Source organism: Scyliorhinus torazame, chromosome 15 (genome assembly GCF_047496885.1).
Source record: "Scyliorhinus torazame isolate Kashiwa2021f chromosome 15, sScyTor2.1, whole genome shotgun sequence".
Classification (NCBI taxonomy): Eukaryota; Metazoa; Chordata; class Chondrichthyes; order Carcharhiniformes; family Scyliorhinidae; genus Scyliorhinus; species Scyliorhinus torazame.
This window is the reverse complement of record NC_092721.1, coordinates 74,781,020-74,853,108: the sequence shown is the minus strand read 5'-3', so window position 1 is coordinate 74,853,108 and position 72,089 is coordinate 74,781,020. Positions and strand designations below refer to the sequence as shown.

The window sequence follows — 72,089 nt, the reverse complement described above, 5'->3', positions numbered from 1 at the left end:
TTCAATGAAGTTACTGTGAAAAGCCCCGAGTCGCTACATTCCGGCGACTGTTCGGGGAGGCCGGTACGGGAATTGAACCCGCGGTTTTGCCTTGTTCTGCATTACATGCCAGCTGTTTAGCCCACTGTAGTAAACCAGCACATGTGGGATGAGGGTGAATGAAGGAGGATTTGAAAAGGTGCATGAGTCAGGTGCACACCGTCTTTCTCAATTGTTTCAGTGATTCCAGCTACCACAGCTTCTCCGACACTGAATGCCAAGCATCATCTCCTCAAACAGGTTGAGAAAATGCAGTCAGGCCCGTCCTTGGCCAAATCTTTACTGCTCCCTGTGATTATGTTCAGTCTTATCCTGCAAGGGCGAGGGAAGAGTTTCAGTGAATGTGCTTCAATGTGTGTGCGCGTCGTGCCTGGCACAGCTTAATTTTATATGGAAGCCCTGTAATGTGAGTTTGATGTTTGCAGCAATGGTAGATGCGTGTGGCTGTGGTGGAGCACATTAATGTTAGGCACGAGCCCTGATTACTAAAAATTGCTTGACAGATGAGTGATGGGGGCATTGTGCATTGTTGTTGTGCATTGAGCACTGTGGTGCAGTTGGCAGGAAATGGTATTTGGAGCTTCATTCACCTTGACCACTCATGTGAGGCTATGGTGCATATTCGAGTACTGTATCCAGTCCTCGGGCCCGATTCCTGGCATGGCGCTCCGTGGCTAAATGCTTCCACTGCTTATGCAGTGAGTGTGCGGTGGACCTCCTGAGGAAAGATGAGCTCTCGCCTCATTTTCATTTTTGATAATAATCTTTATTAATGTCACAAGGAGGCTTACATTAACACTGCAATGAAGTTACTGTGAAAATCCCCTAGTCGCCACACTCCGGTGCCTGTTCGGGTGCTCAGAGTGTCCAAATCACCTATCAGCACGTCGTTCAGGATTTGTGGGGGAAACCGGAGCACCCGGAGGAAACCCGCGCAGACGTGGGGAGAAAGTGCAGTCTCCGCACAGACAGTGACCCAAGCCGGGAATCAAGTCTGGGACCCTGGCGCTGTGAAGCCACAGTGTTACCGTGCCACCCGAGGCCTCGGGTGCTGCATCTGAATAACTAGGAACCATCCCTGTTGTCTGTTTTACGATGTTTCATTAATTTAAAGGGAAAAGGTGTTGTTGTTGCCTCATTGCTCTGGTTTCCTTCTGCTCAGAAAGTCTTTCTCAGCCACTTCCAGCAGCTGCTACAGTTTTAAAAATATATGCAATCTGTCTTTCAGAAGTCCAGGTTAGCTTAAATTGGTGCTCGCCTTGCACGATCCGGGGCACCATTCTGAGAGTGCAGCCACTCAAGAGTGCCAACAGCTCTGAGCTGCATGCCACAAGCATGGAGATGAGCAGACAGCACAAATATTCTGTGCTGTCAGCGTCACTGTCTGCATAACTTGGAGACTTCATCGACACTGGAAGAGGCCTTATCAAACTTTTCACTCTTGTGGTCGCTTGTACTTATTAGAGGTAAATATGTGAGAATGTGCCCTCAGATTCAACAATATGTGAAATAGTGCTAGGAGTTGTTGTGTTGGGTGTTCTGATGCCAACACGGCTGTTGATGGTACAACTCAGTTTTATTGTCTAAACATCTGTAACAACTAACTACTGGCTTGGGTACGTGCTTCACCAGCTAACCTGTGGACCCAGCCCTATCACTATCTTAGTGAGGCACTCAGCACATGGTCTATGTCTGAGTGGCACGCTGTGAGCTCTGTGCTCTGAGCTATCTCCTGGTAGAATGAGCGGGAACTGTGGTGTTCCCTGTTTTATAGTGCTTGTGCTCTCACTGGTGATTGGCTGCGATGTTATGTGTGTGCTGGTTGGTCCAACTGCCTGTCCATCAGTGTGTGTGTGATTGCACCATGATATGCTGATGTGGATATCATGACATCCCCCCTTTCACAAAGGATATGTGCCGACAGACTAATAAATAGAAATGTGTACTGAGTGTATCTGAGTATGTGTGTGCAATATTTACAACATGTACATGAGGCTAAACTATATACAGAGGAAGGTGTCAGGTGCAACAGAACAACAAGGTTGTACCAATAACAGAACAAATGCAATCAACAAACGACGAGAGAAAACTTCTGGAACAATGAACGACAAGAATAGAAACTCGTGAACAGTACTGTAAAACAATTCAGTGAGTCCAAAGGGCTAACAGGCTCATAAGTCAAGTCTCTCAGGTGGGCGACGAATTCAGGTTGACCGTTAGGGTGGCACACCACTCATCGCCCGGATCAATACTGTGCACTGGCAGCGGCTGGTGGTTCCGACTTGGGGGACATCCGGTTCTTGTGGATTGTCGCAACGCGGAAGGGCTCCCTGTCTTCGGTATCACTGGTCTGCATACTATCTGGATATGACTCAATGTAGGGGGGCTGAATCGCCCGCACGTCCCTGCGAGGCTGGCGGAATTGATGGGAGTTGGCAGGTTGAGCTGCTCGACAGCAGGCAACATAGTGGCCCATCCTGCCACAGCGGAGGCATTGTCGCGCTTTGGCCGGACATTGCCGCTTCAAGTCGGCAGAGCCACAGTTGCCGCACGTTGTGATGTCATGGCGTTCGTTGCGTTTGTTGCGCCACCGCGCATGCGCAGTGCGGTCCTGTGTAGAGCGCGCCTGCGCATCACGTCCCTCTGCGTTAACGTCCCCTCTTTTGGTGCGTACAAGCGCGGGAGGCCTCGGAAAGCGTGCAAAATGGCCGCCCTCGTCCGGGCCGCGGGCCGGGAGGAACTCGATTGACTGGACCAGCTCCGCCTTGTAGGACCCGAGCCGTGCCGTTTCGGCCGCCTGGATTTGGGAGTGCCGGCTGGTTGCGTTCTCATGGAGGACGCAGGTCTCGATGACAGTCGCTAGGGTGAGGCGCTTTATTTTAAGGAGCTGCTGGCGTAGGGAATCCGAGATGACCCCCAAAACTATCTGATCCCGTATCATGGAGTCTGTGGTGGCCTCATAGCCGCAGGACTGCGCGAGGATACGGAGGTGTGTCAAGTAAGGTTGGAAAGGCTCATCCTTACCCTGCAGGCACTGTTGGAATAGGTACCTCTCGAAGCTCTCATTGACTTCCACGCTGAAGTGTTCCTCGAACTTCAGAAGCACCGTCTTATATTTTGTTTTGTCCTCGCCTTCCGCGAACGCCAGGGAGTTATAGATGTGGATGGCATGTTGCCCCGCCGTGGAGAGGAGGAGGGCGATCTTCCTGGTGTCCGATGCAGTCTCCCTGTCTGCGGCTTCTAGGAAGAGCTGGAAGCGCTGTTTAAACAGCTTCCAGTTTACGCCGAGATTACCAGCGACTCGGAGCGGCTGCGGCGGCCTGATGTTTTCCATGGAGCAGGCTGGCGGATTTCTGAAAGGGTGCATGTAGATCTCACAGTCGCTGGTTAGCGTCCACTACTGGTATCATGTCGTGTTGGGTGTTCTGATGCACAAATGATCCAACATGGCTGTAGATGGTACAACTCAGTTTTATTGTCTAAGCATCTGTAACAACTAACTACTGGCTTGGGTGCGTGCTTCACCAGCTAACCTGTGGACCCAGCCCTATCACTATCTTAGTGAGGCACTCAGCACATGGTCTATGTCTGAGTGGCACACTGTGAGCTCTGTGCTCTGAGCTATCTCCTGGTAGAATGAGCGGGAATTGTGGTGTTCCCTGTTTCATAGTGCGTGTGCTCTCACTGGTGATTGGCTGCGATGTTATGTGTGTGCTGGTTGGTCCAACTGCCTGTCCAACAGTGTGTGTGTGATTGCACCATGATATACTGATGTGGATATCATGACAGTTGTAACATTGAATTCAAATGTATCTTGGAGCACATGGACACTGTATCAAATCAAATTAATTGAAAAAGAAAATGTATTCCACGGGTAATTGTTTTAAAAGGCTGTAAACAGACACTGTGTGGATGCAATACGAGTTAGTCAAGTTTGTTTGAAAGTCTAGTTTTAATCTTAAATTTTGCAGCTAATTGATGATTACATATGCCTTGGGCACTAAAACAGGTATCTGTGGGTTTGGCTCTCAAGTGCTGATTAGAAGTCATTTTTGTGGAGTAATATGCATAGCCTCAATCACCCAGTACAGCTGAAGCTGTCGAGTGTACTGGCTGACACACAATGGAATATTTCATTAAGGCTCAGGAACTGAGAGAGAGTACACACAATTTTCAGGATGCAGCACTTCAGGTCCTGTTATGAAGGTTCAGAGGAGGAGGAAAGCCCTTTCACCTCAGGGGGAGGTGAAGTGGGAAATGGTTCAAAAGGGCACTTGGCACAGAAGATGGCTGCCTGACACACAAGATGGAGACACAGAGAATAAAGCAGACATAACTGATGCCTGGAGTCTAGCGGTGTGCCAGTAGGACAGATAGGAACAGATCCAGGTCAAAGGAAGCCAGACAGGAAGATTGAGAAATACATAAATGCGGGACACCACTTGAATAAAGCTGACTTCAGCCAAGGTGTACACAATGATATGCTAATACGAATGTCTTGGGCCATTTCCTAAAACAAATTGACAATCGATACTACCTTCCTGCCGCTGCCTGTAACCTGTTAAACCTCTTTGACTGTGGCCATGTGTAAATGGCAAAATGCTTACAAATAGCGATGTACAATCTATAAAATGTTTAAAGATAACAAGGTGATAATTGTTTTGTATCTGGGCTCATTGTGAACCCAAAGTATAAAATGAATGACTGCCATTCAAACCGGGAGAAAGGCTGGCTACTGTACCGTGGGGTACATACGCTTTCTCCCGAAGCTTTGTGTAACAATAAAACTGCATTTATCTGATCACAGCAAGTCTGACTCTAGAAGTGGTTGATTTTTCCCACAACATATTGGCGTAGTCTGGCAGGATCTTACTTCTGGTGAGTTCCGATTGAAGGCCTCGATCGGAAAGCTGGGGTAAAGATCGTTTCGAATCTGCAGGAGTCAGACAGGTCAAAAGGTGCAGTTTAAAATAAGGTACCTATAGTGACAAGCATAGTGATATAAGTCTTGACTGTATAGTGACATGATAATAGATCAGATTTGGTACGAACTGCTGATAGTATTAAGGATTTGTGGCTTGTGCTGATCAACAAACGGACAAGGTAGTGCTGCCCCAAATGCCCAGCCTTTGACTGGCTGTCAGGAGGAGGAATCTCCCACGCGAAGGTCAGGATTTGAAATGGGTATTGAGGCACCAAAGGCACTAAGGATTGTGAAGCACAAGTGGCAGAAATCTGCTGACCCCGAACTCTGTAGTGGCGAACAAATGCAGAGGTCTTGTATGAAAGTAGAGCATAAGTTGGGCACTGGGCTGTCCAATGTCTTATTAGCGGTGCGGAAAAGGAGCTGATCAACTCTGACCTAGAGCCGAACTCCAGTGGAGAAGCACGTTGCCGAGGTGGTAATAGTGGACACTGTGAGTATAAGTCAAACCCTGAGAGACGATAGCGATAGCGCGGCGCTGGAATAGTAATAGTGGCTGGGGGGGGTAGTGAGGTCCCTTCAGTAGAGAGCACACTTTGCTAGGAGGCAGCTGCGGCCGTGCAGATGGTGCTAGGGTAGTAATAGTGGCTGGGGGGGGTAGTGAAGTCCCTCCAGTAGAGAGCACACTTTGCTCATAGTAAGCGGGGGTATTGAAGTCTGCGAGATGGCAGACAATGATATAAAAAGGGGATCTGCAGGTTCTCTTATCGAGACATATATGACAGACAGACAAGTGTTGATAAAAAAGATGAAGAAGGGCGGCTGGGACACTTCCCAGACCTTAGAACAACAGAGGGGTTGGATAGACAAAGAAAAGAGAAACAAGACTAAAAAGATAGGGATAATGTTAGTACATCAGTTAGCAGGACTAATTGACCAAGTAGGCACCTCTACTGAAAAGTGGAAGGAAGACAAAGAGAAGATCAGGGAATTAGAATCTAGAGTAAGGGAACTGGAGAAACATAACCACGTGTTGAGAGAACAACAAGGGAGCGGGGAAACTGATCCCCTACCCTCTTACGAGCCCACACAGCAGGGGCCAACTGCCCCGCCGGCAGGGTGGGGTGCGTTAGAATACAATTTAGCGCCAGTAACCCGAGGGGGAACAGAGGCGCAGCCAAAATCGAATTATTAACCCTTTACCCCAGGTGAGAGACAGCAGATAATGGCTTCCCTGGGCAAATTACAACCTAGAAGCGCAAACACCAAATTCTGGGACGAATTAGACACAATCTGGGTAGGACACCAGTTACACCTAAGAGACGTACACCAGCTGGTCAGGGCAGCCTGTCCAGCAGATAAGTGGAGGCAGGTAGCTGGCGGACCCGCCACTCCTGCAACCCAGGATTATAACGGGGGACGGTGGACACATGCCGTCGCTTTAATAGCAGAGATACATGCACACCAGGACCCCTTCGCCCAATTTAAAATGGAAATCCAGAGAGCGTTAGGGAACGCTCCCACTAACTGGAGCAAAATCACTACCACAAGACAGCAGAAAGGGGAAGGAGCTTCTGAATACGGGGAACGATTGTTCCACGTGTACCAAGAGTGCTCAGGGCAAGGGAACCCATGCCGTGGGGATCGGGCGTTCATCCAAGCTTTTAAAGATGGACGCTCTAGTGCCCACCAGGCTATCCTAAAAATGGGAGTGATTATGTCCCAGGATTACGACGAGTTGGTAGAGTGGGCTAGCGGTGCACAGGTCGAGGAGACGTCCCAGGTCAGAGCAAGACCAGAAAGAGTAGCAACCCCCAGTAACGGGAACTGGGCCAAGCCGAAACTGACCTGGCACAATTGTGGCCGGCAAGGGCACTATGCGAGGGATTGCGGGGCCCCACAGAAAGGAGACAGACCAGGAGACAGTGGGAAGCATTGCAGCCACTGTAATAAGTATGGACACTCAGAGGCAGTGTGTTGGGAGAAGCATGGGAGACCCCCGACCCGATCCAGGACCACCACAGAACCGGAGGAATCACGGAACCTCCGAGGTCAGCAGGGCTGACTGTCTGCTGCCCCCACTCACAAGGGTAAAAAGGAGGGAAGAATTTATGTGTCTGCACTAGTAGGGGGCAGACAATGTGAGATGCTAGTGGACACAGGAGCGTCCATACCTGTTACCAACCTACCCTTACCCAATACAAACAAAATGATTCACCTAACCGGGATAGGAGGGAACAAAACACCTGCCTACCTGAGCGAAACCACGTTAGTAGAAATAAATAATTTGTATATACCCATGAGATTCTATGTATGCCAAAATAACGAGGGTACAATAATGGGAAATGATTTAATGAAGGAATATAAAGTTTTAATAGATTGTGGAAAGGGAGAATTGATTTGGCCAAGACAGGACGGTCGGAAAACTAAAATAGGGTAATTTACAAATCATTTGGAAATCATTAAGGTGGCCACAGTCACCGCCAGAAATTGGGAATTAGAGACAGGGGGGTTCGGAGCCATCTGTGCTTCCATCCCCAGAGTGTGGGCAGAGACAAAATTAGATACTGGACTGACTAAAACAGACCCGATAAGGGTACCAGGACCAGAGCATAAGCCCCACCGACAGTATCCAATTAAACCAGAGGCAGAAAAGGCCGTAGTAGAAATAGTCAAAGGGTTAGTGGAGAGGGGAATCCTAAGGGAGACCATAAGCACCACTAACTCCCCAACCTGGCCAGCAATCAAGCCTGCTGGGAGCTATAGGCTCACAATAGACTATACCGGACTTAATAAAGTCAGGCCCAAATTGCACCCCATTGTAGCAAGCCCCTCGACAATCCTGAACGGACTGTCGCAGGAACATAAAATATTCACAGTATTGGATATAGCCAATGGATTCTGGTCCCTACCATTGGATCCAGAATCCCAGGACTATTTCGCCTTTACAGTAGGGGACAGACAATACACGTGGACTCGCCTACCACAGGGATTCCACAACAGCCCCGCTATCTTCTATCGGGTAATGAGTGACATCCTGAGTAGGGTAGAACTACCAGAGGGCAGCACGGCCCTACAACATGTAGACAATATCCTAATAGCTTCAGGGTCCAAGTCGGGACACCAGTGTGGTAGTATGCATTAGGGGTCATGTGGGACTGTGAAGCCGTGATGTCATTGGCTGACAGATCCCGGGTCCTGGTTGGCTGTTGACCTCTAGCTCCGCCCTGAAGGCGGAGTATAAGAACCTGGAGTTCTCCCCCGCAGGCCAGTCAGCTACTGAACTGCGGGGAACAAGTCACGCTTAATAAAGCCTCATCGACTTCATCTCTATTCGTCTCTCGTGAGTCTTTGTGCGCTACAACCAGGAAGCACTGTACCTAATCCTACACGAGTTACAAACTGCAGGGTTAAAGGTAAGCCCCAAGAAGGCACAAATCGGGAAGGCACAGGTCCTATATCTAGGACACCTTATATCCCAAGGACTTAAAGAAATACCAGCAGATCGGAAGCAGGCAATTCAACAAATGCCACGACCCGTCACCATAAGAGGGGTCAGGAAGGTGTTAGGGTTATTCAACTACAGCCAAAGTTTTATCCCGGGGTTCGCAAAATTGGCCGAACCAATACAGGGGGAAAACCAGCGTTAGAGCCTGTAAAATGGGGATCGGAGCAGGAAGAGGTTGACAGTAAACTAAAAAGAGAACTAATATCAGCCCCTGGACTAGGGTTACCAGATTCAAATAAAGACTTTCATATCCATTGTAGCAACGAGGGAGGATTCTATTCCGCAGTAGTGACACAGGACCATGGCGACAAGAGGAGACCCATAGGGTACTATTCGACTGCAGAGGGACCGACAGTCACCGGGTTGCCAAGATGCATAGCCGCTTTAGATTGTGCCGCCTGGGCCGTAAGAATTAGCGAACCAGTAGTGATGGCAGGGAACATAATCCTCCACACCAAGCACACCTTGGTGGAAATGTTAACTACGGGGAAATTGAGGTCAGTCTCGAACATAAGGAGGGCCAAGTGGGAAGCTGTCCTTCTACCCCCAAGCAAGTCCATGGTAATAGTAAGAGATATAGGGGAGAATCCAGCAGAAGGGATTTTAGATATAGGAGAGCCAAACACCTGTGGAGATGTAGACAGAGATGAAGGAGAAGGTAGAATAAAAGACACATCATTAACAACAGCTGAGGAGACCCTCTTTGTAGATAGCTCACAAAAATATGTGGAAGGATCACCCCGGACAGGGTGGGCAGTAGTGAATGATAAGTTAGAAACCATAAGGTCAGGAAGGATTGACGGAAGTCAATCCGCGCAAGTAGCTGAACTAGTGGCGCACACACAGGCACTAGAGTTATCTGAGGGAAAAACCGTGAACATATACGCGGATAGCCGATATGCATTTGGAATTATACATGATTACATGACAACATGGGGAAGGAGAGGGTTCATAACCACTGGCGGAACCCGTGTCAAATATCAGCAAAGAATTAAGGCGCTATTAAAAGCCAGTGAGAAACCCCGAGAAGCCGCAGTAATCAAAATTAAAGCGCTCCAGAAGGAGCCAGGAAGAGGCAACCTGGATTGGTTGAATTTCAAAGGAAACCAAGCAGCTGTTGCAGCAGCACAACTGGCTCGAGAACAAAAAACGATTAGCGAGCTACCAATAGCAGCTACAGAACCTGTTGAAGAAGATATAGATATTAGGGAATTACAGGAGAACACCCCAAGTGAGGAGAGCGAGAGATGGGAAGCGCAGGGTGCAGCCAAAGGGGCTGATAATGTTTGGAGACGAGAGGATAAGTGATAGCCCGGAATGCATACAGAACACCCTATTGGAATTACACCATGGGCTCTCGCATGTGGGTAGAGAGGCCATGACAACCAGCTTAGGAAGAGAATGGTGGTGGAAAGGGATGGGAAGGGACGTAGCCCGACACTGCCACCGATACGTGATATGTGCACAACACAACCCTGGTAAACCCATCAAAATTAAAATGGGACACCAACCCAGACCCAAGGGACCCTGGGAACACCTGCAAATGGATTTCACAGGGCCACTACCACAATCCCATGGAAAAACTTATTGTCTGGTCATCATAGACCAATTCACCCGGTGGGTAAAAGCATTCCCTACCAGAAATTGTACTGCTACCACAGTAGCCAGAATATTGGCAGAGGAAGTAATCCCGAGATGGGGAGTGCCCCTACAAATCGATTCGGACCAGGGGACACACTTCACTGGGAAAGTGATGAAAACAGTATGTAAGCTGATGGGGATAAAACAAAAATTCCATTTCCCCTATCATCCACAGAGTTCTGGGATGGTGGATCGTATGAATAGAACACTTAAGAATACATTAGCTAAAGCCATGCAAACATCGGGAAAAATGTGGACAGAGGTGTTGCCCCCTATACTAATGAGGCTAAGAGCTACTACAAACCTGACAACTGGATTAACCCCTTATGAGCTGATGACAGGACGGAAATGCAATCACCAGAATGCATCATAACAGGTGGGACCGATGTGTGTCCGCTAAAAGACAGAATCAGGAGATATGTTTCGGAACTGAGCACCCAGCTAAAAGGGATGCGCAAATTCGTAAAAGACAATCAGGAACAAAAAGACACACAAAGGGAGCTTGAAATAGTCCCTGATGTCCCAGCAGCGGGAAGTCGCGTCCTAATAAAAAACTACCTGTTAAGCCAGGATTTGCCCCAAAATGGAATGGGCCATATGAAGTCATAATTAGTGGAGACACCTGTGCCTTTATTGACATAAGAGGGAAGGGAACATGGAAACACGACCCAGCTAAAATTGTATAAACCTGAACATGAATGGACTAATCCGATTGCTTTCCCCCAAATACAGGAGGAGACCGCGAGTGAAGTATCAGTGTACTCGGAAAGTGTAGAACAGTTCTGCAACCAAGCATACAGACAGATTATAAACTACAGTGTTAGAATTGATACTTGCTCATTGTAAAAATGTGTGTAACCACAGGTGTGATTATGATACTTTGCGTTGTCGCGACTGTAAATTTGACTGGGCTAGAGGATAATCTATTTAACAAAGCCCACATAAACTTACACAGGAATCGAACTGTATGCTACCCATTAGCACAGTCAGTAGAAGCCCTATTTGTAGCAACCCCTGGGTGGATCCCGAGCAATTTATATATAGTTGATACATCACGGTAGCATTGTGGATAGCACAATTGCTTTACAGCTCCAGGGTCCTAGGTTCGATTCCGGCTTGGGTCACTGGCTGTGCGGAGGCTGCACATCCTCCCCGTGTGTGCGTGGGTTTCCTCCGGGTGCTCCGGTTTCCTCCCACAGTCCAAAGATGTGCAGGTTAGGTGGATTGGCCATGATAAATTGCCCTTAGTGTCCAAAATTGCCCTTAGTGTTGGGTGGGGTTACTGGGTTACTGGGTTGTGTGGGGATAGGGTGGAGGTGTTGGCCTTGGGTAGGGTGCTCTTTCCAAGAGCCGGTGCAGACTCGATGGGCTGAAGGGCCTCCTTCTGCACTGTAAATTCTATGATAATCAGGTGCACCCTGTAAGGGAGAAATCGGAAAGTATAAAAAAGGGATACAGGAGAGATGTGTGAAACTTGTAAATCCCACCGACTCTGGGGCGGGGAGCTCCAAAAGGAGGGAGGGAAAGCTGGTCAAGATACAGCAAGCTATCCGCTTTGTTTCACAGGGCAGGGATGGGGATGTGCCTATGCCCTGGTCCCCACAAATAATTCCTGCATACAGATGCAGTGCATCCGCCAGCATTGTCGGGTTAATAAAGCGCAGTTTACTTGCATCTGCAATGAACTAAAATGCCTGAACATAACCGCAGGAAGACAGCTCATGTGTGGGCAGTGCAATGGGACTCACGTAAGCTCAGCCACAAGGACATACCCGTTTGATACTTATCAGGTGGTGGAATCCAACAGGGAGTCAGGGGAACCGAAAAATTGGGAATACAGGCAGACTCATAATCAGGACACTACATGCTACCGGGCAAAAGAGGGATACGTCTTCCCCTTCAATGGAATGTACGCGACAGAAACACTACATCTCCCAGGCCTTTTTGCAGTGGGGACCATAGGACCACTCACCGTACCATGCCCTCAGAAGGGACATATTCGGAGAAGAATAGTGACCTGGGCTATCAGCAAGGAATTCTGCGCTGATTGGGAAACCCCGGGCACATTAGGATCATCCCTGGGGTACGGGTTCCTTGGGACTCTATCTCTGGGGGGGAGCAGCAGGAGTGATTAGTGCTAAGAACAGAAATGTAATTGTTTGTGGATGAACAATCTTGGGAAACAGTACCTCAAAAGCGCTAGAGGCTGTCAACCAAGAAATGGCTGAACTCAGATTATATGCACAACAGACACGGTATGCAGTAGACTACCAGTTAGCCCAACAAGGGGGCGTGTGTACAATCATAGGAGATAAATGTATAACCCATGTCATAGACGAATCCTATAATATTACAGAGGCCATTCACAATATCAGGGAACAATTGGATAACCTCAGACAGGGTCCCACAAAAGGAAGTAGCTGGCTAGAGTGGCTAGTGGGAAATATCTGGGGACCCTATTTAATACACGGACTGGTCATGTTCATATCAGTCACACTGGTGTGCTGCCTTAGCTTTGGGTGTCTAAAAATCTGCTGTAGTACCGTAACAAAGGTCGTGTCAGGAGCCAGTGTCACCCTTAACGAAACCACAATATTCCCCGAAGACTCCAGGAGATGCGGAGAAAGACAGGAAGTTGTGGACCTATGCCTATGAGAGGTACCGCGGTGTTGGTCTACGGGGCTGTTGGGGCGACAACAGCCCGGACAAAAAGGAGGGGTTGAAGTGGGAAATGGTTTAAAAGGGCACTTGGCACAGAAGATGGCTGCCTGACACACAAGATGGAGACACAGAGAATAAAGCAGACATAACTGATGCCTGGAGTCCAGCGGGGTGCCAGTAGAACAGATAGGAACAGATCCAGGACAAAGGAAGCCAGACAGGAAGATTAAGAAATACATAAATGCGGGACACCACTTGAATAAAGCTGACTTCAGCCAAGGTGTACACAATGATATGCTAATACGAATGTCTTGGGCCATTTCCAAAAACAAAGGGACAATCGATACTACCTTCCTGCCGCTGCCTGTAACCTGTTAAACCTCTCTGACTGTGGCCATGTGTAAATGGCAAAATGCTTACAAATAGCGATGTACAATCTATAAAATGTTTAAAGATAACAAGGTGATAATTGTTTTGTATCTGGGCTCATTGTGAACCCGAAGTGGCTGTTTAAAGATAACAAAATGATAATTGTTTTGTATCTGGGCTCATTGTGATAGCGATAGAACATAGAACATAGAACATTACAGCGCAGTAAAGGCACTTCGGCCCTCGATGTTGCGCCGACCTGTGAAACCACTCTAAAGCCCATCTACACTATTCCCTTATTGTCCATATATCTATCCAATGACCATTTGAATGTCCTTAGTGTTGGCGAGTCCACGACTGTTGCAGGCAGGGCATTCCACGCCCTTACTACTCTCTGAGTAAAGAACCTACCTCTGACATATGTCTTATATCTATCTCCCCTCAATTTAAAGGTATGTCCCCTCGTGCTGGACATCACCATCCGAGGAAAAAGGCTCTCACTGTCCACCCTATCCAATCCTCTGATCATCTTGTATGCCTCAATTAAGTCACCTCTTAACCTTCTTCTCTCTAACGAAAATAGCCTCAAGTCCCTCAGCCTTTCCTCATAAGATCTTCCCTCCATACCAGGCAACATTCTGGTAAATCTCCTCTGCACCCTTTCCAATGCTTCCACATCCTTCCTATAATGCGGCGACCAGAATTGCATGTAATACTCCAAATGCGGCTGCACCAGAGTGTTGTACAGCTGCAACATGACCTCATGGCTCCGAAACTCAATCCCTCTACCAATAAAAACTAACACACCGTACGCCTTCTTAACAACCCTCTCAACCTGGGGGGCAACTTTCAGGGATCTATGTATGGACACCGAGATCTCTCTGCTCATCCACACTGCCAAGAATCTTACCATTAGCCCAGTACTCAGTCTTCCTGTTATTCCTAATGTACAATCTATAAAATGTTTAAAGATAATAAGGTGATAATTGTTTTATATCTGGGCTCATTGTGAAACCCAAAGTATAAAATGAATGACTGCCATTCAAACCGGGAGAAAGGCTGGCTACTGTACCGCGGGGTACGTACGCTTTCTCCCGAAGCTTCGTGTAACAATAAAACTGCATTTATCTGATCACAGCAAGTCTGACTCTTGAAGTGGTTGATTTTTCCCAGGGGATGGTATAAACCCACCTCATCCGTCTGTCCCTCTCTCCCACAGCAACTAATGCTGCTCTCTCTTTTCTCAACTCCTCCTCTCATTCCTCATCCAGGCCAATCAGGAGCCAAGTAATATTCCCAACACCAAGCATTCCCCTTATCCTGGTGACTCCTGTAAGGTTTCCAAACTTAGGGGAGCAGGGCACCCAGTCGCTTTCAGTGAAGTCCTCAGAGAATTTTTCAGAATGGAATACTGGTGAAATCTTGACAAAGTGTCCCAGAAAGACTCCCGATGTGTCCTAGAAGTTCTCTTCCAGCACAGTGTTTCTCTAGGAACAAGTGAACAATAAACTGTGAATGCATTTAAGTCAGCAAGAATTCCTGAGCAATAACTGGTTTACTGTTGCTATTAGGGAAAGGTCATTAATTGAAGTGCTAACCACCAAAGTAACATGCCGCCTCATTAATGAGCACTAGCAGGCAATTTCATTAGCAATCAGAGCAGCCAATTCTCGCACAAGCTTCAGTTCCTTTCCCAAAATGAAACAGATTAAACTGGTGTTGTAGCTCAAGACCCCCATTGTGGCCACATTGGTGGCCCTTTAGCACCTAAGTTATGGGAGGAAAATTGCTGCCTTGAGTTCACCACCAGAAAGTCTAATCAATCCAATCATCCAGGCACAGCTCAGGCAGCGAGGACTCTCTTCTGCAAAATGTTTTTCAACAAAACCTTAAACTATTGAAGTGTTTGAACTTCGATTTTCCTCTTCTAGAAAATTTACTCTGGTGGGGGCAGTGTCTTATGTTAATAAGAGCCGAATGTCATCTTAACACAGAAGCAACCACAGTGGCAGCTACAACTAGATCCAGGTAAGTTTCGATACGGGACTAGATTGCATCTCTGGGCCTCCACAAGGAAATTTAGATCTCCTTTATCTCAACTCCATATCCTTCCATTACCAGTCATTGATATTCCATTACACCTGCATATGCCCCATCTGGGCTGCCAAATTTCTACCTCCTCTACTGACCTCCCTGTGATGAGTGTCTCACTCTCAGTATGTCTCTGCCTGCCTCCATTTGTCTCTCTTCTCTCTGTCTGGAGGAATCTTCACTTACAATCATGCTCGGAGGGGTAGAGGGGATTTCCAGTCTGTCTCTATCTGTCAGTCAATCTCTGTTTCTGACCATCTGGGGGAATTTTCACTTGCCATTGTAATGAGTGCATGGGGGTGGGGGTGAAGGGCTTTGTAATGGGGGTCTTTGGGGTGGATGGGGGAGTTTCACAGAGTGTGACTTTAGCCTCTGTCGGCCCCTCACCTGATGAATAGGTTCAGCCTCTAAGTAGCCGAGGAATGATTGGAGGAGGTCGCAGGACCAGGTAGGGGAAGCCCCAAACTTGGGTTGAGGGTGAGGGGGTCTGGAAAATCTGACTGACCAATTAAACTTGCAAACTGAGGTTTCCATAGCATTTTCCTTACTTGGTGGGCACCACTGGGATTGGATTGCTTTCTCTACTCTCGGCACATTTTGGTTTGATGCTTTTTAAGTTTCTGTTTTGCTTTGTTACTTTTGGGTTGTGCTCCTACTCAGAGTGGCCCCTTTCCATATTTCCTTCAGTTAATTTCTGTCAATCTATTTAGTTGCTCAACCCTAAAATACATTACCCGTGCTCAATACAAACTCAGCCGAAGAGTCAGCATAGACTTGGACTTGGTGCTTTATTGAGAGATTGTTTTTACATGTTCTCCTAGATTGACATCCCAACGACACCACATGTGTTATTACATCACTTCCAGTTGTGATACATACATATGTATAAACATGTACTCAAATCAGTGTTTACCTCCACCATCACAATAACTTTGCTTGAACATAGAGGATCAGTTTGCAGGTTCAATTGGTCAGTCAGATTTTCCAGACCCCCTCCCCCTCAATTCAGGCTTTGGGGCTTCCCCTACCTGGTCCTACGACTTCCTCCAATCATTCCTGGGCTACTTAGAGACTAAAGTTGTTAATCAGGTGAGGAGCCTACAGAGGCAAAAGTCGCACTCTGTGTAACCCTCCCCCCCCCCCCTAAAGCCCCCACTGCATAGCCCTTCACCCTCACCCTCCATGCACTCAGTACAATGGCAAGTGAAAATTCCCCCAGACAGTCAGAAACAAAGATTGACTGACAGACAGAGACAAATTAGAAATCCCCTCTACCCCTCCAAGCATGATTATAAGTGAAGATTCCCCCAGACACAGAGAGAAGAGAGACAAATGGAGGCTGGTTTAGCTCAGTGGACTAGACAGCTGGTTTGTGATGCAGAACAAAGCCAGCAGTGCGGGTTCAATTCCCGTATCAGCTTACCAGAACAGGCACCAGAATGTTACGACTCAGGGCTTTTCACAGTAACTTCACACTTGTGACAATAAAAAGTTACTATTATTATGCTCAGCGCAGTTTAACTCTGCAAAAATAGGTAGTTACTATGGGGTAGGAAAATGGTATCAAAGTTAGATACTGGTAGTGTAGAATTCTAGTACATATCATTTAGAAATTTGTATCTTATTAGACAACACCTCTTACATTAGTAGCACTTAATGTTTATAGCTATCACAAGAGCAATTTCTTACTTTAAGAAACTATAAACACTATTTAATATAAAACATTATAACTTCTAACAACAGCATTTAAAATTATTACTCTCCATGGTGTAGACTACACTTTGTATTTGTTGAAAGATGCTGGCCGGCAGCAGACCTGGTGACAGCTATGTGTGGCTGTGGTTTGGAGCTATCTATTTCTTTAGCCTGAAGTTTAGGATTAGAATGGTTGTCTTCAGGCCTTGATCTCCTCTTGATTACCTAATGAAGGGACGACAAGTGCCAAAGTGCACACATTTACACATGGACAATGCTATTGGATTGTACGGCCAACAGAGACTTCTCTGAGGTGAGGCCTATTTCCTCTTAGTGTAGATCACCTTTTCGAATCATGGCTACCTGCAAACTTTTGACCCACAGGGTTCACATTTGTTCCTGTGTGTGTAAGGTTCGTATGCAGTGGGTGTAGTTCTGCACTGGCACGTTTATTATGAGTTCATCTTGTTCTTTCTTTGTTTCATTTGGTCCATGATTGATGATGACATTATGATGTGATAACTTGGGAGATGATGTAATGTGAGTGATCGACCATTTCTTGCACATATCTTAAAAGGGTTTTCTACTGCACTGTGGACGATTGTAAGATATGACTTCCATTGGGGGAACCAAACAGGCTGAAAATAGTGCTTACAGTGCTGGCCACTGCTCTGCTTGACGTATCCCAGAGCCTTTGAATTATCAGATACTTGGAATGGGAATGGGTTACGAGTAGGTAGCCTTCCTTGTGATGTGAACATGTCTGTCAATAGCTTGGTCCATGGAGAGGACAAATATTGTGTGGTTGGAGGGCTCCTTTTGTTGTTTGACTTGGTGTTCTTGGCAAATGTCACAAGCTTTTACAAGCTGGTCAATATCTCTGCTTTTTCCAGGCCAAAATACAGATTCATGACCACGGCATCGCATTTTCTCAATCCCCATATGGCCCTGATGAAGATGAGCGAAACATTGCTGGAATCCGTACCCTGCAGCCGTTCAATATGCCAGTCTCAAACCAAATTATGTCCTCAGTTGTGTGTATATCTCCATGATAGTTTGTGGCCAACCATTGACAGCCACTGGGTTCTGAGTGCCTGGTTTTGGGAGGTTTCTCTCTGGGGATCTTTACATTTGCACCGGAATACATCAGGTGAATATTCGAGACATCCTCTATGTCCATGCATACCTTGTCAGCCTGGAAGTTGAGTGGCATACCCTGTGATTTTCCACGTTCAGTCAGTCTGCTCAGAGCATCTGTCAAAACCATCTGTTTGCCAGGTTTGTACTTGACCTCTGTTGTGACCTTAGGTCTTTATTTGCAGTCTTTGGAGGGAAGGTGCTGCACTGGTAAGCAGATTCCTTCAAATCATCTCTCGAGGTTTGTTGTCCGTTGTGACTGTGAATACCATACCCAACAGAGAGGGAAGGAATCTGTCGATTCCACATACAGGTTCAAGAGTCTCACGTTGAAATGCTATTGATTAGTTGTCCTGCAGGGACCACACTCCAAAGCCTTTCTGTGAGGCCATCTACACTCTAACATTGTTATTTTCTGTGGGTCAGAGTACTGTTGGCACAATTTGGCTGACAGTGCTTGGTTCAGTGCATTAAATGTATGCCAATGTTTATCTTGCCAGAGGTGTGGAATCTCTTTCTTCAAAAGCTATGAGGAGAGGTTGAATAAACTTGGTTTGTTCTCATTGGAACGAAGGAGATTGAGGGGCGACCTGATAGAGGTCTACAAAGTTATGAGGGGCATAGACAGAGTGGATAGTCAGAGACTTTTTCCCAGGGTAGAGGGGTCAATTACTAGGGGGCATAGGTTTAAGGTACGAGGGGCAAGGTTCAGAGGAGATGTACGAGGCAAGTTTTTTTACACAGAGGGTAGTGGGTGCCTGGAACCCGCTGCCGGAGGAGGTGGTGGGAGTAGTGACGATAGTGACATTTAAGGGGCATCTTGACAAATGCATGAATAGGATAGAAATAGAGGGATACGGACCCTGGAAGTGGAGAAGACTTTAGTTTAGACGGGCAGCATGGTCGGCGCAGGCTTGGAGGGCTAAAGGGCCTGTTCCTGTGCTGTACTTTTCTTTGTTATTTGTTCTCCCCGAGTTTGGATGGCTTTATCTGAGAAAGTTGAGATTTCAATGCTACCAGGAAGTTGAATAATCTTAAGCATCTCTGGGTCATCCTTATCTTGTGGTGTAGGAATGGAGTGAATGTCCTGAGTGGTCTGTCTTGATGGAATATTTCTTGCTGTTGAGGATTAAACCTTCATGACTGGTGGTCTCTATCACCATGTGGAGGCTTCTATCATTTTCCTCTTCTGTGTGCCTGCCACAGAAATGTCATCTGTGATGCATATGAAACCTGGGACATGCTCTATTATTCATTCTGTATATTGCTGGAAGAGGTCTTGACTGACTGAGACCACAAAACGTAGGCATAGTAAGCAGTGTCTGTCAGGAGGCACTCTGAAAGTTATTTGTGCTTGTGATTCCTCTGACAGCTATACTAACCAATCTTGGCATCAAGCTTGGAAAAATGCCTGGTTACTTCAAACATTGAGTTGAGTTCTTCCAGGGTTGCCACTTTGTGGGGTCATCTGTTCAGGGTTTCAATTGATCTTTCAATTGGCTCAGCTCGTGAATCATTATTATACTGAGCTTCTTGCATGCTGGCAACCTTACTGTTGCAGGACTGAAAAAACCATTACATAAAATGTTTGTGTTGACCAGGAGAAGCCTTTGCATATACTTGAAGGTCAAGGCACTGGAAGCAATGTTGAGCCATTGTGGCCATTTCTCTGCTAAACTGTATTACCAACTTCCATCTCTCCCTGTATTTGTGCTTCAGAGTCCACAGTGGAAGTGTATTGCCACTTGCTCCCGTGTTGATTTTCATGCTCAGATGATACTTTTCAATCTTGCTGGGACACGATTGGCAACATTGTGAAGGCTTCTGTCTTTGCTATGGATTCAACCTGTTCGGCCAGACTGATTGTGTGGAATCGTTGCTCACAGTCTGCCACATATTCATCTTCATCTGTCTCTCTATCTCTGGTCTGGTGTTTGTTCATATCAGGAACGGGTTGATATTTCTGGTGGTGCCGAGGTGAGTCCTGTCTGCCTTTGCTTCTGGGAACATGCATCTACTGCTGAATCGGTGTCTGCTCTGCTTTCTCCCTTTGCCTTTGTTGCCAGACATCCTGCATAACTTAGTGCAGTGCCTGTTTCATTGTGCGGTCAGGGACTAGATGGGGGATTTGGGGATTGTCTATACCTCCCAAAGTATGCTGCTCAATTCTGTACATTCTCAAAACCAGTCATCTTTATGTACAGCAAGTATTTACAAATTTGGATCTCTGCATAAAGTTGGAGTTTCTCCCCCTTCCAGAACTCTCTGAATATAGATGCTGTTGAAAGAGTCTTGGTAAATTGCTGCAGTGCATTTTGTAGATGGTACACTCTAGTGCCCCTGTTCGTTGGTGATGGAAGAAGTGAATGTTTAAGGTGGTGGATGGGGCTCTAATCAAGCAGGCTGCTTTATCCTGGCTGCTCTTAAGTCTCTTAACTGTTTTGGAGCAGCACTCATCCAGACAAGTGGAGGGTATTCCATCACACGCCTGACTTGAGTCTTGGAGGACAGGCTTTGGGGAATCAGGAGGGGAGTTACTGTCTGCAGAATTCTCAGCCTCTGACTTGCTCGTGCAATCAGTGTATTTATATGGCTGGTCCAGTTCAGTTTCTGGTCAATGGTAAACTCAAGGGTTTTGATATTGGAGGATTCAGCACTGGTAATGCCATTGAATGGCGAGGGTAGATGTTTAGATTCTGTCTTGTTGGAACTGGTCATTGCATGGTATTTGGAATGTTTGTCCACTTAGCCCCATACTCAATCCCATTGTTCACCCAAAATAAAATTATTTCCTCTGTGTCTCTCTGTGTCCTCCATTCTCTTTTATCCTCTGTAGTATATATCTTCTTTGATGGAATTTTGCACAGAGCAAAAGACAGTCCCTTCCAGTGAAAATGTTAGGGGCAATCCCAGCCTGCCCTGTCGACTTGCCTTGCAGCAATTTAATGGCCGGCAGGACAGCACGGGCATGAGCATGGTGTCACAGTGGTTAGCACTGCTGTCTCACAGCTCTAGGAACCCGGGTTCAATTCTGGCCTCGAGTGACTGTCTGTGTGGAGTTTGCACTTTCTCCCCATGTGTGCGTGTGTTTCCTCCGGATGCTCCGGTTTCTTCCCACAGTCCAAAGATGTGCAGGTTAGGTGGATTGGCCATGATAAATTGACCTTAGTGTCCAAAGGTTTGTTGAGGTTATAGGGATAGGGTGGAGGCATGGGCTTAAGTAGAGTGTTCTTTCAAGGGCTGGTGTTGACTCGATGGGCCAAATGTCCTCCTTGTGCACAGCAAATTCTATGAAATTAAGTGTCTTAAGATGGGCCTTCCAACGGCTGGCAGCACTCTGGTCTCAGCAGTGCCACATGGAACAGTGGTCACTGCTGGGACTACATTCTGTCCCCAACACAGATGTTTTCTGGAGAGGATATTGAATTAAAGAGTGATGTATCACTGGGGCCAGGCTGCCGGGCCCTGGCAAGAGGGGTGAGGAGGGTGGGGGCCATGATTAGCAAGCCAGGGGGTAGAAGAGAAACCTGGGAAGATTAACGTTTGAGTCATCTTTGATGGACCTAGAGGAACTGTAAAGGAACCACCCCTGCATTAATCACCACCAGCCAGATCAGCGAAACCTGCCCGGCTTCACACCTGGTACCAGCCTCCGCCCAGAGTGGGAAAAACTGCAGCAAGGTTGGGAAGATGCCCTGAAATGGCTAATAATTCACCACTTAAGGACTTCTATTTGTCCTTGGCAAGCCTTAGGTTTCCACCACCATGTGAGAAATTGTAGTGAGGCAGGAGAAGGCAGGTTAGTGCCAGGATTGGCTTCATGGCATCTGCTCAATTTCACACCCAATGCCCTTCTGGTAATCCCCCACCCCCAAGGGAGTGTAAATTCATCTCTCTGTATCTACCGCACTGCACCAATCTCTTTCTGTCACTGTCACTCTTTGCTAATTGCAACTATTACCTGGGAATAGAATTGTCAGCTATTAAGCCATTAACTAATAGTGATTTTCACATTCTTTAAGAATAAAACATTTATGGTACCACTTTGGCCTTTCTAAATGCTTGTTTATTTTAAAATTCACCGAACAGATATTGATCACAGTTTGGAGAATGGAGTGACTGCATTCAGTGACTGTCACTGACTCGAAACGTATAAAAATAAAGTTCACATGGAGTTCAATGACAAGGAGCTTATTGGTTTCACAGGGATTTATTAATTTTCTGTGTCCTGCACCTATCGTGGAGAGTAATTGCTCAGGGATAGGTGAGTGGCAGATATTTTCCACATGTACCTGTTGTCTAGTAAATCTGCTGATAGCACAACCTTGGAAAATCCAATTTCATCACAGGACACTTGAATTTTTAAATACATCCAAGAACTTGTTAGCTTATACTGAAAATGACTGAGAATGGCAAAGGAAATAAATTGATGTCAGTCTCTTGGAAATGATTCAAGCCCGAGTATATCTGTTAGGTGAGACATTTTCCATATCTTGCGCACTGGGTTTATTGCAATGTATAAATTAGCTGCACACGTTGAATATAGAAATGAATATTTTCTCCCTATGCATTTTAAAAAACAGTAGCATCTTGCAAGAAGATAAATGACAAGCCTAAGTTAGCTTTCAATAATCTATCCACACAGCAGACTATTAATAATATTAAAGTCTTCAGTGATCCATGCATCAGGGGAATGTTATATTGCAACCCCATGAATGTGTTACTCCCAGCTGAAGTGGAACTCTGTCCCTGTGATGTCAACCACTGAAAAATGGCACAGGGCATCAAAATAAGTTCTTAATATCTCTCATCTGCCAAGATTGACTAGTGGTATCATTTATTGCTCTGAGCAAGTTAGATTAGACATTTCTGTCACTGACAATAGATCATAGGAGAGGTCTCAAACTTTGGAAGCTTGCAATACGCTGGCCTGCACAGTCTAATTTCTACAGCATAAAACATGCCCCATGGAAACCTCACCAAAACTGGCTCATCTCCTTCAAATTTAAGACACTCCTGCTTGTGGATGATGGAAGTGTCGCTGCACAATATTGCATTTTTCTCCCTTTCTCAGAGCACTGTGAAGGCAGTTTTCTCTTTAAAATACCTCCAAGAACTTGTGTTAGGTCTGGACCATATCAATGAAGATTTAGTGTTTTTAATTGATTTTTTTTTGACAAGATTCTGAGCCATCAAGGGAGACCTTCAGGAAGAAACATTACAGCTTTAAAATATGTAATCCTGCAACCTCCATGCATTATTCAAAACGCACAAAGAATGAGTAAGACTAATGTGTCTAATTATAAACCAGCATTTTATCTGATAGAAGCGCATTATCAAGAAATTTGATTTTGATTGGCCAAATTGAACACACAAATAAAAAATCTGGAATTGCGAACCAGCAGCTATTGGATGATTTTATGTGAAGTAGAATGATGGTTACATGGAAGACAGTTTTTTTTTTGTAATAGTATTCAAGGCTTTGTGTCGCATATTTTAAGATACTGGTATCACCCCCTTCCCCCCACCCCCACCCCCCCCCCCCCCCCCCCCGTCCTCCGCACCACCCTACTACCCCACTCCCCAACCTTTCAGCATTATTTATTCACTCTGTTTAGTTTGCTTTACAGGCTGTGGCAGTGCACACAGGGCAGGCCTATTGAACCACGGCATAATAGATGTAATACATCAATATATTTGAACTGAACAGCTTTAATTAGGCCTTGCAGGTCATTTCATCAATTCAGTCGAGTACCTTTGGGATTGGGATAATACCTTGCCAGCTGTAGTGCATGTGAATTACAGCACTCAAGCACAGCTCTGCTAGCTACACTGCAAGGTTAGAGAATGAAATGCTAATTTATGGTTAAATGCACATTGCGGTCCAATACTAAAGTTCACGATTTGGCTTCAAGATGACATCATTGATTATAAATTTATGGTTCCTCCATTTCCTGTTCTTTAGCTGAAACAGTTTTGCACACATCAAACAAACCCCCTGAACCATGTTTGAATTCTCTCGTTGTAATGCTGTAATTTTGCAGCTGTAGCTTGAATAAATTACTGTTTGATTTTGTGCAGAAAGAAAAAACAATCGTTTTGGAAGCACCCTCAATTGAAAACAATAATTTTATTCCCGTAATGTGAAGCAGGCAACTGCATCCGTTGTAGTATAAACTCAAAAGATCATGAACATCCTGCAACCTAAAATAATTAAATCAACCTGCCACATATATTTGCATGCTATGTCAAACCTGTTACATCTTGGATTGGTTTGGACATGTAGGAATAACTGCCACATTTTTGGACTGCTGGACATAGTCTGCTCGAGAGGGTTAATGTTTTATTGAATAGGTTGAAAAATAAACCAGCAGTATAATGGTGGTTCGACAAGTCACTCTTCTGCGTGTCAAAGAATGAGTGGATCTCCGAAGCTTTTTATTGTAAGGTGAGATCAAGACACAGGTACAATCTATTCTGTAATGATTTTTTAAATCAATCTGAAAATGTGACAAATTTCCAAACGTCTCAGCAGGGTCTCTGCTGGAAAGTGAGTTTGGCTGGACAAGACCTGGGCTCCCCTCTGTTTCTCTCAGTGGGGAATAGACTAGAATTATAGAATCACACAGCTCAAATGGAGGTTCTTCATCCCATCATTCGGTTAGTCCCATTTTCCCATTCAATCAATACAGTCCTGCACGTTCTTTTTCCTTTTCAAACATTTCTCTAAGTCCCTTTTGAAAGTTGTTATTGAATCCGCTTTCACCTTCAAGAAGTGCATTCCAGATCATAACAACTTGCTACATATTAAAAAATTGTCATCTCCATTTTCTCTTTGCCAAATATGTTAAATCTGTAACCTTTGGTTACCAACCCTCTTGCCAGAAGAAACATTTTCTTCTTACTTATTATGTCAAAACTCCTCATAATTTTGAACTCCTTTATTAATTTTGAATGCCTTCAGCGAGAACAGTCCCAGCTTCTTCAGTCTTTGCACATAATTTAGATCCTTCATCTATGGTTACATTTCAGTGGATTGTCTCTACATCCTGCTGACCTTGTTTTAGTATTCCCATGTACACCAGTGTGAAGTAAGGGAATGGGCGAGGGCCAGTGAGCAGAAAAGACATTTCCAGGCGAAAAACTATCACACTGGCATTTCAGGGCTTCGGCGGAAGCACAGACACTCACTTGTGGAAAGGTGTGATTGAATAGCTGCACTGCCACCATGACAGTCTTGCTGGGACAAGTGTCGAAAGGTATAGCCAGGCAGGGAGTCTTCAGTTATGGGGAAGGTGTCATTAACTCCTCAGCCAGATTCTGTCAGGGGTATGACGTTAATGAAATCATCTACCATAAATTCATGAACGATAAGGGCCTTGTGCACATGTGAACCGACGTTCTGGAGGGAGATGCAGAGTGGGGTGATGAGGACTGGTAGAGTCCACAGGATCAGCAGCAGAAGGGATGTGTTGGCTGGGAAAGAAATTGGCAAAATTAGCTCCCACTGGGTGTGCTGGGCAGGAAGTGCGCAAGAGTGTAAGATGGGGCCATTGGAGTCTCTGACTGTAATGAAGCAGCGCCTACGGCCTCAAGAGCCCTTCAGATGAAGTACACAGGGGAAGCTTTAGGCTTATCTAAGTGGGAGTTTTAAGCCTGGTTGGTGAGGAGACAGTATGATGGTCGAAGAGTACTGAAGGTCTGGGGTAGAGGTTTGAGAGGGAGGAGTCACGTGGAGAGGAGAAATTAAGGCAGGCATGACAATAGATGAGAATGGTCCAGGAAGGGTAAAGAGAAAAGAAGCAAAATAAAATATTGAAATATAGTTATTGTTGTGATATAGGAAACAAGGCGGCCAAACTTCCCACAGCAAAGTTCCACAAATGGCAGTGAGATAGAGGACTAAGATAATCTGTTTAGTTGTGGGTTCAGGGATAACTATTAGCTGGGCTACCTTCGGTGAAATAATAAAATGGGTGGGATTCTCAGGTCCCTCTTTGGCGTTTTTTCTGGTGGCACAGGTGGCTCGCCATCGACGGTTGGTGGGATCGTCCACTGCCGCTGATGTCTAGAGCATTTTGTGTGGCTCGCCCGTCCTACCTCCTGGTGGCCCAATGTTTTTACCTTGGTTTAGAATTTCACCTGAAAGGTGGCAGCCCTGACTGCAAAACTGAGGGGGTAATATACTGAAGTGTCAGGCTGGATAGTGTGCTCAGGTTTCTGCCATGGGGCTTGGACCCATAACATTTTTGGCTCAAAAGGCGAGAATGCTAACCCTGAGATGGTGAGGGGACATAAATGTGGGTGAAAGACACTGAAACACAGGGAGCAATGTTAATTTACTGCACACAATGAGTGGTGGGTGGAAAATTTCAAATGTCATCCATGAGATACCCGAATAATTTTTGATAGTTGAGTTTCATTTAAAATTTGACTGATGGGTTGTCTGTACTTTTCTCGGCCTGACCGTTTCTAGCACTGGTAGACAGCTCAACATTTAGAGGAGTGGGATATCTGGACACGTATTTCAAGCAACCTTACATCCCATAAAGATGATCCAGAATACTGCCCCCAACACAAAGAACAATCCATTTCTGCAAAGCAACTGTAGAGATCAAAAGGAGGTCCTCCACCATTCAGATGGGGAATGAGATTTCAGCCAAAAAGCTTGCAAAACTAGCCACGCACAATGCCAATGAATTTGGTATAATTTCAAGGACCACCTCAACTTTCCAATATGGAAAGAAATTATGCAAACAACAGAGATGAGATCGACTGTTATCTGTTATTTTCGCAAATGAGCAGAGGCCAAATTCAAAAGCATGTGTGACTAATTTCCCTTATCTTTTACCAAAGAAAGGGCCATGGGGGTTTGTCCTCACTTTCCATTCCACCAGCCTCCACATCTAAAGGATCATCCTCTGCCATTTCTGCTCCCTCCAGCATGATGCCGCCACCAAACGCATCATACCCACCCCTCGCCTGCCAGCATTCTGAAAGGTCATACCCTCCGTGATACCCTAATCCACTCCCCTATCACTCCCAACACCTTTCCCCTTCCCAAAGCACCTTCCCAAGTAATCATAGGAGGTGTGACACCTCCTGTACGTTTCTCCTGTTGTTCTCCCCTCGCTGTCCAGGGCCCCAAACACGTCTAAGTGAAGCAGAGATATACTTCTACGTCTTTCAGTTTCCTATACAGGATTCACAGTTTACAATCTAAATTGCGGGAACTGCGGACTGGTGATTACTTTACGGAACACCATCGCTCAGTCTGCAAGTGTTACCCTGGCCATTCAGTTGCTTGCCATTTTAATTCATCGCCGTGCTCACATTTTTGACCTGGGCATGATGTTGTATTCTAATAAAGCTCAATACAAGCTCAAGGCCCTGTTCACTTTTTGTTTTTGAGGCACAAGTTAAGTGTTTCTGCACCAGCAGCTAGGAAGGATGCAAAATGGTAGAATTCTGAAGTAAAAACTTTGGCAGGCTTGCATTGTGGGCCGGCTCAGTGCCATTGTTAGACAATTAGGTCTTAGACTTCGGTGTTGTGAGTTAATAGAGCCAATTGTGTAATCATTCCATGGTAGTATTACCAGGGATTAAAGCTGATGCGCTGAATGTTTCTAATGCAGCATTGGAATATAACTGGAGAAAACACTGAGTGTGACCTTGGTGATTTAAGCATATGGATGTGATCATACACTGGAGGGCCTTCTCAGGTCATTATCTTAATATATAGAAAACTATTGAAACAGCTTTGACTGGTACAACCACAAGGTGACAAAGGTGGAATGAACTAGTTTGATGAGTGATGATGAGCAATCAAAATTCACTTTCAGCCGAATGCATTTAATGCAATTGCCGTTGAAGAATAATATTGTTGAGTGCAAATATGCTCTGGTAGATTCTCTCAATTTGTTACGACAGGCGAAGACGAGAAAGGCATAGCAAAGTGCAATTGAAGGGCAGATTTTAGAAGTCCTCGTTCATTGAAAAGTACGTTACATGCTATGAGGATGTACATACCAGGAAAGCTCTGTCCCCAGCTCTTTAACGCTGAGGTCATACAATGAGAAATACCTTTCTGTGTGAAAGGGCTCAGGGAACGTAACCTGGAGGGAAACATGCGATTCTAATACACAATTAATTTGATGAGTTTTGGTAATAAATTCTTATGTTGGTCTTTTTCAAGCATATTTTAATGTGATTCAATTAGATGCGACAAACTTGGAGAAGCATGTGCGATTGTTAGTGAGTATAAATTAAAACCTGACATCACAACCATTTCACTATACTCCAGGTACTATTGCTATCAGCCACATCTTGATTACAGTTTCCAATGAGCCCTTTGATTTTCAGCATTATAATTTTATGTGTAGGTGGAGGAAAATGAAGAACTGAACCACATAACATAACAAAGGCCGTTTAAATCTCTCACATAGTAAAACACCATTGCTGTGTTCTGTGTGCAATGCTTCAATACAGAATATTTTTGAAATTCATGACCCATGATATTTATTATCCTAACAAATGCTGAGCAAAAAACAATTCCTGGTGAAATACAGATAATTAATAGATTTTCGGCTACATTTAATAGTTGCCACAATGTTAAATAACAGTATTTTCTATTTTAATGATCTTCCAAAAGCCTAAATTCCTTATTCTTGTACCAAATAATTATTTACTCCTGAACAGATCTATGGAAAGCTCAAGGCGGTCCTAGATTTGTCTATTACTCCATATGGGAGGCTTTTGTTTTGTTACACCTTTCTCACACACTTGGACAGCTACATGAAAAGTCTGATATGTGTCGATGAACTACCTCTAATCGCTGACCTCTTCTTTTCTCTATTGCAACATTTCTTATCTTTCTCGAAGCACGGGTCATCACTCCCCTGAAGTCCTATCTCGGTCTTCCTAAGCTGCACATTTACGGTGCTCACTTAATTCAGCAAGAATTTTGTCTCTCAAAGAGCAGTGAATCTTTGCAACTTTTACCCCAGGAAGCTGTCGAGGCCGAGTTCTTGAACACATTGAAACTGTAGGGGAATTAAGGGTTGCGGAGATAAGTCATACCTCTGTCTTTCCTCCCTCCTACCACTTTCAGGGCTTTTTGATGGCCTTGTTTTATGATGCATGAATGCAAGATTTGGAACAGAATCTCCTTATTCTTTAATGCAAAGAGGGCTCTGCCCTGAAATTTTGGATCTCATAATCCACCTTCAAAAGTCACACTCAGACCACAGATACAGACTCTGCCAGTTACAATTGTTGAAAGAGGCAATGATGTTATTCACTGGCCTTGTTACGCTTTCACTCAAGCGAAACGAGGCCGGTGAATAGCGGGAGAGGCCAAAAATTAGACGCACGCCAGGCGCCAAACAGTTTGCAATGCAACCGGCCCGCTCCCATAGGCAAAATCGGTATCTTGCCGTAGCGTGGCGAGAAACCAATTATCACCACTTAAGCCACATTTCCATACAATTAACAATGAAAGTGACAGAAAATTATATTGGTTGTGCACAAAGGTGCGTATTGTGTTTGACAATTCCCCACCCTCCCAATGGTGCTGCTCCCTCGCCCACTTCCACCCCAACACCCAGCCCCCCTCACCCCCTATCTACCCCCCCATCTACTCTCCCCATACCAATCCCCCCTTTGCCTCCTAGCTCTACCGCTATGTCTACGTGTGTCCCCAAGATGCTTCCCACATCCCATGGCTCTCGATGCCACTGGTGGGTGTCCTCTGGGGTCTCTGAGGCGGGGGGGCCCCTGTTCACTTGTCAGCGGCACATGCACAGCCATTCTGTGTAGTGTGTTACAAGAACACATTGTATTTTTGTCCAGTGTCTTCTAGGACCTCAAAGCAAGACTTACTCCTTACTGCCATATGAGGAATGATTAAGCAGGTTGGGTCTGTACTCCTTGGATTACAGATGAATGAGAGGTGATATGACAGAAATGTATAAGATGCTGAGGGGGTTAGGCAGGGTAAATGCAAGACACGGCCTCATCAGAGGGGTGGAACACCGGGGAGCTGGTAGCCACTCCATGGAACAGGTCCGGATCCGGGTCGGCACCCGGCACCCCCTCCTCCCGCTCAATGCCTTATGGGCCCTGGGTTCAACTTGGGATGGAGGGGCAGTTGGGTTCGAACCCCGGCTGCCCCTGCATCATCTGACTCTGCCAGCCTGGCAGTTCCCCATGGCTTGCACCATGGTGTACACGCCCCAGCGATGTTCCTCAGTGACTGGGACATGCTCTGCAGCGCTTCGGCAATGCCCACTTGCGATTGGGACAAGCTCGGCAGCGCCTCGGCCATTCCCATCTGAGAGAGGGACATGTCCCACAGAACATCATCACGGTCAGCCTCGTACTGGGTAACATCCCCAGCGAGTCGGATATTCAACCGAGACTCTCAGTCACCGACTGTGTACTGGCCACTCCCTATCATCTCCATCAGCACCGGGTATACCTTTTCCATAGGCTCATATTCAGGCTGGGACTCAGCTGGTTCCTGGGATCCAGCAGACTTTTGACTGCTGCCTTCCTGGGAGTTCCTGCTTCCACCTGATGTGAATTGGCAGCTGTGTGGTGCTCACCAATTGTGCACTGGAAGCCTGGCCACTAACATTTCCCACGGAGTTGCATGTATCTGCGCTGGTGACGGGTGGAGATGACAGCTGTTAAGCCTCTATCGTGCCTTCCTCAGAGCTCTCCCTCAATGGAGAGGGGGCCACTCGGGATGGGCTGGCGCCGTCGGCTGGAGGACCTGCAGGAGAATGGACATGTGGTCAGTGGGAGGGATAGATCAGTCAGTAAAGCAATAACAACTCACGTTTGACAGGTCCTCCGGGTAGAGCCCGATGGTTTCTCACCTCTGCGGCATCCGCCAACCTCCTCATGGGTTAACCACCCTGGCCTTGGCCACCCCAGTCACCTCCAGGGCCCTTTCCTTAAAGGAGATGAGGATTCTTAAGTCTGGCACATAAGACTGGCCACCAGTCTGGGCCCTCTCCCAGTGATTGTGGGAGAGCTTTTCCTGAGGAGACACAGAGTGCGCATCGTTAGCCATACACATGGTTCACAGTGGTGACGGGGGATGTAAAGGAAAGGTTGATGGTGTTGAAGGGAGCGGAGTTTGAAGGGAGTGTTGGGGATCGCATGAAGAGCTGGGGTGTGGATGCTCACGTGGTGGTGGAAAGCTCTCAGGGAGGGGGGCAGGGTGGTAGGTGGGTGGTGGCGTTGATGTGCTGCCCGGTCATGCTCCTGGAACTTACAGCCACCACCACCTCATCCCAGGCAGCACTGGCTGCCCTGTGGCTCACAATCCAGGATGCTTGGGGGACATCTTTCCTAGCCTCCACTGCATCTAGGAGCCTCCCCAGGTCTGCATCCTGCATCCCCAAATCTTGGTACCGGTCAGCTCTGCGCTATTGTTGCGAGTTGACTGTGGTTGGCAGAGCAAGTGCTGCTTAACTGCTACTTGACCTTGTTAGAGGGAGGTTGGCGAGCACGGTACCAGTGAATCGGCTGGCGAGCCTTTATTTGTGTATAGACTGCAGATGGTGTGGCCATGAACCTCAAACCTCACACCCTTTTGTCCTCGCAAACTTCCCCTCAAACAAACTTTCCCTTTTTTGCATTTATGATTTCAGGCACCAAAGAGTTGCTATCTGACCAGCCAGCGATGCCTAAAGATAATGATCCAGAGGAAGTGTAAACCGCTGAAGCAGAAACATCATCACCTCACACTTGCAGTCACCAGTTCAGATATTGGTACCGTGCTTACCTTTGAGGAGAGTACGGGGTTGGGATCAGGATATGGTCCACTGAATATGAATGGGCTGCACAAGGCAGGGGAGGGAAAAGAAAGCAGTGGGAATTTCCACTCCTGCGTTCGGTGGGCAGGAATGGTGGCGGGGCTGGAGACTCGAGGAAGAGTCGCAAAATAGCTTTTACTCTGGTGGGATTTTCTTGCTTGATTGTACCTGCTCCCCACCAATAACGTATTGGGGTTCCCACTAGGTCCTAGCGGGTTTCCCCAATGTATCACCTCCATGTAGGGATCCCCTCCACCACCTCCCCCCACCCATCCCGTCACCGGCGTGGTGTCACATCAGCGGAGTTCGCAACAGGTTTTGAAAAACGGGAAACTGGTTAATGGTCCCCGCCGGGGGTGCACAGTACAGCCCCCAAAGACTGCTCCTGGCACTGCACCGTCAGGAGCAGTGCCTGGGCACTGCACGGGAGGCTTCCGTTGGGGTGGTCAGTGAGGATTGGTTTTCCAGGGAGGCCCCATGTCCATTTGGGAAGGTGGGGGCTTCCCTGTGTCTATGGAGGTTCCCCTTGTGCATGGGAAGGGGCGGGAGTCCGGGGCCGGGATTCTCCCTTCTGGGGACTAAGTCTCCACGCTGGCGGGAAAACCGCCGCCAACCACTCCGGCGTCAACAGCCCCCAAAAGTGCAGAATTCTCCACATTTTCGGGGGCTAGGTAGACGCCGGAGGGGTTGGTGCTGCTCCAGCGGGCACCAAAGGCCGGCGTGATTCTGTGCACGCGCAGACCAGTGACGTATTCACGTGCATGCGCGGGGGGTTCTCTTCTCCGCGCCGGCCCCAAGCAATATGGCGGTGCCCTACAGGGGCCCGGCGCGGAAGAAAGAAGTGCCCCCACGGAACAAGCCCGCCGCAGATTGGTGGGCCCCGATCGCTGGCCAGGCCACCGTGGGGGCCCCCCGTGGTCGGGTCCCCCCACACCCCTCCCGAGGACCGCCCCCGCACACTCACCTGCCAGGTCCCGCCGGTGCGTGAGTTGAATGATTCACGCCGGCGGGACTGGCCAAAAATGGACGGCCGTTCAACCCATCGGGGCCTGGTGAATTGCCGGGGGGGGCGCTGCCAACGGCCCCCGACCGGCATGGCGGGAATCCTGCCGCCGCCTGAATAACGGCGCCAGAGAAAGGGCAGCCGGCGTAGGGGCGGCGGGGCGGGATTCCCGCCCCCCCCCCCGCCCCCCCGGGGATTCTTCAACCCGGCGGGGGGTCAGAGAATCCCGGCTCCTGTGTGCGTTGGGGGAGGGGACGGTCTCCTTGTCCATTTGGGGATCCTTGTTTTCATTTTTATTTTTGTTAAATCGGGCACTCTTCCCAGTCCCTTGAAGGCCAACTTTGCTGGTGAGGCGGGCTCATTCCGTCTCTACCCCGCAAGCGTGATCTTATGCGACCCAGCACCAGCAATCTCTTTATATTAGTTTAAAAAAAGGTGAGAAAACCAGCCTTGGACCTGGTGGGCAGCACATTGCTGAGCCCGCCTGAGTTGACACTTAGTTAAAAAAACAGAATATTACATCCAGCATATGTGACTGGTCCTGGGGGCATTGGGTGGCAGATGAGTTCTGCTGCAGAGGATTCAGTTGAGAACTCTGACAGGGCAGTGCACAGGAAAAGGCTGACCCGCACTGAGAGAGAAATGGTTAGTGCATTGTCAGGCCTGCCAGGCAGCCTGTGGTCACTTCAAAGAAGCATGGAGGAGTCTTTCACCAAGTTGGCAGGGCTTGGAGCCTATCCTTTCCTGCAGAGAAATAGCACGCTAATATTACAGGCTGAGTCGTACTGCAGTGTCTGATGGTCAATGTCTGAGCTTCCACTGTAGCACAAACAGAAACCACCCCATGTCTGAGTGGAAGCTCAGGCTGAGGTGAGGAGATCCCTGCTTGTTGTCATGCAGCAGATCTTGCTGTCATTTTGGCTGCAGAATTCTCAAAGGAGCTTCTCAAAGGTATCACCACAGTCCTGCAATCTATTTTTCAGCAGGATACGAGGATTGCAAAAGCACGACCCTGGAAGCATGAAAGTGGCTCCATGTTTCACAAAACTCTGAATCTCTCTTGCAGTCAGCATTCATGCTCCCACCGTGCCCGAACCTCAGCCAACCATCCCAGTCTGCTGTCACCCATGTTAAAGTAAACTGGGCCCTTAAGTTCCAAAGCTGCACATGGTTTTCCTCCAAGTCCATCTGCAGTCTCCCCCAGTGAACATGATGTGGTGATTCCGGTGTTGGACTGGGGTGGACACAGTAAGAAGTCTTACTACACAAGGTTAAAGTCCAACAGTGTGATGAACGGTTACTGCCTTATAATCATGTAAGGTGATGTCCCCTTTAAGACCAGGCTTGGAACCCTGGGGACTCCGCCTCTGGCTCCGCCCATCTGGGAGCCATACATAAAGGCCTGCCTCATGGTCTGTATAGCAGTCAGCTCTCGTCCAAATCTGTAGCATAGTTATTAGCCTAATAAAGCCTTCTTTACAGTTTAATCTCTAAGCATCATTATTGAGGGTACCTCAATTTATTAGGCTAAACTAGATTCAGGATGGACGCAGGCCTAAAACCAGAGAAGCTCAATCTGGAAGCACGAACGCCGGAGGCAAAGGAAATTTTGAAATACTGGCTGCGGTGCTTCGAGGCCTACCTGGACTCCGCAAAGACTCCCATCCTGGGGCCACGCAAGCTGCGTCTACTCCACGCCCGGGTGAGTCACAGAATCTCCAGGTAGAGAGCGATGCATCAGACATCGCCCTGGCTGCTACCCTCAATCAAGGAGGCAGACCAGTAGCGTTCTTCTCCCGAACCCTCACCGCCTCCGAGATTCGACACTCTGCAGTCGAAAAGGAGGCACAAGCTGTGCGGTGCTGGAGGCACTACCTCACCGGTAGGAGGTTTACCCTCGTCACCGACCAACGGTCGGTCGCCTATATGTTCGATAACACGCAACGGAGCAAAATAAAAAACGATAAAATTTTGAGGTGGAGGATCGAACTCTCCACCTACTCGTACGATATCAAGTATCGTCCAGGGGAGCTCAACGAGCCCCCAGATGCCCTGTCCCGCGGCACATGCGCCAACGCGCAGGAGGACCGCCTGCAAGCCATCCACAATGACCTCTGCCACCCGGGGGTTACCCGGCTCGTCCATTTCATCAAGTCCCGCAACCTACCTTACTCAACCAAGGAGGTCAAGGCCATGGTCAGGGCCTGCCAGGTCTGTGCGGAGTGCAAACCGCACTTCTATCGGCCAGACAAGGTTCGGCTCATGAAGGCCTCGGGCCCCTTTGAGCGACTGAGCGTGGACTTCAAGGGGCCTCTCCCGTCCACCAACCGTTATGCCTATTTCCTCACCATGATCGATGAGTTCTCCCGTTTCCCATTCGCCATTCCCTGCACCGACATGACCTCAGCCACGGTGATTAAGGCACTGCACAGCATCTTCACCCTGTTCGGTTTCCCTGCTTATATCCACAGCGACCGGGGTACATCGTTCATGAGCGATGAACTGCGTCAGTATCTGCTCAGCAAAGGCATCGCCTCGAGCAGAACGACCAGCTATAACCCACGGGGAAACGGGCAGGTGGAGAGGGAGAACGCGACCGTGTGGAAGGCTGTCCTTCTGGCCCTGCGGTCGAGAAATCTCCCAACCACCCGCTGGCAGGAGGTCCTACCCGATGCCCTACACTCCATTAGGTCACTCCTCTGCACGGCCACAAATGAGACCCCTCATGAGCGATTGTTTCTCTTCCCCAGGAAGTCTACCTCCGGGGTCTCGCTTCCACCTTGGCTGATGGCTCCGGGACCTGTTCTTCTCCGGAGGCACGCGAGGAGCCATAAAACGGACCACCTAGTTGAAAAGGTCCGACTGCTCCACGCCAACCCCAGTTACGCCTACGTGGAGTACTCCGACGGCAGGCAAGATACGGTTTCCCTCTGGGATCTGGCGCCCGCTGGATCCTCCACCACAGACGCCCCTTCCCGCACCACTCCCCTGCAGGACCCGTCGCCCCCTACAACACACCCCCTTCCGGCCCTACCACCCGTTGGTGAGCTCCTACCGTGCGCCCCCCCTTTACACACCCCGCCGGCGCCGGCGCCGGCTCCGCTACCCCCGGCCCTGCCTAGTTCCTCTGCCCTGACCCGGACCGAAGCTCCAACCGCTGTGCTCCCGGATGTGCCCTCAACCGGGACGTCCGTGCCCGCCGCACCACCGCCCGAACTGAGGAGATCGAGGAGGACGATCCGGCCGCCGAGACGGATGGACCTATGATGGCACTTCACCCCCGCCGGACTCCTTTTTAAACAGGGGGTGAATGTGATGAACGGTTACTGCCTTATCATCATGTAAGGTGATGTCCCTTTAAGAACAGGCTTGGAACCCTGGGGACTCCGCCTCTGGCTCCGCCCATCTGGGAGCCATACATAAAGGCCTGCCTCATGGTCTGTATAGCAGTCAGCTCTCGTCCAAATCTGTAGCATAGTTATTAGCCTAATAAAGCCTTCTTTACAGTTTAATCTCTATGCATCATTATTGAGGGTACCTCAAACAGGTTTATTTGGAATCACTAGCTTTCGGGGCACAGCTCCTTCATCAAGTGATGCACTCACCTGTTGAAGTAGTTGCGCTCCGAAAGCTAGTGATTCCAAATAAACCTGTTGGACTTTAACATGTTGTTGTAAGACTTCTTACTGTCCAACAGTGAAAATGAACAGTATTCTGTCAGCCATGCTGCAGTCACTGGGGTAGCTCTGTGTACAAACACTTAGACCAGGCAATGGCCCCCATAAAATAGGCACTGAGGGAAAAGCACAGGGTGCATTGTTAAGTTTTGTATACATGGCTAGAAGTGTGGCTGGATAAAGTTGGTATGGAATGTTTTTTTGGCGTGTCTTTTATTTCAGGAATCTACCCAAAGGATGCTGTAGTGGTCGATAGTAGTGGGATGATAGTAGTAGAATGGTCGTACTGGGATGATAAGGTTAAACGACAGTGACCTGGAGATTTTAGGCAGCATTCTCTGGCCTTTTCCGCCGGTGGGATCTTCCAGTCCTGAAGGCAAATCCCCCGGTGGATCCCCCAGCAATGGGGTGGGTGAACATGCAAAATGCCATATAATCAACGGAACTGAAAGATCCTACCAGCGGTCAATAACGAGCCGCCACTGGAAAACACCACTGTGGGAGGGGAACAGGAGGCTGATGAGAGTCTCATGGAAAACCTGCTCATAGAAATGATGTATCACTTGTCCAACTTCTTCTTCCGTTTGTCCTCCTCTTGAGATAGTAGTCTGAGACAGATGACACGGGCTGCGCCCTCATGACAACCTGGTTATAGAGGTTGCAGCAGACAATCAAGATCAGAAGAAACGTTTTTGTGAGTTCTGGAGGGCTCCTCCCCAAGCAGTTCCAGTACAACAACTGCTTCCTCCACAACATGCCAAGTTACAGATTGGCTATCAGTGTGGAAGTGCTGACCATGTGTGGTTACATGGTGGAAGCACATTACAGCAGGTAGTCCTTATCACTGAACAATCACAGATGGCAGATTGGTGTTGAATGAAAACATTGTGACTGCTTCCAGGATAGTGAGATGGTTTGGAAGTGGCCACACACCAATGACATGCTTATGTGGTGGAATTCTTTGTTATTCAGTCCTCATTGAGCTTCAATGCTTGCAGAGCCATGTATATGTATATACCGTGTCTTTAGTGCTGATAAAACATCAGCAGGTGCTTCACTGAAGCATTATAAAGTAAAATACTAGGCCACGTAAAACAATACTCGGGCAGATCGGCAAAAGCTTGGTCAAAGAAATGGATTTTGAGAAGCATCTTAAAGGATACAAGAGAGATAAAGGGTTGGAAAGATTTAGAGAGGGAATTTCAGAGCTTAATGTCGGATGGAAATCTGTAGATTTGCCACAATGGCGCAGTCGAGAAAGCTGATCATCTGGTAGAGTTGGGTGTCATCAGCTTACATGTGAAAACTAACACTGCGTTTTCAGATGATGTTGCCGAGGAGCTGCATACAGATAAGAAATAGGAAGGATCCAAGGATAAATCCTTGAGCACACCAGTGGCAATGGGGAGAATGTATCTGGCGACATAAGGAGGGAATATTATGGTGGGAGAGAATAAATCCCTGGGGAAGCCCTGGAGGATCGGCTCCCTATCATTTTCAACTGTCAGGAAAGTTTACCAACAGCAGGTAAGGGAACAAACAGGTTTCCCGTTACAAGAAAGAAATGACCAGGAGGGGAGGCTTCACTTAAGAGGAAGAGGTCATCAGCCTTCAGTCAGTTTCCCATTGAGGCCATGATGATGATGAAATCATTCACAATAAGTTCATGGATGGCAAGCATTTCACAAATGAATGGACATTCTGACATTTCTCCCTGCGCTATGGGGAAGCTGCGAGCCTGAAAAAGCCATAACAGCTCTCCTCTTGCTTCTCTCCGTTTAAAAGGAAAAAAAATGAAATCCCGTCTCCTGGCACACAGTACCTCACTGACCCCCTGTCTCCAGCGATGGATGGCAAACTAAGATTTACAGTGATGTCACTGGCTCCAGCCTGAAAGAATCTACTGGTCTGGAAACTGAGAGTCACTGTCACCTTAATGGCTACCGTCAGCATTGTCCTCCTCTTGCGCTGTCGCTACTGGTAGAGTTTGATGAGGTGACACTGTTCTACCATAGTGACCTTGGCAGTTACGTTTGACCACCTCCTTGTTGAAGGGTAACTGCCACTGACATGGCTCCTGGCAGAGGATGTCAGAGAAGTTCTCGCTAAAGAATCTCGATGTGCATGATTTCCTGCAGCTGAGAGACCTCCTTCTCCTTTTCCCTGTGAGCAGCTTTTCATTTCCACTGCCTTTGCTCTATCTTTCGTTGATGCTGAAGCCCAAGAGCTTCTGCAGCTCGTGTTCCCATGACTGGGAGCAAAGCATGTTGAAACCATAGGTTATTATTGGCAGAAGAATGTCATCTCCTCAAACCTCTGAATCTAATATTTGGAATGCAGTAGTAAAGAAAGTGGACCAATACCCTTTTATGTCTCCAGTTATTAATGATTCTTTTTGTCTCTCCAGAGGCCTCAAGACTAGATACTTCATATCGATCACAAGGGCAATTAGGGGTGGGCATTAAATGCTGGCCTAGTCATCAACGCCTACATCCCCATAAAAAATATATGTATCCATCGCAAGAAATTCCGCAAAGTGTGTCAGTGCATCATCACCGGCACTCACCGTCCAGTTAGGGAGAGTTTGTTTGAATCAGAGAGCATGAATGAGAATTTGTCAATGGTCGACTCACTTGACAGGGAAACTGAAGGACGTGCTTGTGAAAGAGAAACCTGAAATTCCTGAGCAGAAGCTGAGGACAAATCTGTTTGTATCTTATACACAAATGATGAAGAGCAAGGTGGTGGCACATAAGAGTATTCTGAAATTGCATAGAGGGTAAGACCTACTGACCCACATAACATGCTCCATGCAGTTGGAATGCCTCCCTTGCCCATAGAAAGTGGAATTCACTTCAGCATGTCATGGCTTGCCTCTTTTTTGACCTCCCACCTCCAACCTTTGGGAAGGCTGATGAATAATAAGACCAGTTATTATCCATTCTAAATTTGAAATATGACATATTGTATGTACAGCATGTTTAAGAGGAATTGGTGCCCTTGGACCTTTGGCTCCCAATTCACTCCACCACTTGAGTTTTCTATGAGATTGTTTGCTATGATTAGTCAATAACTCCATTAACATTGTATTGTCAACAATCAGAATAGTAGAAGGTGAACTAAATGGAATTAGATTTTTTTTGTTTAATAATTCCCTTGTTCTTAAAGGTGAGAAGACTCTCCCTTGCCTGCTGACAGATATTATGCCTCCTCAATCACTGTAACCCTGTGCCTTTCAGTCAATATGCACAGGGAACGTATTACAATTATCTAAATGACTTGGCCTCGTAACTAAGGAAAGGTGAGTGGGCTTGTATCAGGCATCACACTCAGAAATATGTGGTTCTGTCGTCTCTGTGATGAGATGATCACATTCTTTCCCTCTTCTCGAATCTTTATATTTGAGTCTTTGTCATATAATCACCTCCATTTTCCTGTGTCGACAATCTGTGCTAAATAACCTAGTCATATCTACCTTAACTAAAGATCTAGTAAAACTGATTCATTCATCTTCGTTCTTCACTTTTCTCGAATAGCAACTAGTTTTATTCAGTCAAGAGTAGATTTTTCATCTTCACGCTTCAGTGGTGTACATTGGCATTTCAACTGTGGTGACTTAATTCAGTCCATTAAAACTAATGTAAAACCCATTGCTTCCTGCACCTAAATTCCTCATATCCACTCCCAATGTGTGAAACCCCTTACTGAGACTGTGAACTTTTATTATCTAACCCAAGGTCTTTCTTGAGGCAGGGTCAACTTTGAAAGGCCCTACCTAACACATTGCTAGGGCCCTCACGTACAGCCGGTTCATGCTAGGCAGTCACAGGTGGGCATCTGACCATTTTCCATCTGAATAAACTGTGCACTCACAATTTCTTGATATGTTACTGGCTTGGGCAAGATTCTACAATGACAGTACATATTTCATATTTAAAAAAAATCTTTCCTTGAGTAAATTAGCAAACATTATCTGCAATTAATTCTCTTTTCACCTATTATTGATGGACTCTGTGTCAATATTTCCTTCTCACATGTCTCCAAGTCATGACTTCACCTGCCATCTCCGATCCTTCACTGTTCCTGTTGCCCTTTACCTCTGTTACATGAACCTATGTGCCCTGTTGCAACCCTTTGCAAACCAATTAGGTAGCCCCTTGTCCACGCACATAGTGAAACCTGGTCCTTTTATTTCATCAGAATTTATTTCTTCTGGCTAAAGTTCAAATAACGGTTTACGGTGAATGAAAAGCTAAATTAGCCGAGTTCAAAAAAAGTGCTACATGCCACAGAGTAAGTAACTTTTAATATATTACCCTGCCTTGGGCTGAAAGCACTGGTAGGATTGAAAAATATCAACCCAGAATTATCACCATTGATTCATTTTTTTTGGAGTAGGACAGACATCAAGGTTTGGGTATTGCACAAATTCTGGTTGCTTCAGGTTCTGCTTTTCCGTGAAAGGATGGAGTTTGTGTTCTTTTGATTAGTGACGTGTCTAAGTCTCTATATGGACTGACACATTTTCCCAATGATTATAAAACCCAAGGTTGCATTTGAGGTGATTTCAGTGACTGACACTCTTTTGTATGCCCTGTGGCAGTAAATTCTGGTAACAATACATAATTCTCTTTTCTCCACAGCTGGCTACTGCTGCGCAATTGACGAGCCACATTTGCACCAGGAAAGCACACAGGCTTGGACTACGTGACTGACTTGAACTACATTTCCATGGCTGGAAAATCACGGGCTGTCATTTACTCCAAATACTATCTTTGTGAGTCCTGTACCTCCCCCCTGCTGTGTCTGACTGTGTAATCAACCCTATTGCGCCAGATTAGTGGAAGGAATAACAGTGATGCTATCAGTGCTTCCCATTATTAAGGAGCAAATTGGACATCAACCTCTGATTTACACACATGCAGTTAAACACAGATCAAGAAGGTACTGTCAAGTTGCTCTGCTTCTCCACAAGCTTTGCAATACCGATATACTGCCAAGAGACAGGTCGTTAAAACACATGAAGGGTGTGACGTTGCTGCATTTACCCACCTGAATGCACTCCAGAAAAAGCCAAGGCTGGTCCATTCTGCAAATTTTGTCTTAATTAATGCCAAACCATCTATTAGCTTTTAGCAATGAACTTTTACAAGTGTGAGATCTTCTTCCTTCAGATTTTAATTATTGGTGGAACTTTTCACAAAACGTGAAATAATTTGTATGAACTTATTTTATGTCTGTTTTATTCCTCTCTTTCCTCCATCTTTCTTTTCCCCTCTTTCGTTTAATTTTTGTGCATGATTTTATCTTGAATTAAATATTTTAAATTAACATTCTGGTTTTGAATCTGTGGCGGGATTTTCCAGCCCGCCAATAGTAGGAGTCATCACTGGTGGGACTGGTAACATTTGGAGAAAGGCCAGATTTTGGCCACTCTCCTAACGTGTGAATGAGGAATCTTCAATTTGTTTGGATGGTGAAACATGCTGGACTGTATTCTGTGCTAATGACGAAAGCCACAGCAGTGGAATAGGAAGGGGGTGTCATTTTTGTTTCAAAACTGAGTGAGAGACGGGGAAATGTCTGGCAGACCTTCCAGCGGAATGATGCCAACCAGGTGCAGAAAGTGGATGAGATCCTTCCGGCCATGAGTCTGGTGGGGATGCACATGGCTTCCTCCATTGAAGACCTAATTCCAGCAGACTAGTCAGTGGATGCTGGAGATATGTGCAGACCTGCTAGCCATCGTCTTGTCCGTGGTCTCTATGCAATATTGGCAGGAGGAGATGGGAACAAGATACCTGGATTCTCCTCCAGGTCTTTCCCTTCACTTGTGAGAAAGGAGGTACAAGTGTGCCTTGCAAGGGAGAAGGAACAATGGATTTTTGCTTTTGCGCACTTTACTCAGGGTACTCCTGGTGTGGAATGCAGCTCCTCTTCCCAGCTACCAATGATACAATTGCTGCAAGAAGCCACAATGATACAGGAGGATACTACACCTGTGCAGAACCCTCAGCCTGTTGAGGCCTTCCAGGCTTCAAGCATTCAGAGGACAGCACAATGGTCATCCCAAGTCATGGGATAGCTTCTTTGGAATCTTTCTGAATGGGTAAAAGGGTCAAGGAAATAGCTATGTGTTAGGATGTCCTGTCCTCAATCTCCCTGGTGCTTACATCATTGTGTTTTGCCTGTGGTCTAGGGGATCGCTCAACTTGCATCACCTGGTCAGCAAGCTCCTCACATTCACATTGCTGGAGGAGGTGCTGTGGTCACTGATGCCCTCATTGTTCAACATCTTTCTTCTCTGCAGTACTAAGTTGGGCAGTGAAAACTACATCATCATGATACATGAGACCATCGCTGGGGCATACTGATGGGCTACACCAGATTGGTGTCGGCATCCGAATAGCATCTTCAGAAGCCCAATGGCTTACTCAGTGGGGTTGATGATTGGCAGGTATTATACCTTGGTTTAGCTCAGTTGGTTGGACAGCTGGCTTGTGATGCAGAGCAAGTCAACAGTGTGGGTTCACTGTTGTACCAGTAGAGGTTATTCATGAAGGCCCACCTTGTCAGACTTGCCACTTGCCTGGGATGTGGTGATCCTCAGGTTAAATCATCAACAGTCAGCTCTCCCCCTCAAAGGGGAAAGCAGCCTCTGGGACTATGGTGACATTACTTACTTTACCTCTTTTCTGCAAGCATGTTTAGGTCCCTCACAGATGTGAATAGTCATGTCTTTAGTGGACAACTCTTGTCTCCAAGCAACCATTCCTGAAGGTATGCCCCAGGTCAGGAACAGGAAAGCTGTGGTATCCATGAGTGCTGTAATATGTAGGCATTGTGACTGATTCCCAGGAACCATGTACAGAGCCAAAGGATCATTTTCGGTGGTCACAGGCCAGCTGGACAGAAAGAAAGTCCTTCCTGTTGATAAAGGCCTTTGGAAGGTGATACATGGGAACCTTGATAGCCACATGCTTTCAGTTGATGACACCTACCTGGGGGAATCCAACAATGGCCCTGAAGCTGATAGACCTTTCTGCCTGACTTTCCAGACTGGTGTAGTCATGCACATTTTCACCAGCCTTCTTGAACATGGCATTAAACAGTTCCTTAATGGGCTGCAGACTGGGAGATCCCACATATGTCTGCAGTGGATTCCTGAATGACCTCCTTCTGAGCTGTAAGATTCTCTGATTCTACTGTCAATTCACTGTCAAATATCACCTAACAATAACACCACAGATTGAACCTATCCCATTTTAATGCAAAAGAGAGGCTTCTTCATTAAAGTTTTAGTTTTGCTTTAATTAAATTGCTGAGTTTGGTGTTCTAAATAGTTAAGTGATAAAGTTAAGAAAACTATTATGTATTTCCTGGAGTTTTCCAGATTTGTGCTTGCAAATATTTATCCAAGTACAAAGGTTGCTTAGTCCTTCTAAAGCATTCCTGATGCAACTCCGACTGTGATGTAGTGGAAAAATGTGGAATTTTATTGGGATCCAAACACACCAGATCCTGGCATACATTAGGATTCTTTCACAGCCTCGTGGAGGTCAAAATCTTCCCCAGTGCATTTAGAAGTCAGTGATTTGTAGGGAGTGGAGTGAGGTTGGAATTTCCAGGGCACATGTTTCAATAGCAAAAGGCTTAGCCCATAAGACCATAAGACATAGAAGCAGAATTAGGCCACTCGGCCTATCGAGCCTACTCCGCCATTCAATCATGGCTGATATTTTTCTCCTGCCTTCTCCCCATAACCCCTGATCCCCTTCAAGGTTCAAGCTAAGACCCAGGAGAGGAGGCACTGTGGTTACCGGAATGGTACAAGTAGGCCTCACACATGGGATAGCAAGTTGACCAGACCAAAGAATCCCCCTGAACCCATGAATGAAGGTTTTATATCTTTCATTTTTCTGTAGGACCATACAGACATACAGGCATGGTGGTCATGGAGGAGGGGACCGATATAGGATTTCTGCACTGTCTGTGCCTTGCCACCCCCTCCTTGAAATAGCAATCAGAAGCTAGCATTTGGGACCAACCTACAGTGGCAAGGTTTCCCACTATTCTGATCAAGATTAGGCACTTTCTCACTGGTCCTACCAAATCCAGAAGGCCTGGCCCATGATCGGGGCCCACCCCGCATGCGGCAACTTGCGCCGGCTGGCGGAGGCCCTTCGGCGCCGGTTTGCGTGGCGCCAAGCCCCTTCCCACCGGCTGGCGCGGCGCAAACCACTTTGGCGCCGTCCTAGCCCCCGAAGGTGCATTGGATTCCGCACCTTCGGGGCGGCTCGATGCCGGAGTGGTTCTCGCCAGCATTTGTGCCGTTCTTTCCCGCCCCGACGATTTGCGCAGAATCCCGCACATGATTCTCAAAGTTCTCCAACAATGGGGTTTTCCTTGCACCATGCCTGGATCTGTTGTAGACCAATTGAGAGAGATTGCTTGTAACACTTAATTATCATTGTAATGTGTGACTCCCTGGATAACAGAAGGAGAACTGAATGAACCTGGATCTTCCTCAGTAATATTTATGTTCCAGAGATCAAGGGATGAATCCTATCCAACTACATAGCATTTGCTGCGCTAATGAAAAAACTGCCTTTATGTCACTATCCATTTGTCAGAGTCACTCAGCAGTACCCGATAATCCATTTCCCTGGGAAGATATTCAGAATTGGGCACTATCCTGTAAGTATGCCTCAAATTTATTTCTATGACAAGGAAAGTTGTACCACATTGACAGAGTTCTTCTCAACCAGAAGACATTTATCAAATCTTCCACCAGCTGTCTACATTTGCTTCTTGCAATTCAATGCAATTTTTGAAAGCTGGGGTCCATTCTCCCAGCTTATTTCAGGCAGGCAGGAACTACAATATGTATTTATTAGCCTAGTTTTCCAGGCCAGAGCTTTCTTTTTTAGTTTCTGGGCCTTATCCATGCGCCGTCAGTCAATTACGCTCCCAACATTGGCAAAAGCAGGAGGTGACTGGCGGGTGGGGTTGGAAATTCAGTTGATCAGAGGCCACCAGCCAGGAGCAAGGGAAGGATAGTTTTCAAATCAAGGGAAGGGTTTTTCTTTGGAGAGAATTATGGAAGGAGAGCATGAGTAAGTTCAGGGCAGGGAAGGAAACACATTTCCTTGTCGGACATGGAAGAGCCCTCGTGCTTCTCCTTACTCCACAAAGGAAAGAGTTGTTCCTGACCACTGTCGACCTGCTACAAGCTTGGGGGAAAGCTCCATGGATATTAAAATCTCCAAGTTAAAATTAAATTATGTCACATGGCAGATTCAGGTTTACACAATATTGAGCTCCTGATTCTCTTCTGGCAGCTCCAATTGCCATTAATCACCAATGAACAGTTAAAATGATGTGTAGTAGGATTGTTAGGTCACAGTTGTTTTCCTGAACACAGTTTGACCTGATGTTGGCTGCATTCAGGGCAAACCAATTTAGTAAAGAGGACATCAAACGGATGTTAAACTCCTTATTTGAATATGCAAAATACACATTTCATGCAGACTTTCCACCATTTTGAAGGTTTTTATGCCAGTTTATGCCTTGAGAATAGATGCAGCACCAATTAATTCCTGGGCAACAATGTCATCTTTGGTTCTCAAGAACAATAATGGCCAAAATTATACGTTGCTCAGATGGGCATACGCCTGACCGAGAAACATGTGAAGTCATGTGAGAAGATATCGGGCACTTATTACGATGTCGTTGCATACTCGCGTAATATTTCCTGTACCGACCTCCCCGAACAGGCGCCGGAATGTGGCGACTAGGGGCTTTTAACAGTAACTTCATGGAAGCCTACTTAATAAGCAATTATTATTATTATTATTTTGGTCGGCAGCAGCGCGTGAGTCCAAAGCAATTTTATGTGGTCCGTCCCTTTTTACAGTTGGAGGGTGGGCCAATTGGCCAGGTGGGCTTTCCATTCTAGCTGCAACCTTGATGCATGGCAGGATGAACTGTCCAACCTGAAATAAAATTTTAAAAGGTGTCTGGGGACTGAAGTTTGAGCTGGAATGTACTGTCTAGACGCTCTGTTTTCTTCATTTCCCCTTGTTTTTTGCAGGTATGCAAATGACTGAGACAGCTCCACAGCAGCTGTCCCCCTGAGGGAGTACATTAGAAGGGATAGCCCTCATCTTTCCTTTTCTCTGGGCCCTCCCGCTCCCAGTCATCGCTGAGAGGGTTGAGCCTGCCCCAGCGCATGCTTCATGTTGGCTGCCTGTTTATTTGCGAGCCAACGTGAAATCACGTTCCAGAGCCAATTGCGGTCGGAAACATGCTTCTGTGCCCGCCAAGTTAGCACACCTGATGGGAGAACAGTTCAGAAATTGAGTTACTGCCTCAATTCTGTTAGAAAGGAAATCCGAGGACTATGTGCCAAATTTACAAATAAGGTTATTGACATGATTTAATGGAATAAAGAGTCCCGTTTTGGGTGCGTTTAGCAGGATGTTTCCCGCGCATGCAGACTGAGGACAAGCCAGCTAATAAACAGAACTCTGCTTCTTTTCTTTGGTTTCAGCGAGGAACTCCCTGCTGAAAACGCACTTAGATTCATTTCCTGCACTAACGAGCTCAGCTCATCAGTGCAGAAAGAGATCGGTGCGCCTGATTTCTCAAATCCGTCCCCACTCCCCCCATGGTCTCTGGACCCCCTAACATACTTACCAATGAGGGGGTTCTGGAGCCCACCTTGCACCCTTTCTCATAAGGGCAGGGCACTCTCGGGCCCAATACCCAGCATGGGGAACCTGGCACATGGGCACCTTGGTAGTGCCAGTCTGGCACCCAGGCAGTGCCCATCCCAGCCTGGAAGTGCCACCAGGACACACCAGCAGTGCCAGGTGGCAGTACCAAGGTGGTATCAGGGGTGCCAGAGTACCACCCTGTCCAGAGTCTGACCACCCGAGGGCTTCTGATTGCCTGGGAGTGATTGCCCCAAGTGCCTTTACATTTGGTCCATGTTTGTGGAAACCCAGTGCTAGAAACCAAAGGTCTCTGAGCTGAGGCCACTAGATCCCTGCCTCGGGTAACTCAGGTGTAGACATATTCAAGTGAGACTAACTACTCACTTGAATATGCAAATCTGGATCCCCCTTCAATGGGCGGGATCCATATTGTTACGCCTCGCGAGATCTAACCAGCATCGTAAATCTTGCATGTGGCCTCTGACGAGATTTAACAGCCTTGTCGCATCATTGGGTCGGGCCAGGCAAGGCCGGTAGATGACGTCCCATGTTTTTCAACATAGCATATCAAGGCATAGCCATATGTTTGTTCACCTACCTTGAGAACATTGTTCAGGCCAGAACATTCCTTCCTCACCTGCTTCTAGGCTAAGGCCACAGATTAAAAGAAGCTCTGTCACCTCAAATCATTGTGTTCAGACGCTATTATGTATTTGATGGTGCCATTCCTCAGAATGGAGCAACCATTCAGTTCAGGACTGCCAAGACATTCTCGCGAACAGGTATGGCTCTGCCTCCAGCCATTTTACTGGAACTTGTAACAAGACTGAGTTAAAAAACAGTCATCAGCCCAAAGATCTGCTGATGCTGGATGTCCCACTGAGGTTCAGAATGTGATCACATCATGTCATTCACTAAACCCTGAGAATGTGCAAGAAATATCAATGTGAGCCTGCATAAAGACTGCATTACTGGCTCCACATTCCTTCTGAGGTTAGGAATGATCAATCTGTTTCATGGCAAACATCTGTCTATTTTTTTCAACATAGCTATAAAGGCATTGAAAATAATTAGTTTAATGCCCCTGCTAACATGGGAGAAAGAGAAGTTCACCACCAGCTATTTCTCTTCTGGGGTCTTTTCAACAAGCACTCGACCCCTACTTTGCAAAGGAGACAAAAATATGTTTCAGGCACCTGTCCTAGACATCAAAACAAATGGCCTTGGGATTTAACAGTGGGACAAGTAGCTTTGCAGATTGGGTGCAATTAATATACGTTGTGCTCATTTTACTCTTGAAGAATTGGTGTGGTGCATATTAATTGGCTTGGGAAATAATCATCTGTTTGTATCAATAGTAATTTATTTATTTTAGAAGTGTGGAAGATAAATCTGTAATAATGTTGCTACAATATTTAATCAGCTTTATTGATCATTTTATTCTATGCAGACCGCCCATGATATTGGATTTTCCCTAAGTTGAACAATGATCTTACCGCATTACACACTGCATGTGCCTAATGAGGCCTGCAGCAGGACCTTGGCACTTTACTCCCACTGCTTCATTAGAAACCCCTGTTCCACCCGGCTCTGTAGAACTTTAAACTTACATTGCCTCCTACAGTTCTTGAAAGACTGGCTGATTTGGTCACTGTGCACCTTAGAAAACTGCACGGCTGGTGCTGTGCCCTGACAAAGGGGACCGAACAGGTGATTTTCCGAGCCCCCTCCGAACCCCCAACCACCATCTTTAACCCTCCCCCTCAATCTTGCATAATATTTTTCAACATTTCAAGATTCGCCAGTCAGTTAATCAAATAATCACAGAAGGGTCCGAGTAAAATAATAACCCCCATTGTTGGCAGCTGATCACAAATATCGTCCGATATATATGAAGCATGGGTCATTAATATTCAGAGTAGTAACAATATAACGCTGTGTTACTCTGTGTGCACTCAATAGGTGATCCCGCTATAACTATTAAACAAACCAGAATATACAAATTTTACTTTAATTTTATCATGCATTATTGTTAATTTGACAGGAAATTATCCAGTTAGTTACTTATAACACTTGTGCAGATGATACCACTGATTTCAGTCACTGCCTCAGTCCTCACTAATATGGAGCTGGATTGTCCATCCCATCGCGCCAGCATTCTGGTTAAGTACGCCGGCGAGATGCTCCGTTTCGCCGGCTGGTTAATGTGGTTTCCCATTGTGGGGCAGCCCCACACCGTCGGGAAACGCCCGGGCTGCCGACAAAACGCAGTCCATGTTCTGCACATTGCACCATATGGACTTGATGACAGTAAATTCATATTTGGGGTAAAGATTCAATACTTGCAACCTAGATAAATTGCACAAGATCTTTTCCATTCTGTTGAAGTAAAGGAGATTTACAATTGCCAAGATGCATGATATTGGGCGCGATCAACCGGCCGCATCCCACTGGAACGGGGGGTGTGACCTGGCCGGTAGATCTCGGGAAAGGCCTCACCCGGGATTTCCAATTGCCGTGACACCTCATGAGATCTAACCAGATCTTGCGAGACGTCACGATCTGAGTCCAGCCTACAATGTTTTAGAACCCACATAGCTGTGCTCAGGTCGGGTCTGATGGTCGCCCGGCATCTTATCGGGCATGCCGAGGAGACCCATGTCGGGCGCCGTTCAATGCAGGTACCCACCAACAGGGACCAGGAGGAACACTACATGGGTGGGGCCTCCCAGGCGATTGGAGGCCCCCGGGTGATCGGCCTTCAGGCAGGCTGGGACCCTGGCACTTCTGGTGCCACCCTGGCACCTGGACAGTGCCAGGTTGGAACCCTGGCAGTGCCAACCTGGAAATGCCACCTGGGTTCCAGACCAGCACTTCAAAGGTGCCCATGTGGCACTGTCAGAGTGGTAGGGGCACTGTCAGTGTGCTAGGCTGTCAGTTCCAAGGTGCCAGGCTGGCGTTTTTCCTGCGTCGGGATCAGACCCAGGGGTGCCCTGTCCATGTGAGGTGCACTCGATGAACCCCTTATACATGGGTTGTGGCATTGAGGGGAGAACAGAGGTTACATCGGGGAAGTTGAGAGATCAAGACGGCATTTAAAAAACCGTCACACTCTCCATGCAGGAAATTACATTGAATGCGGCCTCAGGAGGGATGGCGGGCAGTGCGTTCCCCACCTGGGCACTAAAAAACCAGAGTGCCGTTAAGAGCGGGGTTCTTCCTGTCACTATTAGCGGCAAGAACGACCCCGCGAATACCCAGAGTAGACTCTATTCTTTTAAAAACTAGATGACCCCATTATCCATAAAAGCTCTGGAGACGCGAGAAGGCAATTGAAACTGGAGGTTTATTTCCAACCAAAACAAATGGCCGCAAGGCAGTGTACAGCAGTTCCCAATCTGGGCCAGCTTTTAAGGGTTGCTTCTATGAGCACCAGCTGTTGGGCCTCCAGCCATCAGTGGGGGAGCTCATGTTCCAGCAGCCCCACAGGAAGATCAATTAGGTCATCGCCATGGGTCTTGTGAGGGTCATTGCATTATCCAATATAGTGTACTTGGACTCTTTTATCAGTCTTCTCACGGAGAAGGAAGATCAAGTTACTCCTGAGCAACAAATTGAAATGATTGAACAACAGAGGTTTTCATTGTCAGTGAGAATCGTTGGACCCCTCAGGTGTCTTTGTACAATACAGCTTGTAAGCAGCTAGAGGACAAAGACTGATTGGTTCATAATTGTATCTGTGTTTTCTTGATCAGTAAGTCTGAAGACTCTGCTGATTGATGCTTTTCAGTGCAATATATTTTCAGTATCTGTTGAAATCAGTTGATTTCAGCGGGAGCGGTGCGTTAGTGATTACTGGGAGACCTTCACAGGAGCAGGCAAATCGATTTCAGCGGGAGCAGTGCGCAAGTGATTTCTGGGAGGTAAGTTTCTCCTTTAAAAACACTTACCTTCGCAGGAGCAGGCCAGTTGATTTCAGCGGGAGCGGTGCGTTAGTGATTTCTGGGAGACCTTCACAGGAGCAGGCCAGTCGATTTCAGCGGGAGCAGTGCGCAAGTGATTTCTGGGAGGAGCAGATCTTGGAGTTTCAGCGGGAGCGGAGCGCAGAGGCAGCTGGTGGGTGAGTATTTAGGTAAACACTTACCTGGTCCTGTTTTCGGTCCCGCTTTGCTGTTTTTTTTTAAATGTTAGTGTTTAAGGCGGGAACAGGAAGTTCGACCCGCGGACTTCTGGGAAGTCCCTCACCAATACATTCTGGTGGAGAGGAAACCCGAGACACTACACGTGTAGTGTCTCCCACCCACCCTCCTCCTCTAACCTAATAATAAAACCCATTGGTGTGAGGTAAGTACCATATTTTATTATTATTATTATTTTTTATATAATTTAATTTAGTTGTCAGCCAGATCTTGGTAGAAAGTTAGAGGGATGGCAGGGAAGGGAGTGCAATGTTCCTCCTGCAGGATGTTTGAGGTGAGGGATGCTGTTAGTGTCCCTGCTGATTTTACCTGCAGGAAGTGCTGCCATCTCCAGCTCCTCCAAGACCGAGTTAGGGAACTGGAGCTGGAGTTGGAAGAACTTCGGATCATTCAGGAGGCAGAGGGGGTCATAGATAGCAGCTTTAGGGAATTAGTTACACCAAAGATTGGAGATAGATGGGTAACTGTAAGAGGGACTGGGAAGAAGCAGTCAGTTCAGGGATCCCCTGCGGTCGTTCCCCTGAGAAACAAGTATACCGCTTTGGATACTTGTGGGGGGGGGGGGACTTACCAGGGGTAAGCCATGGGGTACGGGCCTCTGGCACGGAGTCTGTCCCTGTTGCTCAGAAGGGAAGGGGGGAGAGGAGCAGAGCATTAGTAATTGGGGACTCGATAGTCAGGGGCACAGATAGGAGATTTTGTGGGAGCGTGAGAGACTCACGTTTGGTATGTTGCCTCCCAGGTGCAAGGGTACGTGATGTCTCGGATCGTGTTTTCCGGGTCCTTAAGGGGGAGGGGGAGCAGCCCCAAGTCGTGGTCCACATTGGCACTAACGACATAGGTAATAAAGGGGACAAGGATGTCAGGCAGGCTTTCAGGGAGCTAGGATGGAAGCTCAGAACTAGAACAAACAGAGTTGTTATCTCTGGGTTGTTGCCCGTGCCACGTGATAGTGAGATGAGGAATAGGGAGAGAGAGCAATTAAACACGTGGCTACAGGGATGGTGCAGGCGGGAGGGATTCAGATTTCTGGATAACTGGGGCTCTTTCTGGGGAAGGTGGGACCTCTACAGACAGGATGGTCTTAATCTGAACCTGAGGGGCACAAATATCCTGCGGGGGAGATTTGTTAGTGCTCTTTGGGGGGGTTTAAACTAATGCAGCAGGGGCATAGGAACCTGGATTGTAGTTTTAGGGTAAGGGAGAATAAGAGTATAGAGGTCAGGAGCACAGATTTGACGTCGCAGGAGGGGGCCAGTGTTCAGGTAGGTGGTTTGAAGTGTGTCTACTTCAATGCCAGGAATATACGAAATAAGGTAGGGGAACTGGCCGCATGGGTTGGTACCTGGGACTTTGATGTTGTGGCCATTTCGGAGACATGGATAGAGCAGGGACAGGAATGGATGTTGCAGGTTCCGGGGTTTAGGTGTTTTAGTAAGCTCAGAGAAGGAGGCAAAAGAGGGGGAGGTGTGGCGCTGCTAGTCAAGAGCAGTATTACGGTGGCGGAGAGGATGCTAGATGGGGACTCATCTTCCGAGGTAGTATGGGCTGAGGTTAGAAACAGGAAAGGAGAGGTCACCCTGTTGGGAGTTTTCTATAGGCCTCCAAATAGTTCTAGGGATGTAGAGGAAAGGATGGCGAGGATGATCCTGGATAAGAGCGAAAGTAACAGGGTAGTTATAATGGGCGACCTTAACTTTCCAAATATTGACTGGAAAAGATATAGTTCGAGTACATTAGATGGGTCGTTTTTTGTACAGTGTGTGCAGGAGGGTTTCCTGGCACAATATGTTGACAGGCCAACAAGAGGCGAGGCCACGTTGGATTTGGTTTTGGGTAATGAACCAGGCCAGGTGTTGGATTTGGAGGTAGGAGAGCACTTTGGGGACAGTGACCACAATTTGGTGACGTTTACGTTAACGATGGAAAGGGATAAGTATACACCGCAGGGCAAGAGTTATAGCTGGGGGAAGGGCAATTATGATGCCATTAGACGTGACTTGGGGGGGATAAGGTGGAGAAGTAGGCTGCAAGTGTTGGGCACACTGGATAAGTGGAGCTTGTTCAAGGATCAGCTACTGCGTGTTCTTGATAAGTATGTACCGGTCAGGCAGAGAGGAAGGCGTAGAGCGAGGGAACCGTGGTTTACCAAAGAAGTGGAATCTCTTGTTAAGAGGAAGAAGGAGGCCTATGTGAAGATGAGGTGTGAAGTTTCAGTTGGGGCGATGGATAGTTACAAGGTAGCAAGGAAGGATCTAAAGAGAGAGCTAAGACGAGCAAGGAGGAGACGTGAGAAGTATTTGGCAGGTAGGATCAAGGAAAACCCAAAAGCTTTCTATAAGTATGTCAGGAATAAGCGAATGACTAGGGAAAGAGTAGGACCAGTCAAGGACAGGGATGGGAAGTTGTGTGTGGAGTCTGAAGAGATAGGCGAGATACTAAATGAATATTTTTCGTCAGTATTCACTCAGGAAAAAGATAATGTTGTGGAGGAGAATGCTGAGACCCAGGCTATTAGAATAGATTGCATTGAGGTACGTAGGGAAGAGGTGTTGGCAATTCTGGACAGGCTGATAATAGATAAGTCCCCGGGGCCTGATGGGATTTATCCTCGGATTCTCTGGGAGGCCAGGGAAGAGATTGCTGGACCTTTGGCTTTGATTTTTATGTCATGATTGGCTACAGGAATAGTGCCAGAGGACTGGAGGATAGCAAATGTGGTCCCTTTGTTCAAAAAGGTGAGCAGAGACAACCCCGGCAACTATAGACCGGTGAGCCTCACGTCTGTAGTGGGTAAAGTCTTGGAGGGGATTATAAGAGACAAGATTTATAATCATCTAGATAGGAATAATATGATCAGGGATAGTCAGCATGGCTTTGTGAAGGGTAGGTCATGCCTCACAAACCTTATCGAGTTCTTTGAGAAGGTGACTGAACAGGTAGACGAGGGTAGAGCAGTTGATGTGGTGTATATGGATTTCAGCAAAGCGTTTGATAAGGTTCCCCACGGTAGGTTATTGCAGAAAATATGGAGGCTGGGGATTGAGGGTGATTTAGAGATGTGGATCAGAAATTGGCTAGCTGAAAGAAGACAGAGGGTGGTGGTTAATGGGAAATGTTCAGAATGTAGTTCAGTTACTAGTGGAGTACCACAAGGATCTGTTCTGGGGCCGTTGCTGTTTGTTATTTTTATCAATGACCTAGAGGAAGGCGCAGAAGGGTGGGTGAGTAAATTTGCAGACGATACTAAAGTCGGTGGTGTTGTCGACAGTGTGGAAGGATGTAGCAGGTTACAGAGGGATATAGATAAGCTGCAGAGCTGGGCTGAGAGGTGGCAAATGGAGTTTAATGTAGAGAAGTGTGAGGTGATTCACTTTGGAAGGAATAACAGGAATGCGGAATATTTGGCTAATGGTAAAGTTCTTGTAAGTGTGGATGAGCAGAGGGATCGAGGTGTCCATGTACAGAGACCCCTGAAAGTTGCCACCCAGGTTGATAGGGTTGTGAAGAAGGCCTATGGAGTGTTGGCCTTTATTGGTAGAGGGATTGAGTTCCGGAGTCAGGAGGTCATATTGCAGCTATACAAAACTCTGGTACGGCCGCATTTGGAGTATTGCGTACAGTTCTGGTCACCGCATTATAGGAAGGACGTGGCGGCTTTGGAGCGGGTGCAGAGGAGATTTACCAGGATGTTGCCTGGTATGGAGGGAAAATCTTATGAGGAAAGGCTGATGGACTTGAGGTTGTTTTCGTTAGAGAGAAGAAGGTTAAGAGGAGACTTAATAGAGGCATACAAAATGATCAGGGGGTTAGATAGGGTGGACAGTGAGAGCCTTCTCCCGCGGATGGAAATGGCTGGCACGAGGGGACATAGCTTTAAACTGAGGGGTAATAGATATAGGACAGAGGTCAGAGGAAGGTTCTTTATGCAAAGAGTAGTGAGGCCGTGGAATGCCCTACCTGCTACAGTAGTGAACTTGCCAACATTGAGGGCATTTAAAAGTTTATTGGATAAACATATGGATGATAATGGTATAGTGTAGGTTAGATGGCTTTTGTTTCGGTGCAACATCGTGGGCCGAAGGGCCTGTACTGCGCTGTATTGTTCCATGTTCTAGTATCTAATATACAACACAACCTTATCGCAATATTTCCACACTTCAAATAGCCCATAGAAAACATCAAGGTAGAGTGGGATAATAGGTATAAACAAAAGGACAAGATTGAAGTCAATGGAAAATATTCTTGAGAATCATGTGCAACATGTCACAGGTTATTGTTCCCTTCAGTTCATTATGCACTTCCGTTCTAGCAATTTTGTCCTATAAAGCCCATTCACAATTGCAACAAAATAAATAAAACTCCAGCCATGATATCACCCTCTGTACACAAGATAATTAAGGATGACAAAGGCTAGCTGGCCCATTTCATCTCATCCATTCAAGTATGACATACAGACATGCATATTATGAGCAGCAGTAGGCTATTCAGCCCATTGAACCTGCTCTTCCAGTTGATAATATTGCCTACGTTATAGCAGTGTCTACAACTCAACTACTTAATTGGCTAGAAAGTAACTTGAGACATTGTGAAAATTGCTGCATAAATGTAGGTTTTGTCTTTCTTTCATTACACCTGCATGCAGTAGATGGAGAGACTCTGACAATGGTGAATTTGGAGCTCAATGTTGATTCTCTAAAGACAACCCACTTATTAAACTTCTTCCAACCCTTCCCCCCCAACCTTCCCGCAAACTCCTTTCCAACCACACCCCAAATTCTCCTCCAACTTCCCCCAAAGCGCCTCCAACATGTTCCCCATCACCCTCAACCGCTCTCTCGTCCAGCGCCCCCCCCCCCGCCCCCTTGCCCCACCAAACACACACATGCATACTCACACACATGACACACATACTCACCATCTAATTGGTTCTGAAATTGGGGAGATGTCACCCAACATTTTTTAAGCAAGAACACTCTCCTGACAGTTCATGCGCTGCTGCTGACCTTTGGGCAGCTTTGTGGATTTCTGGCAGGCTTTTTAAAAAATTGGAAGCACAAAGCTGTGCGAAGTTTGGAATCAGCAACGCAATAACTCAGTGAAATTGACACTGACCAACCAGCTTTAAAAAGATTGCAACTCTTAGCCTGACGACCCCGGTTTTTTTTAAAGCTTGTTTGTCTGGTCTGTGGCTCTGGCTCCTCAGTTTGGATGGCTAGAAGCTTTATTTTAAAACACAAAGCCCCCCCCCCGGCCCCCTCTCCAGCCTCAGGCCTTGGTACCTGCAAACCCTCGCACCCCACCCCCTCCCTCCCCCCCACTGGATCTTGGGTCCCCTTTATTTGCATGATAAAGGGGCCGAATGCCAATCAGGAAATCGACTGGGTTCTTTTCTTAACTCCGCAAAATATGTAACAAGCATCTTACAATCATCGAGATGGTACTAGAAAACAAATTTTCCAAATTGCAGTGTAAGATGTCAATGCTAACTTTTGTTGAACCAGCGATGTATTTACTTCCTGGCTGTGTTTCTCTTAATCAGAATGTTTCCCCAAAATGTTTTTATTGAAGTTTGTACATTTTTCCCTGCAATAATTCTTGTTAAATATTGTAGATGTGAAAGTTTTGTAACATTCATTAATGATCCATGATAAGGTTTAAGGAACGATGAAAGCTGAAGTTTTAGTTGGATGCCTGTGAATTATTGAAAGACTAGAGGGAATCATTTTTAAAATATGCAAACCTTAAACTTTGTAAATGCCATCTACAAAAATAAGACACTTTCTAGTAATTTCTGATCATTGACTGTATGTATAAAGGTAACATCTGGCAGTGTACTCCATTATTCACCTTTAGGGACTTCAACTGAAAGCCCAGGAACACTTTGACAAGTTACACTGTGGCACAACATTGCCACAAATTATATTTCTGCCAGTCTTAGACTAAGTTTAAACTTGTTATAGACCTTTGTTATATCCTTTGGGAAATCCCAAGTTATTTCATATATGCAACAAAAGTGTTAAATGACAGTAAACAAACAGGTATACTTGTCAATTAAAGAAAGCTCTGAAGATGATTTGGCCAGAAATGCTAAAAATTTCAACAAAGATTTATGGGTTACTGTTTTCTTTGTCCCTGAGGAGTTTAATCGAGCAGCATCCACGGAACACTGAGTTGTCTACTCTTAAGGCTTTTGTTTCTTTCATCGTGCCAAAGATTTTCTTCGCTTGTATTGTTTCACTGACAAGTTGTGCCTTTTATCACTATTATAAACATTGGGTCAGAAATGCCTAACGGCTTTTGTGAATGTTGTCTTGATGTTTCAAAGCGGTTTCTTTTAGGTTGACATTGGGGCTTAATCCTAACATGCGCCTTCGCTTGTACTCCAAGCCTGGAAGATAGAAATGGGTAACGTGTTAAACCAAGTGCACATAATGAATTTTGTTTTCATATGTCCTATTGCGTTTCATTCAGATTTTCCCAGTTGCAACAATTCCATTCAAGACAAGATCATCTTTTGTTGGATGTAACACTTTGCTCTTCCGAAATCTTTCCTTACAGTAGAACATAAAAGACTTGGGGTGGGATTCTCCGTCGGCCAACGCCGGAATCGGGAAAAGCAATTGGGTGGAGGATCGGTTTTGAAGCTGAAATTGGCCGGTTTCACGCCAAATAGTAATTCTCTGGTGCCTCGACAGCAGCGACAATGCTTTCCAGAACGCACATACAGTAAACATCATTGGCATATTATTACTGGGCCTGACCCAGTATTCTCCGGGGCCTCCACGATGCTCCACCTCCACTGGGGCGAATTCCTGATGGCGAGGTTCACTTGTGCTTTTAAAAATCGTGAAATAGGCTCCATGGTACGGAAAGTGTCCAATATTTCCATAGTTTGCTGACAGTTGTGTCGAAGGCCAGCAGGCCTCTGCCAGGGGCGGGGGGGGGGGGGGGGGCAGCGGGGGGTGGACTGTGGTGTCAGGGGTCAGGGTGGACAGGCACAGAGCACCATTGCCACAGCCTGCAAGGCAGCAATGCAGCTGTGCACACCGCTGACTGCCCACTGTGAACTCTGGACCACAGGTAGTATGGATATCCCCACACAGCACCCACCTAGGTGCCCTCTGGCCCCAGCCGACCCATCAGCGGGATGGGCGCGCTGAGCACAACCAATGCCATCTTGCTGGCTGGGATGATATGTGTGGGGAATGTAATGTGTATATGCGGCTGCAGCTTGTCAGCCTCCCGAGTGTCAATCACGGACCCGGCAAATCCCGCACCGTTTCTCATTGGAATCGATTGTGCTCCACGTGGTGCCGGTGCTAGCCCCTCCAAGGTCGCTGAATCGGTCCATGTGCAGCGCCAGTTTTGCTGTCGTGGAAGTCCACGAATCCTGCCCCAGCGTCAACACTTAGTCTCAGGAATGGAGAATCCCACCGTTGGTTAGCTCTCCAGAATGGCCTGTTCACCAACTCCACTCCAAACATCTCTAACAATCCTGGGGAGGTGGGGGAAATTTGATTGCTCACCTTTTTGGTCTTAGGGGTCTTAATGGTTCTGATATAACCATAGGCCTGTCCCTGAGGACAGCTACAAAAAGTTCAATGACCTGACAGAGGCGCTCAAGGTCAGTGAATACATGTTTGAGTGGCGTCTGCTACTCACCATAACACCAACCTCTCATATCACAGTCTCATTAGCAACCTTTGACAATCGGAATTCTGCTCTAACATCCAAATGCTCCACCTCATCATCACACCCTTTCCAATGTTGCCAGTCCCACATCCATCTGGTGCAGCTTCCATATGCTTCCAGCTATCCATCAATGACAGACAGATCACTCAAACACAATCACTGATACTGTTCTTCTCTATTGCTGGAAAAAGCAGCTCATGACAAGAGGGAGTAGATCTAAACAGGAGAGGGATAGGCATATCTGCATCAGATGAACCCACTGGAGGTAACAGTGATTCACCATGTGTGCTGTCTGTGACAGAGCCAGTTGCATCGTGCATTGCTAAGAATTTTCAGAATGACTATGTGTTCCTTCAGTTTGCTCCTTCACAAATATCATTTCATCCTCCGCCTGAAAGCAAAAGTTGCTGGTGGCGTGATTATAGGTGTTACGGGAGAGGCGTTTTCAGAACCCCAAAATGTATCATGGAGTTCAACAAACCTCTCCCTTTAATGTATTTGTTGCTTTTCCAAGCACGCGGCTTATTCCCTAGGTGTGGTATTTCAATTATGGACACGTGGGTTTTTAAACACAAAACACTGTTTATTCCATGAACTCAATTTAACATCTTAAATAAACATTGGATCTCTTCGCACACCTTACTTCAAAGATAATTCAGAAAATATTGCAACAGTAAATAACTCCTTAAAATGTTCCTTCAAACTTCCAAGAGGCTTAACACCTTTAAACAGTATCACATCAGGTTAAAAGATATATATATTTTCTGTAGAATGGCAGAGATATATTAGCTTGGTTGATTTCTGCTCCAGCACCTTGCTTTCTTCTTGCAGCTCTCTGAACACACATAGACACAAACAAACTGCTTTTTAAACTGGCTTTTTCCTTTTAATCAGCTCACAGCAAAACAGTCAGGCACTTTTAAATTGCTCTCAGCAAAACCAGCCAGGCACTTTTTCAAAACTGAAACTAAAAACCTGCAAAATGGCTGACCTGAGCTGAGCTCCACCCACTCTATGACATCACTGTTTTCTTAAAGGTACATTGCTTAAACATCCAGTTCTTAAAGGCACTCTCGCTTGACATAGGCCTTTTGTTTTCATTCCCATGACACTCCACTTCCACTCCACACTTCCTTTCTTTGCAATAACTTTTTCAGATTCCCCAAAACAACCACGTGGTTAGCCATTGAAACCATTGAAAGGTACATTGCTTAAACATCCAGTTCTTAAAGGCACTCTCGCATGACACCCCCCCCAAGAAAAAAAAATAAACCAACTTCAAGATGGTTTCATCTTTCACTTTTGCACCATCCACTAAGAAATGCACACAGTAAATATACCTTTTTGTTTTAAAAAAAACCCAACACATGCAAACAGGTATAATAATATAGTCCATTTTTCTTTGTTCTTCTTCCTCCAACCGAAATCCTTCTCGATTGACAGTCTCTTTGAACAAAGTCTCTGCACGATCCATCCATTCCTCTACTCCTCGGACATAGATAAGGTGCAGCGCTGGGCTGAGAGGTGGCAAATGGAGTTTAATGCAGAAAAGTGTGAGGTGGTTCATTTTGGAAGGAGTAACAGGAAGACTGAGTACTGGGCTAATGGTAAGATTCTTCTCAGTGTGGATGAGCAGAGAGATCTCGGTGTCCATGTACATAGATCCCTGAAAGTTGCCACCCAGGTTGAGAGGGTTGTTAAGAAGGCGTATGGCAGAGGGATTGAGTTTCGGAGCCATGAGGTCATGTTGCAGCTGTACAAAACTCTGGTGTGGCCGTATTTGGAGTATTGCGTGCAATTCTAGTCGCCGCATTATTTGAAGGATGTGGAAGCATTGGAAAGGGTGCAGAGGAGATTTACCAGAATGTTGCCTGGTATGGAGGGAAGATCTTATGAGGAAAGGCTGAGGGACTTGAGGCTGTTTTTGTTAGAGAGAAGAATGTTAAGAGGTGACTTAATTGAGGCATATGAGATGATCAGAGGATTGGATAGGGTGGACAGTGAGAGCCTTTTTCCTTGGATGGTGATGTCTAGCACGAGGGGATATAGCTTTAAATTGAGGGGAGACAGATATAAGACAGATGTCAGAGGTAGGTTCTTTACTCAGAGAGTAGTAAGGGCGTGGAATACCCTGCCTGCAACAGTAGTGGACTTGCCAACACTAAGGGCATTCAAACGGTCATGGATAGACATATGGACGATAAGGGAACAGTATAGATGGGGTTTAGAGTGGTTTCACTGGTCGGTGCAACATCGAGGGCCGAAGGGCCCGTACTGCGCTGTAATGTTCTATGTTCTATTTCTCTTCAGAATCAGGGGCGGGATTCTCCGACCCCACGCCGGGTCGGAGAATCGCCGGGGGCTGGCATGAATCCCGCCCCCGCCAGTTGCCGAATTCTCCGGCACCGGATATTCGGCAGGGGCGGGAATCGTGCTGCACCGGTTTGAAGGCCCCCTCCGCCCCCCCTGCCGATTCTCCGGCCCGGATGGGCCGAAGTCCCGCTTCTGGAATGCCTGTCCCACCGGCGAGAATCAAACCACCTCTCTTACCGGCGGGACAAGGCGGCGCGGGCAGGCTCCGGGGTCCTGGGGGGGGGCGCGGGGCGATCTGTGGCCTGGCCCGCGATCGGGGCCCACCGATCCGCAGACGGGCCTGTGCCGTGGGGGCACTCTTTTCCTTCTGCCTTCGCCATGGTCTCCACCATGGCGGAGGCGAAAGAGACCCCCTCCACTGCGCATGCACGGGGATGCCGTGAGCGGCCGCTGATGCTCTCGCGCATGCACCGCCTGGCAAAGTCATTTCCGTGCCAGCTGGTGGGGCACCAAAGGCCTTTCCCGCCAGCTGGCGGGGCGTAAATCAGTCCGGCGTAGGCCTAGCCCCTCAAGGTGAGGGCTCGGTCCCTCAAGATGCGGAGACTTCTGCACCTTTGGGGCGGCGCGATGCCAGACTGATTTGCGCCGTTTTTGCCGCCGGTCGGTGGACATCACGCCGATTGCGGAGAATCCCGCCCCAGATACTTCAGTTTAATCTGACCACAGAGTCCCTTGCAATTCTCCAAGACAGGAACATTGGTGATCACAGCTTTCAGGCAGTCAAATGCCTGTTGAAAGTCCGCTGTCCATTGAAATTTTATAGGTTTCTTTAGTAAGTCCATCAGTGGAGTAATCACGCCACAAAACTTTTGCACAAATGTTCGATCAAATTCATTCATGCTAGGAGAATGCATTATTTCCTTTTGTCTTGAAGGTATCGGAAACTCCGCAAGGAAAGTGATTCGGGCTTCTCCAAATTCACTTTCGTCTAGGTTCATCAGCAAACCCGCCACCTGAAGTCAATCGAAGAACTCCATACCATGTTTTAAATGTTCTTTCCATGTCTAGAAGTTGGAAATAAAAGCAGCATGTCCAACATTCTCCATGCAATCCTTCAAACGTGGGATAGGATAAGAGTCCGTTCTTGTAACTGCATTCACCTTTCGATAGTCCACACACAACCTTTGGGTACCATCTCGTTTAGGTACCATCACTATGGGCGAGCTCCATTGGCTGCAATCCACTTCAATTATGCCATTCTTCAGCATACTCACAATCTCTGTTAACCTGTGCCAATTTTAAAGGATTAAGTCTCTATGGATGTTGTTTGATAGGAACAGCATTTCCCACATCTACATCATGTATAGCCATTTTAGTACTTCCCAATTTATCTCTACAAACTTGCCCATGTGATATCAATAACTCTTTCAGGTCAGTTTGTTTTTCCTCTGGAAGGTAACTTAACAATTCTTCCCAATTTTTAAGAACATCCTCATTTTCCAATTTAATTTTAGGTATGTCAAATTCACAGTCATCTGGATTTGGTTTGTCACTTTGAGTTAGAATCATTAAAACCTCCTATTTCTCTTCTTCCCTTTCAAAGTAATTTTTAAGCATACTCACATGACACACTCGGTGAGTCTTTCATCTATCTGGTGTTTTTACCACATAATTCACCTCACTTAATTTCCTTTCAATCTGATACAGTCCACAAAACCTAGCTTTGAAAGGCTCCCCTAACAATGGTAACAACATTAAAACTTTATCCCCACTGGCAAAACTACGAACTTTGGATTTCTTGTCCGCTATCCATTTCATCACATTTTGTGCAACTTTCAAATATTGTCCAGCCAATTCACCTGCTCTATTTAATCGTTCCCTAAAATTTGACACGTAATCCAATAGTGTAATTTCCGATTTCTCACCCACCAATTTTTCCTTAATCAAATTAAGTGGTCCTCTTACCTCATGACCAAAAATTAGTTCTAAAGGACTAAATTCGGTAGACTCATTAGGTGCATCCCTAATTGCAAACAGTACGAATGGAATTCCTTTATCCCAATCCTCTGGATAATCTTGACAATATGCCCTCAACATTGTCTTTACTGTCTGATGCCACCTTTCTAATGCTCCCTGCGATTCTGCATGGTACGCAGTTGATTTAAATTGTTTTATTCCTAAGTTACCCATAACTTTTTTGAATAACTTTGAAGTAAAATTCGTTCCTTGATCCGATTGAATTTCTGTGGGTAGTCCATATCTAGTAAAGAATTTAAGTAACACCTCCACAATCCTTTTAGCTGTAATATTACATATTGGAATGGCCTCTGGAAACCTTGTAGACACATCCATTACAGTCAAAGGAAATTGATACCCACTTTTTTGCTTCAGGAAGCGGTCCTACACAATCGATTAGGACCCTTGTAAAAGGTTCCTCAAATGATGGAATGGGTATTAAGGGCGCTGGTTTTATCACTGCTTGAGGTTTCCCCATCACTTGACATGTGTGACATGATTAACAAAATTTAACTACATCTTTATGTAGTCCAGGCCAATAAAAATGTATCTGGATTTTAGCTTGAGTTTTCCTTATTCCCAAATGACCTCCCACTGGTACCTCATGTGCAACTTGCAACACATCCTTTCTATACCCTACCGGCAATACTACTTGATGAACATCTGCCCACTTTTCATCCACCTGCATATGTACAGGTCTCCATTTTCTCATCAAGACATCACTTTTACGGTAATAACCCTCTGGTATACTCTTAGATTCCTCTTCCATATATGCTTTCTGATATATCCATTTTATTTCTGCATCTTTCTGTTGTAATATCCGCCAATTTTCCTGAACTAAAAATATCCGCCTCATCCTGCACCTGTTCTTGTTCTTTTTCAACCATCTGATCAAAAATCATTTCTGATAATTGCACTTCAACTTCATCTTCACTCTTTGATTTCTCCTCTTGTCTTAACCTGTGACTTTGTGACCTTGTTACTGCACAATCCGGAAAAATCCCAGGATATTCGTCCTTCAACCCTTCAGTTGACTGATTTTCTAATGGCTTATCAACCACAGTAGGCATCACTCCCACCTGCGATCCACCTATATCATTACCCAAGATAAACTGTATTCCTGGACAAGATAGTTTATCTACTATTCCTACTACCACTTCACCACTCTTCACTGGACTTTCCAACCTTACCTTATATAATGGAACGCTACTCTGCTCACCCTGAATTCCACATATCACTACCTTTTCTGGCAACATTCTTCCCAAACTATATAATTCCTCATCTCTTACCATTAAGGATTGACTAGCCCCTGTATCTCTTAAAATTATGACTTCTTCACCTGCTCCCCCTGATACACATGAGTAAACTTTACCCACACAAGTAAATTCTTTAAAGACATCTGGCACCTTCTTAACAATTACTTCTTGAACAGGCTGTACAATCATTTGCACCTCCTTCGCTTCTCTTGGGCTTTCCTTTACCACTCTTACAAACTCCACTGTCTTATCCTATTTTACCAAATCAGCCTTCCCAGTTATTTTCTTCAACCACCAACACTGTGACTTTACATGGCCTAGTTTATTACAGTGAAAACATTTGAAACTTTTCATTTCTTTCCCACCCTCCTGGATTTATTTTTAAATCTGAGGTACACTCTCTTTATTGTCTCCCATCAGATCACCTTTACCTTTACCACTTGAGAATTTCTCATGTCCCCAGTTTCTACCCCTCACCGGCTGAAACTGATGTCGGAAACCAATCTTTGATTTATGAACTAATTCATAATCATCTGCCATTTCCGCTGCTAATCTTGCTGTTTTAGCCCTCTGTTCTTCCACATGAGTTCTCACTACACCAGGAATTGAATTTTTAAACACCTCCAAAAGTATAATCTTTCTGAGAGCTTCATACCTATGTTCTATTTTCAAAGCCCTCATCTACCTATCAAAATTACTCTGTTTGAGCCTTTTAAACTCCATGTATGTTTGACCAAATTCTTTCCTTAAATTTCTAAACCTTTGTAAGCTTCAGGCACTAGCTCATATGCACTTAAGATGGATTTTTTCACCTCCTCATATGTTCCAGATACCTCCTCCGGGAGTGATGCAAACACTTCACTTGCTCTACCTACCAGCTTTGTTTGAATCAGTAACACCCTCATGTCCTGTTGCCATTTCATTTGTTTAACTACCTTCTCAAATGAAATGAAAAAGGCTTCCACTTCCTTCTCGTCAAACCTTGGCAATGCTTGGACATATTTAAATAGATTCCCACCAAGCCTTCGACTATGGCGCCCTTTCTCACTATCCTCATCACTATCATCCAACTGTACGTTTCCCTTTACGTCTGCCAATTTTAACTGATTGTCATGTTTCCTGGCCATTTTCTGAAGTTCAAACTCCCTCTCTTTATCTTTTTCCCTGATCTGTATCTCCCTTTCTTTTTCTTTTTGTTCTGCTATTGCTATTCTTTCTTTTCTCCTTTCTTCTCTCTCCTTTTCTTTTTCCTCTCTCTCTCTTTCTCTTTCTTTTTCCTCTCTCTCTCTTTCTCTTTCTTTTTCCTCTCTCTCACTCTCATATGCCAGCCGCTTTAATTATTTCTCATGTTCCATTTGTTTAATTTGCAACTGAATTTTTGCCATTTCCAATGAGTCAAACTTTATCTCAGGTGACTTTAAATGCTTAACCACTGCCATAATGACCTCACCTTTTCGCATTTTGTCAGGTAATGTTAACTGCAATGTTCTCACCAAATCTAACAATCTGCTTTTCGTTTCTGTACGTAAGGTACTACGTTTAACATTCTCCACCCCCAAAAACCTCTGAGCCTCTGAAAGAGCCATTGTTCACAATACTCTCCCCACTTAAACTACAATACCACACCGGAAAAGCAACAATCCTTCACTGTCTTTAAGTTCACAAAAGCCAATCCAATAGATAGACTTTTATCCCCCTCGAGCCCCCAATTGTTATGGGAGAGGCGTTTTCAGAATCCCAAAATGTGTCATGGAGTGCAACCAACCTCTCCCTTTAGTGGATTTGTTGCTTTTCTGAGCACGCGGCTTATTCCCTAGGTGTGGTATTTCAATTATTGACACATGGGTTTTTAAACACAAAACACTGTTTATTCCATGAACTCAACTTAACATCTTAAATAAACATTGGATCTCTTAACACCCCTTACTTCAAAGATAATTCAGAAAATATTGCAACAGTAAATAACTCCTTAAAATGTTCCTTCAAACTTCCAAGAGACTTAACACCTTTAAACAGTATCAAATCAGGTTAAAGGATATATATATTTTCTGTAGAATGGCAGAGATATATTAGCTTGGTTGATTTCTGCTCCAGCACCTTGCTTTCTTCTTGCAGCTCTCTGGACACACATAGACACAAACAAACTGCTTTTTAAACTGGCTTTTTCCTTTTAATCAGCTCACAGCAAAACAGTCAGGCACTTTTAAATTGCTCTCAGCAAAACCAGCCAGGCACTTTTTCAAAACTGAAACTAAAAACCTGCAAAATGGCTGACCTGAGCTGAGCTCCACCCACTCTATGACATCACTGTTTTCTTAAAGGTACATTGCTTAAACATCCAGTTCTTAAAGGCACTCTCGCATGACATAGGCCTTTTGTTTTCATTCCCATGACACCCCACTTCCACTCCACACTTCCTTTCTTTGCAATAACTTTTTCAGATTCCCCAAAACAACCACGTGGTTAGCCATTGAAACCCCATGCATGAGGGGTGACAGCTGTTATAAACCTCTGAGGAAAAAACATGATCACTTGATCTGATCATCACAGTTACCAGCTCAGATACTGATACTTTAGAGGGTTAGTAAAGAAGTGAAAGCAGCACATTGTGAGTCACTGGGCACAAGCGGCCTAGCCATGCCAGGATGGAAGGGTGGCTTCCTGGAGGCGACGTTGCAGATGAGTTCCATTGCAGGGAACTCAGCCGAGGAATTTGATTTGACAGTGTACATGAGAAAGCTGATGAATATACACACTGAGACAGATGATGCATTGGCAGACCTGTCACTGTCAAGGAGCATGATGATAACCTGCTTCAAATTGGCACGGGACATTGTGCAGAGCTTGGGGCCCATCCTTTAAGGTATGTAAATGATAGCCAGCTCCATGGCATACTTCGGTATCTACACAGAATGCAGCTTCTGGTAGCTGCAGTCTCAGCTTCCACCGTGGAAAGGCAGGAGCTATCCGACATTTCAATGCTGCAGTGGAAGTTTAGACTGAGGTCATCAGATACATGCTTGCTGACTTGCAGGGACAGGCAGTTGTCAGCCTGGATGCAGGGCTCAGTGTTTGACTGGGCATCCAACTGTCACAGCAGTGCAACAATATGTCTTTTAACAGATTTCTCAAATAGATAGAGAGTAAGATGAAGCAGAGAAAAGGTGCTTAGAACAGATGTTGATCATAAGTGGCAATCAGGTTCAATATGATTTCCAGGGGGAAGCGGAACGATAGGACTGCATTTAATGCTTCCCTGCTGATAGGTTTGAAGGTGATGGGGGTTGCAGGGGTGCGGTGCAGTGGACGCATGCTAAATCCAGCGGCTGGCCTGCCTGCTTCCTACAGTCATGCAGCACGGAAAAGGCCTTTTGGCCCATCCGGTCAAAAACAACCACCTAACCAGATCCAAAAACAGCCGCCTACCTGTCCGTCCCTTCCCCACCGCAATGATACCAGCAGCAGGATTGGCATCCGGCAGTCTGTCTGCCAGTGGGACAACTGAAGTCTTTTAAATCGACAATTAATCACACTTAAGCCCACGCTAGGCAGGTAGTCCAGCACGCTCCCCAGCAAGTGCTAATGGTGGGCAGGTAGAGGGGTGGGGTGCCTACTTAATTGCCTATGGGTCCATCAGAGGGCCTGCCCCAAGGTTGTAGCCCCCCCACCCCCCACCTCCAAACCCCAGGACGTAAATTCCTTGCTGACTTCCATCGCTGACCCCCAAACACTGACAAAATTCTGATCCAATGCTGTATGTCGCTTCATCATTCCAGTGCAATACCAGCAGTGGCCACCATTTGGCTGTTAAATGATTGCAGGGCAGCCTTCTTCACTTGGACGGGCTCCTTGCCCAACATTTTAGCAGGGGTGTGGGGACCATGGCATCCCATATAATTGAGCCCACTGAATAATTTTTTAAAAAATTTAGTGTATCCAATTCACTTTTTCCTGTTAAGGGGCATTTTAACGTGGCCAATTCACCTACCCTGCACATCTTTTGGGTTGTGGGGGTGAGACACACGCAAACACGGGGACTGTGTGCAAACTCCACATGGACAGTGACCCAGAGCCAGGATCGAACCTGGGACCTCGGTACCGTGAGGCAGCAGCACTAACCACTGCACCTCCGTGCTCCCCTTGAATCATTTAATTGGTCCTTCACAGAAGGAGGCCATTCAGCCTGTTGTGACTGCTGGCTCTTTGCAAGAAGAATTCACCTGATTCCAGTCACCCGCCTTTTCGCCGTAGACCTATAAATTCTTTCCTCTTCAGATAATTATCCAATTACCTTTTATCATTATTGAATCTGCCTCTCCCACATTCTCAGTCGGTGCATTCGCGATCCTAACCACTGTCTGCAAGGAAAAGCTTTTCCTCATGTTGCCTCTCTTTTTGTAAATCATTTCAAATCTGGGGCAAAATTCTCCGGTATCGGCGCGATGTCCGCCGACCGGCGCCAGAAACGGCGCAAATCAGTCCGGCATCGCGCCGCCCCAAAGGTGCGGAATCCTCCGCATCTTGGGGGGCCGAGCCCTAACCTTGAGTGGCTAGGCCCGCGCCGGACTGATTTCCTCCCCGCCAGCTGGCGGGAAAGGCCTTTGGTGCCCCGCCAGCTGGCGTGGAAATGACGTTGCCGTGCGGCGAATGCGCGGGAGCGTTAGCGGCCGCTCACGGCATCCCCGTGCATGCGCTGTGGAGGGTGTCTCTTCCACCTCCGCCATGATGGAGACCGTGGCGAAGGCGGAAGGAAAAGAGTGCCCCCACGGCACAGGTCTGCCCGCGGATCGGTGGGCCCCGATCGCGGGCCAGGCCACCGTGGGGGCACCCCCCCGGGGCCAGATTACCCCGCGCCCCCCACCCCCCCCCACCCCAGGACCACGCCGCCTTGTCCCGCCGGTAAGAGAGGTGGTTTAATCCACGTCGGCGGGACAGGCATTCTAGCAGCGGGATTTCGGCCCATCCGGGCCGGAGAATCACTGGGGGGGGGGCCCGCCAACCGGCGTGGCGCGATTCCCGCCCCCGCCGAATCTCCGGTGCCGGAGAATTCGGCAACCGGCGGGGGCGGGATTCACGCCAGCCCCCGGCGATTCTCCGACCCGGCGGGGGGGTCGGAGAATCTCGCCCCAGGTTCTTGACCAATCCACGATTGGGAAAAAAATTCTCTGTCTACATTTTTCAGACCTCTGATAATTTAAAACATATCTGTCAACTTCTCATAGAAGAACAGCCCCAACTTTCAACCCATCCACATAAATGGGATCCTTCTCATAAATCTTTTCTGCTCCCTCTCCATAGATTTCACATCCTTCCTAAAGTGTGGTGCCCAGAACTGGACTCAATGCTCCAGCTATGGTCGAACCAGTGCTTTAATTAAGCACATTCTCCACCTCCCCTGCCACTTTCAATCACTTGTACATTTAGATCCCCAGATTCCTCTGCTCCTGCACTCCTTTTAGAATTGTACACTTTATTTTATATATATTTTTTTTCTTATTCGTTCATGGGATGTGGGCATCGCAGGCTGACGCAGCATTTATTGCCCAACCCTAATTATTCTTGAGGGGAAAGTTAAGAGTCATTACGTTGCTGTGGATCGGTAGTCACATATAGGCCAGAGCAGGTAAGGATGGCAGATTTCCTTCCCTAAAGAACATTAGTGAGCCAAATAGTTTTTTACGACAATCGACAATGGTTTCATGGTCATCATTAGACTTTTAATTTCAGATTTGCTTCTGAACTGCTTTGACCCATAGTACTTCCAGCCAATCCAAGGACAAGATCTCACATATCAAAAGTGAGCGAGCCACGACCTGTGGGGGACACCTTAGAGTCGCGGACCCTCTCCAGGTTATGAAGAGCTGGCTGGTGAGGAGAGGGATTGTTCCATTACGAAAAGCAAAATTGGCCTCCCCAACAAGCTAGTGAAGGTGCTACCAGTATTCATCGACAACGTGTGGACAACAAATATGTGTGATCTTTAATACAGGAACCTGCTTAGTCAGTCTCTAATTCTCTCTAATCCAGGTACCAGTAAGAAAGGAGGGAGGCCTTCCTCGAGAAGAAGTCTCACCCCAGCCCCCAGACAACCTCTGAGGAGGAAGCATTCGTAGCCTCAGAGGAAAAACTTTCACTGCATTCACCTGCAGTCTTCGCCATTGCAGATATACACACCATGGGAGGCCCTTGTTCTAGAATAAACTTGGGCTCACAGTCTGGTGATCACCTCACAGATGAGGGTCCAGAGCAGGAGGAGGCAGTGACAGTTAAGGTCTCTGACACTCGGAGGACTACTGGAGACCAGGCCTCTGCTGAGACTACGTCTGTTGCCGAACCTCTGGCATCAGCCCCAAGAGACATGTTGGAAATCCAGAGACTGGCAAGGGAACACCAGGCAGATTTGTCAGAAATAATCAGCAAACTGGAACAAGGGAGAGGAGAGTCCGTCCACGTTCTGCCTGATGTTGTGACTCCGGCACACAAGCGCATCGAAGTCTCCATGGTGGAGACGGCCTTGAAGATCCATATCCGGCCGTTTCTGTCGGTTTTGCACTCGGACCTACACACCATAATTCCAGCCTTGGATGCGTTCCAGAAGTAGATAGACAAGATAAGGATAGGCGTCTCGACCTCCCTTCAGTAGCCCCTTGCCCTCAATGAGTCAGGGAGGAGCCATTGGGCACCTAAATGGAGGAGGACCTCCAGCCAGGCACCCCGGGGGACATCCACCGAGGAAACTTCAAGGGTACCCTGCTGCTCCATCTCTCCACTGCCGGTGACCCCATCAACTCCAGCAGGTCATACTGAGGAGGATGCACCTGCACCAGAGTAGGAAGCCCACAAGTACTTAGATCACCAGAGAACCTCAGCCAAAGTAATTTCAGACTGTGCATAGCAGTCAGCTTCCATCTCTGCTGTGGCTAGAAGGCTGCACCTAGAACTAGCAATAGGGTAAGAAGAATTAAGAAATTTTGAATGCATACTGGCAGCACAGGTGTTCACTCATTTCACTTCTGTTGACATATTGCATTAATCCTTCTCCAGGTCACATGGATTCATTTTATATTCAATTTGCTACAATGTCCCGCAGTCATTTAAGGATCCAAAATATAACCCCAATAATGTGCAATCTGGATCACCAGTTGCATTCATTCTCTCACAATCTCAGCACAGTGAGTTGCCTTTATTTCCACATCTGCAACATCAGGAAAGGTGTATTGTCTGTGAGACTGATGATAGCTAATACGCCCGTCAGCCTTAAATCTCAGGCAGAGTTTATTTGGGCTGAGGAGACGTCATAAAGGTCAGTGACCATCCCACT

The 72,089-nt window shown here is 46.6% G+C and overlaps 1 long non-coding RNA gene across 1 annotated transcript; it reads left to right on the top strand.

Annotated features, from left to right (window-relative positions):
• Positions 1 to 24,374: 24,374 nt before the first annotated feature.
• Positions 24,375 to 41,902, top strand: LOC140391404 (uncharacterized). The gene is made up of 2 exons (XR_011935047.1): positions 24,375 to 24,513; positions 41,215 to 41,902. It is a non-coding gene; the product is annotated as an uncharacterized lncRNA (long non-coding RNA).
• Positions 41,903 to 72,089: the final 30,187 nt, after the last annotated feature.